We start from the raw sequence: 72,089 nt of genomic DNA, 5'->3' as shown, positions 1-72,089 counted from the left end.
ATGGCCAATGGATTTGCAATTGAAAGAAGCGTCAAGTTTTCAAAATTGGCTATGCGGTAAACACTCTCCGTCCTTCATTGCCGTTGTCGTCCGGTTCGTGTTCTGCCATGTTCGATGAATGCTTGGATTCTGATTAGGAGTTACGACGATATTAGGGCTTTTTTCTCTCTCTTTTTTTTTTTAACTAATAAAAGCTAAATATGAATATTTGATGTTAAATATAAAAGGAAAATAAAATAAATAAAATAAAATAGAATTCTTTAAATTACTTAAACACGATTTAATATGTCTAATGAATCCTAACCGTCCATTATTAACGCTTTTTATACATTCACATAAAAAGTGATTGAAAATGGGAAAATACTGATAGTGGCTTTTGGAAATGAAGATTGGAGTTGGTATGGCCAATTGATTTGCAACTGAAAGAAGCGTCAAAGTTTTCAATTTGTTACTCGGTCCGTTAAGCATAAAAAGCACTAATAATGGACGATTAGAATTCATTGGATATAATAAATTATGGTTAAGTAATTTAAAGATAATTATAATCGATCAGTTTTATTTTATTTTATTTATCTTTTATATTTAACATCAAATATTCATATTAAGCTTTTATTAGTTAAATAGAGAAAAGAAGCCCTATCATAATCCAAGAATTCGTCGAACATTGCAGATAACGAACCGGACGACAACGACGATGAAGGACAGAGAGTGTTTGAAAGAGTGTATATTTGTTGTTAAATACACTTTTGTAGTCATTTCTTAAAGGAGTCGTTGTTTCCTCAATTTACTTTAATTTTAATAAATTAAAAAAAATTACGATAAACTACGATATTACGATAATTTGTTTTACAAAAAAAAAATTGAATTGTCTTGAAAGGGTATTTTGTCCGTTTTTGGGTCAAAATTAGTCAATCTTTAGAGATTTTGAAAGTAAGAAGTCCATTATTGATATTTCCTAAGTTAAGAGGTCTACATTGTGAAATTTATCCTTCAAAATGCATCAAAACTTGATTGTTTAAGAGCAAATGGAAATCCTAGATTGAAGGAGTTGTGTTGTGGAGTGTAGTTAAAAGCTCAATATCTTGGTTTCGAGTTGTGGGCGAGCAGACTTTTGGAGCTAAAACTTAAGAGGTGCTACCAAGTTTATGCACATATCAGGAAATTCATTTTATTTTAACAATACTGTTAAGGTATATTTGGAACTTGAAAAATATGAAAGAAAGTGAAATCTGAAGGAACTTGAAAAATATGAGAGAAAGTGAAAATTTGAAGGAAAATGAAAATCGTATGGAGAATGCATGGAAAAACAAAATTCTTTGGTATGTTTGAAAGTGGTGAAAATCAAATTTCTCTCTTATGTTCCTCTATTCAAACAAAGTTCTCTCACAGTTTTCGGACTACGAACAGACCCTTAAATACACAATGCAAACCCACAAGAAGTACCAAATTTTCAAAGCCTCTCTCTATCGGCTTCTTCGCCAGCCGTGGTTCCTTGCCTCTTGCGTCATCTCTGTCTCGTCTCTTCTCCTTTGTGAAAATCGTAATCCCCTTCTATCTATTTTAGACTTATCTAGATTTTAGCTTTTTGGTTAATTTTTCTTTTATATTCATGAATTAGAATTAGTTATGGTTTGTTCCATTGTTCAAATTAGTTTCTCCCATCGAGTTCTTCCCTTCTTGTTTAGATGTGGTTCTTGTTTGGTTTCGATTTGAATCTCATTCACATTTTTGGAGTACTTTTAGTTTTTTTTTTTTTTTACATGGTTTCCGTGTTTTGACTTTGATTTGTTATGTCCTTTGATGTTTGTGAGTTTTTGTTTGTTTTTTCCATTTTCGTACTTTTTTTTTTCATTTACAAATTCATTTTCTACCGTTTGAGAGAGAGAGAGAGAGAGAGAGAGAGAGAGAGTAATTGCATCTAATTAACAATAATTACCAGCTACAAAAATGGACATAAATCGTGTAATTAATTAACAAATAACAGAATTAATTTGAATAAAAATAACCACATAGATTCATTAAGGGTATATCAGGTGTAAATAATGATTTAAGTGCCGACTCATTAACGTGACTATTTGCTACTTCCTAAATGTTTGCTATATTGAAAATCTAAGATTTGATGCGGTCTAACTGATTATATAATAATAATAAAAATATCTTATTATGACCAAGGAATACAATACCGATATCGGTATCCCCCGAAGTTCTGATTTTACTGATATATCGACTACCGACAAATATATCGATGAATATCAAATAACAAATTTAATACCGACTAACGATAGTACCGATGATATATCGACTACCGATCAATACACCGGCAAAAATCTTATAAAAAAATAATTTTAAATATATCGGCAAAAATCTTACATATATATATATATATATATATATATATATATCTTCAAATAAAAAATACAAAATATTTTTTATTTATTTATTATTATGATGAAATATTTTTAAGATGTTACCTAATCAAGACAACAAATAAACTCAAAATACATATATACTACATCTCATAAAATAATATTCAAATAGTATCAATTTTTAATATAAACTCAAATATTATTGATTATTATTGACATATAATGAATTAATGATATAATTTATAATATATTTTTAAAAATTATTAAAAAATTAAATTATGATAATTATATTTATATATACATGTATATAGGAATATATATATATATATATATATATATATATATATATATATTCACAAGCTTGATTTTTTTCTTTTAAATATAAAAATTAAAATTATGATAATCATATATATATATATATATATATATATATATATATATATAGATATATTCAAAAGCTTGATTTTTTATTTTACATATAAATAGGTATTTATGTACATATATATATATATATATATATATATTTATGTATTATAAATATAAATAAAAAATATTGGTAATACTAAGTAAAATCAATAAGTAAAAGATATAAAGAATAAAGAATAATAAATAATAAATAAATAAATAATAAATTGTTTATTTTTTATTAAAAAAAATTCAAATTCGGTCGATAATAAATAAATAAATTCAAATTGTTTATTAACTACTAAAAAATATCAATATTTTTTTTTGATATATCATCGATATTTTAACGATATTTATAAAACGATAACGATTATAGCTGATATTTTACCGAGAATTTTCAAAAAATGATATAGCTATATATCGGCAATATTTTGAACCTTATTTGTGACTAACCAAATGATTGCCTCTATTAAAATTATAGCTCAATTATTCAAATATTAAAAAAAATAACTCAACTCATGCTTATGTCTCCATAATGTGAGCATGCATCTTGTTTTTGTTTGGCTATTTTCTTAATTCATTTAGTTCCGCTAGAATTTAATAGTAAAAATTTAAAGAATTTGGTAACTAAATAGGCCATTACAAACGACATGTTTGGGATATAGCCAACGCTTGCATATTTTTCAAAAAATAGCCAAACAGCATAGGTGACATAACTTTATGATCTTAATTGTTTGAATTCGCCACTTTCTCTCTCTTTTGGTTTTGAATTCGTGACTTCCTCTCTCCTTTTTTTTCAAACATTTTTTTTCATCAAAACTTCAAAAATTCATATCTATCTCATATGAACTCGAAAATTGAGTGATTCCAAATCCTACGGATTCGTGGCGCCGAGATCTTAAAAAATAGACCCATTTCATTGGATGAAAAGTAATTTTTAACACCATAGATATAGAAAAATCCCGTTACTGCTTTAGATATGGAAATAACTGAAAATTTTCGGAAATAATCTGGAAATAAATGGAAATTTATTGAATATTTATGGAAAATTCATTACAAACACACGTAAACATTATGTATTAAACATGATTTTTCATCAAACACAATGGATCTATTTTTGAAGATCTCGATGCCACGAATCCGTAGGATTTGGAATCAATGAATTTCGAGTTCATATGAGATATATATGGTTTTTTAAAATTTTGATGAAAAAAAATGTTTGAAAAAGTAAGAGAGAGGAAGTCACGAATTCAAACAATTAAGGTCATAAAAATAATTTTTATTAATTATCACTTATACACATACTGTTTGGCTATTTTTTTGAAAAAATGCAAACGTTGGCTATATCCCAAACATGAATATTTTTGTTGTTTATCAAACTACAGTGCCCAAATTTAAATATCCTAACTAATTCTCCCTTTAAAATGCCCCCATTTCTCTCTCACAACTCGACTCATACAAAAAAAAGCTGTTATTCCAGTGAAGTTTTCTCATATATTTAACTGCATTTTGACATAATACTTGAAGTTTTGTGAGAATTCATTGCTTAGCAAATCATGGTTAAGTATATTTTATATTCTTTTTAATTCTTTAATTATATTTAATTAGATGGCCTATAACCCTAATGCCTCAAATAAATCTATTTTCCTCTTGTAATCAATGCAAGAGTCCTCAACCTTCTTCAACTAACACAATATACTATCGATATCAAATGTGGGTATGATAATTGGTTTCACACATTTCTTAAAATTTCGGTTCAATTTAATATAATGTCGATCTTATTATACGGTCAAGTATCATGACAATATTGTTACTATCTTACAGAATGGCCACAGATTTTGAGAGGAAATAAAAAAACTGGGTTTATGAGGTTAATGATATGATCTTTGTAGGAAATATGATATATATACATAATTTTCCTTTTTTTTACAATAATAAAATTAAGAAAATCAATTCCAGGTATTTTATACATATTTTATCAAAGGTCCCTAAAGAAATTGGCGAGCCATGCATGAAATTGAAGCCAACCCTTAGTACGAGACAGATTAATTTGATCATGTATCTGGAATTTCTATTTTATTAAAGTGAATCGGAAAATAGAAACTAATTCATAGCACTAGACATTTTTGGAGTTGAGCAAGAATGAAAAAGCAACGTTCTTTTTGGCCGGCCGGCTAAAGAATAGGAACGAATTGGAGACAGAGAGAATATAATGCGGTGGAAAATAAATAATTAAATATCATTCCAAAAACATGCCATCGACAGAAGAACGTTAGCTGAATCAGCAGATGGATGCGAATCCAAACGATTCACCTGAAAAAGAAAAAAGCTTTTATGTGATTGCGCTTTTCTTCTATTATATGATAATCTATTTATATTTTAGGGCCCAATCGTGCGATTACATACTATCCACGATATTCCACAGCGCATGTGCCAATAAGTATGTGTGCCTATTTAAAATGCACAAACGATGATCAGAAAAGACACAGATCAAAAGATTATTTATTATTTATTTGTTTTGGAGGATGATATTGATTTGCTGTTCTTTTATTGTCTTGCCCATGTTCTTCTTTTTTTTTTTTCTTTTTTTTTTATATATATATATATATATATATATATATATATATATAAGAAAAAGATCCCATTACCGGCAAGCGTGGCAATTAAAAATCGAAGAATGACTAGGCTAAGCCCGTATCATTTCGAAGTTATATTTGGATCTGGTCAAATAATTATAAATGTCAAAGAATTAGTAGACCAATATTATACTATAAACAAATATTTCCCGGTCAAACACCTCCATATGGTATCATTAATTTTCCTTATATATATTCTGATACCCTCTACACCATTTGAGATACTTTCTTATAACCCCTTCTCTCAAATATAATTTAATCTCTCTCTCTCTCTCTCTCTCTCTATTTTTGCATGGCTAACTTAAAAACCATGACACGTTCAATATTATTGCTTCTAATAATTTCGCATGGCTTGTCGAAAATGAGCGAGGCGCGGCTGCTCCTCGAGAGCAGGGACGTGGCTGTGGACCCCACACAGAAGATCCGAGTAGACAATAAGAGCCAACGGCTTCTTCGGGAGTTAGGTTTCGATGCATCAACGCTCGAGCATTATCAAAGATCATCAGAGGCTGTTCTTGGGCCCGATCGACGTGCTCCCGGTGGCCCAGATCCTCAGCATCACTTCTCAGTCCAGCCATGACGTACGTATGGGACACTATATTTTGAGTATTATGTATATCCATATATGTGTGTATGTATGTATGTATGTAAGTGCAATATGCATGTATAAGCTATATATACTTGTTCGTACGCACATATTTTTGTAACAATGACATATATACTTGAGATAAATAAATATATTATGGCTTATGAGGATTGTAATGTTTGTGGATAGTACTCTGTGAAAGGATTTATTTTCAAAAGATAATTTTACGGGTGTTAATTTGAGTATAAAGCCAAAGGAAATAATAATTATAAACTTTTTTCTTTCATAATAAATTATTCACTTTAGTATAACATAATTTTTTTAGTATTATTCTTTATATACAATCGCAGATAGATTTCAGTAAAAAACAATACAAGGATTTTTTATTATAAAATATTCATGAGGTGTTCACCCACGGAAATTTCGTTAAATCATAATTTTATGATCACTAAAAATTCTACAACATAGTTTTTAAAAAAAAAAAATTACAACATATTTTTTTTGTAGCTATAGAGTCAGTAATTTATTGAATTCAAAATAGTCAAGGTTTGAGTAAAATTAGAATAACAGAAAAACAAATCCGAATTTATCCTTGACGATTGGGATATAGTGTTTTTTTTTTTTTTTTTTTTTTCATAATGTGTATAAGTTCTGGTATAAATCGATCAAAGTTCATTTAAAGACCTCCGTTAAATTTTTTTTTAAATTCAATAAAAGTCTAACTGTTCTTTGCGTACAAAACAGAACCCTAGCCTTGTCATCGTTTTCATTGTTTTCGCGCCTTACTTCATATTCGGACGCTGATGCATTCTTCAACAACGGTGATGTATCATTGCTTAGATACGTTTTCTCTTTATCATCTTCTTGTAATTTTTAGCAACAACATGGTACACCGATCAATAATATCATCTACATTTTTTTTTTTTTTGCTATTGTCATGAATTAATTATTAGCCATGGTAAACTAGTGATATACCATACATAAGAAGTAGGCCGTTTGTCCAAATAATGTCTGTAGTACACTAACTATAAGCTTTCAATATCCTGTATAAATAATCCCCAAATTACCCATATAGAACAAACTTAGATATTGATTTTTTATTTTCCAACTGATAAAAAAATTACCCACAATTTATAGCACCCGAAAATAACCTCATTATAGCATCAAATATAATAAGAAAAAAAAATCATTCTCTCTTTCTCTCTATAGTTGACTGTTAGGATTCGATCCTCAAATCCGACCTAAAATCAGGAAACGAATAATACGCAAAGAACAAATAACACACAAATTTATAGCAGTTCACTTTCCATGCGAAAATTATATCCACTTTGCCACTCCAAATTCTCATTAAATCCAATTTCAGAAAAAAAAAAAAAAAAAAAAAGATGTTTACAACTCATTTGGGCTCTACCAAAATAATCGACACACAAAGTATTTATAAAATAAATGCTAAGACTAACAAACAGGCCTAGAATTTCCAAAATACCTTCAACTAATAATCGTCGAAAAATCTTCAACTCAGCGTCTCGATCCACACACCAACATTGACATGATGAACATAATAACGAGCAGTCGAGCACAATTGCGTACAAACAAAGAACTACATAACGATTCAAAGCATTAAATTTTGAGCAAGGAGATGTCAATATGAAATTTTCGACTTTTACATGACATTGATGGGATGGACAGTGGACACAATTCCTAAATGAAAATAACAACCTATATATTGAGAAATTTAAATTTCGATTTCATATTAAGGTTTCAATTTGAAAATGACACCGTGAATATAAAATGGATTTGATGATGACACGGCGTTGAACACAATTGTGGACAGAATAACAAACAATTATAAGACTCAAACCGCTAAATTTAAAATTAAAGAAAGGTTAAAAAACGAAGAAGAAAGGATACGGAAATGAAAAAACTAAAGAAAAGCTTGAGATTATTTTTAAAAACACAATTAACAAAAGTAAAGAAAAAAAAAAAGTTAAGCAAGAGTAATAGTGAAAAAAATGTTATTTAGTATTAGAAAAAACCATGACTTTTTATTAAAAAAAAAAGGTAAATATTATAGCTATATATAATTCAAGAGGAGGAAAAAAAACATTTATAATCATTTTCCCATGGAATATCAAGATACCATTTTCTCTTATGTCCTATATAACGTTCAACTTAAGGTTATATAGAAGTGTGCATGTATTGAGTTATTGATACCATTTTCTCTTATGTCCTATATGAACTCGGATCCTCTGTCGTTTTTTAATCCTCTGTTTTTTTTTTTGTGTCTCTCCAATCAAAATAATTTAAGGTCTACATTAACTTTTTATATCAAGATTTTATGAACTGTCAAAGAATCTCATTATAATCATTCCATATTTATATTAAATAATTTAAAACAAGCTGCTCAATGAGAAATGATTTTGTTTTATATATAAAAAAATCATCATAAAAACTATTGTCCAAATTTCCATTATGTAGAAAGAACCCATGGAATCTTCCGCCGTTCAAATTTGTACGATGATATTTAAGTACTGTCCTACAAGATTAGAAAATAATGTGAGAGTGAAAACATTAATACGGGAAACTTTTGCATAGTAGGTTCTCAATCTCAAGGAAGCGATTGTTCAAAGTTATCTTGTACGAAGGCTATCGTGAAATATCACAATGTGTACGTAATTCAAACAATTTATTCACAAAAACTGCGGCGTAGATTAGTTGTGTTACACAAAAGTAAAAATAATCTAATATTTCTATGTACGTCTTCTTGTATAGATTTACTTGAGCTCAACAATAAATTATAGCACGCAATTTATTATCTAGATTATGATGAGAACACCATAATAACGAAGAAGATGTCAAAGGAGGAACAACGAAGAATGGACAACCATTTTTTCACTATCATACAAAATGGCAATTCCATGATGATTCTTTTAGAATAAACGTCCGTCATGAAGAATCGTCCCTTGCATGGCAGAAGGAAAGTAGTACTGCAAACCCACTATTCCGCACTATGATACAACGTCGTGTTCGTGTACTCTATTATTTATTTGAATGATCATTGTGAATATCTCAAGTTAAGGGGCATTATAACGCTTTATCCAAATACAACTTAATTAAGTTATTAATAAGTTAATAAATATTGGATAAATAACCGAACCTAGCAAAAGTTTCTTATCACATGCAATATTACACTTCGATGAGTTCACTATAAAATAATAAAACAGGAAATCTTGCCCTTCTTATAAATAATTTGCTACCAGGACTATGCAGGTATATATCTAACTATATATTCAATTATGATTTTGGGGTAATTTTTTTTTTTTTACTTAATTATATAGATTTTTATGTTGCTTTTGTTGTAGACATATATAAACCAAACTTGTGAAATTTAACTTTTCAAATACTTCAATGTAGCAACTTGATAGGGTTTTTTTTTTTTTTTTTTTTTTTTTTTTGTAGTGAGTTGGCAGATGAGTATTTATGAGATTATAAGTGTGTAAAAAACAAGATAGACATATACTTTATATCGTATTAAAATAATGCGTGCAAATTATTATTAAAATACTTTAAAACACTACAACCGTCACTAGTTAGGTAATGAATTTAAATATTGATGATATAATTTTAAGGATAAACCATTCTGTTTATTTATTGTCGAGATACGAACTGCAGTTTATTTATTTATTTATTTTTGTATATTATAACTTATTAGTGAAACAATAAGATTATAGTGAGCTTGTTTTGTTGTTGTTGTTTTTTTTTTTTTAATATAATTAGAGGATATACACTACGTTCGAAGATATCAGAATATGAAGAGGGACCACGTCAAACATGAAGAGAGAAGATGTAATTTATACGATGTTAAATAAGTGGCGACTAAATATTTAGTGAGTGCAGTTTACTTTTTTCATCATACAGTATGAAATATCCTTAAAATAGGGCTAAAAATAGTATAGAAGTTGTAAATACAAAACAAGCTTCACCCTAGAACGCTTCAAGCCTAATTGTATAACGCTTAATTAAAGCGTACTTATCTTGATCTATATTATGTGCACTACACTTAGAGTACTGTGGAGGCTGAGGCAATATGGGCGTGGGACGGGGAGGATGGGGGTCGGGATATAATTCAGTACATCTAAATTATATGACCCTTCATTTTTTAGTTAATTAAAAAATAACAAAGTTATTGTTGAGGTTTGGAACCTAAATGATCGGTCACAATTGAAAACTTACGATGATGATGCGTAATCGATCTAAGGTCGTAGCGTACAGAGCTACCTGAACGAAAATTATATTGTACGAGTTGAGAGTATTTTGAGAGTTTCATACTTATATGTTACTCCTACATTTTTATATTTCTTTTATAAATACTATTATGCGTCAATATTTTTTGTAGAGCGCGAGTGAGAATTGTAAACACTTTCAATTTGGTTACTAGTAAAATCTGTAGCGACAAAAATAGATGTAATTCTTGAATCGAGAATGGACTATTATAAATCGTGATTTTGTTTTTCGTATTTTAATTACTTTATGATAAGATTGGATTTAGGGCTCAAATCTTCACGATTACCACCCTTCATTTTTTTTACCAAGAGAATAATATATATCAGAGAAATCGACAATCAAACTGATATTTTTTTTTTTCCTTCTAAAATTCATGTCTGTATTTCTATCCAGAATTGGAATTTCTATAACGTTATGCCTTCGAAATTGATAAGAATTAAAACATGACAAATTATTCTCTTGTATAATACTTGGCAAATAAGACATTACTCTTGCCGGCAATTTGTTCCCTTTTTAAGTAAATATAAATTGATATCAGTGCCGTTTTTAATTAATGGCTCCACATGAGATTCTTAGCAAAAGCAACGGTAGCACTATACATATTAATTGGATATTGGAATGAAATTAGTTAATAGCCGAATTCCTCCATTAATCACAATATTCGATTCACTCTCTAAAATGAATCTATAGAAATAATATATTGCTTTTAGAGGATCTGCTTAAATGATAGTCATACATATCATTGATAGTATTTTATGCTTACTCTGGAAAGGCATTCTTGTCATCATTCGTAGCATTTTAATTGAATGATGATTCCAATTGCGCAAATTATGGATTTATTTATTGTAAAAAATTTGCCTAACTTTGGATATGAAGTTAATGCAGGCCAAAGGGCAAAGGCTTAATAAAAGACAAACTAAAAGTTAGTTGACGCCGGCACTTCCACCATCACCCAACTACTGTTACTGTCTCTAAACTAATTAATAGAATGCAAAAATTAATTTGACCAATATCTAAATCCAATGATGAGGCTCCATAAAGAAATAAAAGCGGCTTTTCTTTTTTTGATTACAGAAAGAAGACTAGAAAGTGACTTATAGTGGCTACTCTAATGCATTACTTTATAGTCTCAACGCTATATACCAAACCTAAACCGTGAATTTACTTTTTTTTTTTTTAATATATATGACAAGAATTTGTTACATTATACGAATATATATATATATATATATATATATATATATATATATATATATATATTGAAATTTTATTTATTCGGAGACAATATATAGCATACAATGTACAGTCAATATATGCGACAAACTGTTCCGATGCAATAAATGAATAAATATAAAGCACTGCATAAAAATAAATGACACAAAGAATAATAACTCAATCCAGTGCAACATCATCTATTCTGGGGGACAATGTGTCTAGTTGAAAGATATTCATTATATGAAAAGTAGTCAATAGTACAACAATGGAATTATATGAACAATTCCCACACTTTAAGGCCATTTTTTTCTATTTCTACCCGAATCCCCTTGATTTTGCGATCCCCACACTTTCACTCTCAAACACTCTCCCATGTTTGGTAATCTTTAATGTCAACGCTCGTGAATAATCAATAACGGAAATCACAAAACCCAAACAACTATCTAACACTCAATAGATCCGAAATAGTGTCTAGAAAATCACACCATACACATCACAAAATTAATTTCTCAATCCGCCGATCGTGCACGTCTAAGAACCCTAAAAGTGTGAATGAATGTGTCTATACTACTAAGGGCAGAACCTCTTTCTTTTATAATAGTCAACACCTCTGGAAGTCAAATTAGGGTTTCTTTACCCATTCACGCGAAGAAAATATATGAAGAAAGTCTTCCGCGAATTATACTGGTGAAACAAGAAACTTGCCAAAAATACAGCTCTACGCACAACGATTAAGATATCACGACATATCCTGAAGCATGTTGCAAGACATCATGCCAAGCAAACTTGCACTAAAAAAATAAACCAACAACACATATATAACTTTTTTATGGTCTACTTTGCAATAACAAATGTGAAAATATCATAAGGTTCTATCACAAAATCAATTCGCAATGAGAAAAATAACACATAATCTTTATAAAAATTGTTAATTCTCATTTTGTTTTTAATGTGGATCATTAACATGTCTCGCCAAAATAGTGGCTCTTTGCGTTTTCTCATTTTGAGTCTAATTCCAACGATTGTACCGAATACTAGTTTGGGCTTTATAGACTCTGATACCATGTAAAAGTATCATGTGATTCTATTTCAAAACCAATTAGCAATAAGAAGAGTAACCTATGAACTTTACAAACCTTATTAGATACAAATAACAATTGGGAAAGAAAATTTGTAACATGGATTCTCTTTGCAAAGCTATCATATTGTTTTTGTTAATTTTCTAGTGGTTTCAATGTAGGTATAGTGATCTAGTGTTGGAATCACAAAACTATGATCACTATAAAGATGATAAACAAAAATGAATCGAAGAGATGAAGAAAATCCCTAAATTACATTGGGAATGAGTTTAGCTAAATACATATACACGAGGAGAAGTGTAATGAACTCTAATTAACTTCTAGTAAAAAAAAAAAACCAAAAAAGCTGACACCAAATGAAATGATAACAAGCCAAGAAACGTAAATTAAACAACAAAGAATTACAAACAATATATCTATCCTCTAACATACTTTATGTGGATAGAGAATCCGCATTGAATTGTAATTGTGCTTTGAGAACTCAAGATAGGCTTCGTGAGAACGTATATAGTTTGATCATGGAGGGGATGTGACTTATGTCAATAAGTGATTCTGAATGACTCTCGAACAAAATAGAGATCAATCTCTAAATGTTTCATCGTGGCGTGTAAATCAGGGTTGGAAGCAATTTAAATTGTACGCAAATTATCAGATTGCGACGAGATCTTACAAAAGTGTTATTTTTTCACTACAGTTGTCAAATTCGTCGTGAAAAATCAAGTTTACACGACAGAGTCTATTTCTATTGTGGAAAGTCGGAGTTTGGGGTTTTCCACGACGGTTAAAAATGTGTGTCGTGTAATCGACTATTTGCAGTGTAAATTGAATTGATTGACAATAATCTTAGATTTGTGGTTTCGAATGGTTGATTTAAGAACAATGTCATAAAGTGTAGTTGGTGTGAGGTGTTTTTGAGATTGTTAAATGTTACAAGAACAAGGCCCATCAAAGAACCAAGGACCATCTATATGAGGCCAAATTTTTAGAGGAGGTTCAAACTCTCTCCAAGAGCTCAAGATTTCAACAAATTTATATGTGCGGCGCTCTTGTCTATTTTTTGGTGTTTTGAGTTCCGATGTGTTTTATGTGAGTCCTTAATCATGTTTTTCATCTTTGTTTTCCTGTTTTGAATTCACTCACCGATAATTTTACAATAATGTTTGTTTACCGTATGCATGCTAAAACTTCTTCGTTAGTATTGTTTTCACCCTTAAGTTTTTTATTTTTGTTATAGTCAACAAATTTTGCATACTCCATCCTTGATTTTTAATTGATTATTTAACTCTAATTTATTTTCAAATTTCAGACATTAAAAGTGCATTTAAAATTATGGTCCAAAATCCAATAAAAATTTAAGGGCCACCGATTTAATAATGTATAGCTTGTGGTGTTTTGCATAGCCTAATTGATAATTCAACACCAATTATGAATTGAGGTTGTGGGTCCAATCTTCAATATATATATACTAGTTTCAACAACGCGCGAGTCAACAAAATTATTATTGTTTTTAAACAAAAAGTGGAAAATAAAAATAAGAAAAATAGAGTAAGTTGAAGACTTTTAATTGTATTAGATTAAATTTAGCAAAAATGTGTCAATGATTTTTAAAAAAGTAACAAAAGGTAGAAAAAAACTCATTTATGATTCAAAGTTTTTCAAAATATTGCATGTTTTCCTATCTGTCAGATTTTTTAGAATTATTATGGACATAGAAAATTTAGGTAAATAAAAGTTGAAGTTAAATTTTGATAAAAGAAATTAAAAAAAAGATATAGAGAAATAGAAAGTAAGAAAAGTTTCTTATATTTATATTAATAATATATATTGTTATGTTAAATTGCAAAAGTGTATTATATGTCAAACAATAACATATAAAATCTACGTGTAATATTAATACCACATAGTATATTCAAGAATCTATATATATATATATATATATATATATATATATATATATATAATAACATATACTCAAAATAATGTATGTTATTGATTTACTATTATGTAGTATTAGTAATTATGATTATAATATACATAAAAAAAATTATACAAAATATATTGATGAGAGAGGGAGGAAAAAAAATAATATACATAAAAAAAATTATACAAAATATATTGATGAGAGAGGGAAAAAAAAAATTAAAGGCCGAAAAAAAAAAATTTAAGTCCGCCACGTGTCACCGTCCGGCGACGCCACGTGACGGCCTCAGGATGAAAGTGGAAGATGATGTGTTCTTTATTATCTATAACATATATATATATATATATATATATATATATATATTTAATATCGAAAACAGTATAATCACGAAAGTAGACATCAATACAAATCTATATGCGAGATAGTGGAAATCCTTTATACATGCGAAACCCAACTACTTACTTGGTGGGTATACTTTGGCAATTACCCATGATCTTCTTGACAGCAGTCACATATCGAGATTCGAGACCCCATTCTTTTATAAGCAAATTAAACTACATTTGGCTCGTGTATTTTAATACCCCTAGCTATGTACATTCCAAATGCTCTTTAAATAGTCGGTTAGAATAAAGAGTACGAATACGTGCATATATGCTTTAATGTTTACTGAGAATTGGCGTCTGAAAGCGTAAATATTATCCTTTCGAATCCTTAATGGGTCAGCATCGTATATTCACTCACACTTTTTTTTTTAGATATGGGCGTTGTAGTGTGTATATTCGCCTATATATATATATATATATATATATATATATATATATATATATATATATATATATATATATATATGCGACCGACGGCGCAAATTGATGAAAATTAATATGCTTAAATTAAACCTTAAGAAGCCATACAGGTTTTATATATTTAATGGCGTTGCTACACGTAAGGCCCTAACGTGTCTGATAAGGTTTTCTCTAATACACACACACACACACACACACACACACGACGTTCGAGTCAAGTCTTACCGCTTACGACAAATTTGATTAAACAAATAAAATGTCCAAAATAATATACTAGGTATTAGGTTTCTATATGAAAATGTTAAAAATTAAATAAAATAGGAATCGTCTTGGACAACATAATACATTTCAAAAACCAAAACTCATCTTATCATTTATTTGGTGTGAGATGCGCCATGTCGTAGTGATTTTAGTTTGCAATAGTGTTTTTAGTCCAAATGATCATAATTCTGCACATAGATATTTGCACATTCATTCTCAACCACCACCACACATTTACTCTTCTTCCTAATATATTGGTGTTTTTAACACATTTTTAGGAGAGAAAATAACATATATATATTTTAAGTTTTAGTGAAATGTCGAGTTTAATCTTTAATTTTCAAAACTTTCAAATTTGTAACCTATGTTGAATTAAAATGATAAAATTTTACCCTGAAATAGATAACAGTATCACGAATCTTTCTTTTATTAATGTTAATACTGATATAAGACACCGAACCAAACCCCAAATCATTACTTAACTCCCAAATTTTAAATTTTGAAATAAAAATAACCCTAAATCAAAATAAACTGATAAAATTTATATCTCTCAATAAACGATTTCCTTTCGTGTTCGAATTGCAACTCTGAGTTTTGGATTTCACGCTCGAAGTAGTGATTTTGATGATTATTGACTGTCGAGTTTTATCCCTTTCCAATATTTGTGTTCTCTTCAATTAATAGATTGTCATTTGTTATTCGTTTTAAAATAAATTACATATAGAGCGCCAATATATAAAGGGTAAAATTGGGTTTACATATAAATATTATAGTCAAAATCAATGAAAAATTAATAAAAGAAAGATTAGGTTATAACTTACCATTTTAATTAAATGAAAAGTACAAACTCTCGCAATTTTTTAATACTAAAGATTAAACTCGATATTTCACTGAAACACAGAGTGAAAACGATTTTAACAAATGAGTAATCGATCTTACATCTCTCGCGACGAGAAATCAAGAATTTTCTCTAAGTTTTCAGTTTTGATAAGTGAATTTCATTCAAATATTTTTCACAAATCAACCGATCTATAAAAAATAAATACACCTTAGTTTCCATTTTTTCTAACAAATTTTGCAACAGCTAATTATATTATTAGTTAGGAGAACATATATTTTACTGTAATATTATAGAAGAAAAATACCACTTGCATGCGTAAGCTAGAATTGTTTTATATAATAAACATAGTTCAAATTATATTAAATGAGATGAAAGCGGTTATTTTCTATACAAGCTACACCTCTTTCGAAGGTTGTTATACTTATATGCATCTAGTAGTGTCTTGTCTTGCTTGTTTTTCGTATTTTTACGAAACCGTGCAAATTACATGATGTTCTGAAACAAGACGTTCTTTATTTCTATCTCATATACAAACAAACATATGTCTCGTACTCTCATTATCGTCTAGGACTCGTTGAGATAATACGTGTTTCGATACGATTGGGATTTCTAACTGGTACTGATCATTTTATAGATAAGTTCATAACCACTCTGACTCAGCATGCATATATAGCGTTATGATCTCAAAAGATAGCTGGTTTGGAATAGTCATTGTCAAGCCATAATACACGCACACACACACACACACACACAGTACTGTAGCTGAACGTGCTATGGACGTGGAAGCAGCTTTACTTGTAGGTGATTGACTAGGTATCGGTGATTTATATATTCATCGTACTAAAGTATGCAATAAAAAATTGATATTGATAATTTAAAATAATGTATATTTGGATAAAAGTTTAAAACAAAACTATACCTACTGTGTTTAGCCTAATCAGTGCTGGAGTTATTGTTTACTATAAAAGGTGAGCGTTGAGTTATTGTTGCTAATTAAAATTATATATATATATACATTACGTACACACACATATATATACACACATATTGCAAGTGATTCTTACATATTTTGAGAAAGTTTTTTCATTTTTTTTGGCAGCTTTTTTATTTTTATTTATTACTATTTATAATTATGCTTCGTTAATTTTGAATGGTGGCCTTTAGTAGAATCTTGAGAGTATTTATTTTATTGTTTTCGAAATTTGGGGATAATTCATAGTGATTTCAGTTTTGAGCGTGGTCGTTGAACTTTAGAGTAAAATGAGATTTCAGAGTTAATTTTGAGGTCTTTAGAGAGTTTTGATTGACTTAAAGTGATAGTAAATATTGACAAAAAAAACACATGTACAACTAATTTAGTAAAAAAAATGTAAGAAGAGCAAATGTAGCAGAAATATATAGTTCAGGGTTAATTTGATGATTCTTATGAGAAGTAAATTGAATCAAAGTATGCATGGTTAAAATAGATATAATTATATTTATTCTTCTAATTACCAATTTTATTAGCGTTATTTTAGGTATCATGACGTCACTATCATGTTTGACAAAGACAAGGTCCAATTAAAAATGATAATTTTACCCATGAATCCATTTACCCGCAAGACCTTACCCGTCATGGTTAGGATCTTATCTTAAGAAATGGGTAATGATTAGCGTAAAAATACTACTCATTAAAAATTACATAGATATGAGTAGAGTATGTTTAATTATTACTATATTTATGAATTTTAAGGAAATTTTAGTGACGTATTTATCCAATATTTTTTTTGTAATAGTTTTAATATTAAATGAGTAAAAGAATACTCATTCGTTAATCTGTATATTTTAGGGTTTTACTTTTATCCAAATTTAAAGTCGTTAAAAATAAATGGATATAAATAAAATATAATTTTAAAAAAAAATCACGAGTAAAATCTGGTGTTGCAGGATCCTACTTGGCCAAACTCTACTTAGTTTCACCCCTATCTTAGACCCAATAGCTCTTTTCTCCTTTTAATTAAAAATAGTACTGCACTCTTATGGGTTCTCAAGGTTGACTATAGTACAACAACGAATAAAACTATTAATAAGATGGTTCGGATATTCTAATATAACTATAAGCACTTTGTTTTAATAGTCAATTCCAATAAAGTACGCTTCAATTTGTCAAATCAACTAGTGCCTCAAAATCATTGATTAGCATAATTAAATTGCAACTTTTTATTCCTTGTGGCATTTAAAATGTGGTCAGATTCTTTTTATTTTTATTTTTTATAACATGTTTCAATTGACATATCTAGCTTTTTTGTAAGATAATATTAGTTCTGTATAACCGTACCTTATCTGTGGATATTATACAACAATGCTGATATAGCGGAAATTTGGGATAATACACAAATTACGGCTATAAATTTACGCACGAATATAAATTGAAGTAGTTAATCCACAAAGAATATATAAAAAAAAAAAGTAAATTTGAAATGTATCTCTTTGAGCTATTAATCATATATTGAATTACAGAGATAACTAAAAATCATATTTATAAGAGTATCCTAGTATCTAATCTTTTTTTTAAAGTATTATAAAAATATATATAAAGCTATCAGTATGTAACATGTAGCAACTATATATGCTATTTAATGGCTATGAATATTAGCATATACACCTATGAACCAGTTCAAATTTGTTTCAAATCACTGCCTATTTTTAATATAATTATATGTAAATAATAGCATTATTACTTATTAGGAGAGAAACATAAATAAGTGACATAAAAACTTATCAATCTACGATTCTAAAAGTACTTCATATGTATATAGTAGCTAATACGTAATTTCGAATACATATATAATATATATATATATATATATATAATACAATATAAGTAATACCTATTAAATAGCATAAATATATACATATATATATATATATGTGGGTGTATATATATATATATCACTACTAAAAATATATAGCAAATATATGTACCAACTAAAGATAAATAAATATCTACTATAAATACAAAATATTTGGGATATAAATTTTCATCTAATCTCCATCAATCTCCCTCCCCAGGTTTGAAAGAATGCACTCTCAAATAATTTGATTTGATGCATCTTCAAGGGATGTCCATGGAGGATAATCTTCGTTACGAACTACGCATAACAAACTCAACCTCGAATGAAAGAAGAATACCTCAACAAAGTCACTGCGTACTTCATCGACTTGATTGACCATTGGAACAAGAGCTACGTGATCGGCAGCCCTCTGCTTTGTCGCCTTCATCAATTATTCGATCACTCATTATTATGACTTTAGTATTTTTTTTTTCCGTTTATGTACCAGGTTCATTATATATTTTTTTCGTTATCATCGATTTCGAACACATATGTCATGAAATTTCACATTGATGGAGCTGGCGACAGGTGGCATGATTCACGAGTTTCTTCAACTCTTATATCAACTGATGTAGCGGTCGCTTGTGATTAATGTACAAAGTAGGACAATCGATTCGCACGTGAATACTAGTCAATAATTCTTTTAAAATATATTAATTTGATAGATTACAAAAACTAGATTCGTAGTATCTTGAACTCGTGCACAGAATATCAAAAAACAAATAAAAGAGAATATATGTATATATATATATTATTTTAGATTATTGTCAACTGCAAATTAAGTAACCCAACGCTCTAATTTTGTTGAGGAATTTTATCGCCATATGTCATTGTTATAGAAAAAAAATCTTATACTAGAAATATGAAGCGATATACTCGTGTCAGTGGTTCACTTCTTTTTTTATTTGTTTTTTTTATTTTTATTTTTTATTTTTTATCTGATGGTTCACTTCATTCTTGAAGTGGCCTTCTTCCGTTAAAAATATAGTGAAATTCTCTATTGGCGGAATATGATCCCACACTCAAGAGTACATTTTTATATCGGATTATGCATAATATAAATTATTCATTGTATCCTATAAATTCCGAACTCCTCTCACGAAAAGGTAAAGTATAATTTTTTTTTTTTTTGAGAAATTGCCTTAACTATTATCATTTGATTAATTTTTTTCAATTTTTCACCAAAAGCTTAATTTGGCCAAAAATACTACTAAATCACTTATACAAATAAAATTTTGAGAAATTACATAAACTATTATGATTTGATAAGATTTTTCAAATTTCCCACCAAAAGTTTAATTTTGCCAAAAATACTACTAAACTACTTGTACAAATACAATTTTACCCTCTACAATTAATGTCGATTGTTGACATCTATGTCAACAATCGACATCTATTGTTCACATCTATGTCAACAAACGGAGAACAAAAAACTCACAGATGTTAACAATAGATGTCAATTGTTGACATCATGTTGAGGGTGAAATTGTATTTGTACAAGTGATTTACTAGTATTTTTGACCAAATTAAGCTTTTGGTGGAAAGTTAGAAAAAACTTATCAAATGGTAGTAATTGAGACAATTTCTCTAAAATTTTACCTCTAACAATAGATGTCGATTATTGACATCTATGCCAATAAACAGAGAATCTAAAACTCATAGATGTCAACAACAGATGTCAATTGTTAACATCATGTTGAGGATAAAATTGTATTTGTACAAATGATTTACTAGTATTTTTACCAAATTACTTTTTTTTTGTGGAAAATTGAAAAAAACTTATCAAATAGTGGTAGCAATTTAGGCAATTTTTTAGTATTAGTTTAATAATTTTTTTAAGCGATAACAGTATACATGTACGGGCACGGCCAATCATAATAAATTACTGTGTGGATTCGGCGAGAGATAGAAGCTACTAAGATCTGGTCCACTTCAATCTTCTTCACAAGATAACATATTATAAACTAAATATAATTAGGATCCAATTACCTAAAGAGCTAAATTAAAACGTTTGCACAAGAATTCATCACAAACTCTCGTTGTTGTTCGTATGTAAAAAACGTTTGCACGAAAAATCATCACCAACTCATAAATTTATATAAAATCTTATTAACATCAAAATTAATCTTATTAAATAATTTTGATTGACAATAATTTTGATTTTTCCACTCAAAGGTTCAATTAGCATATTTAAAAAAGGATTATTCAAAAGGATCAGATCCATTAGATACATATATACTCACATACATAAACTAAGAAAACAGTCAGTGCTTGCATCACTACATGTGCGTGCAACGGTGCACAAGTCCCCACCAATAGACTTCATTCCTCTCCCCAGAATCGGGTCAACATGTCTTTGTTACAAACGATCGACATAAAATAATAAATATATATACAGTAACGGAGCCAGTATAAGCCCAGTAGGGGCTTAAACCCCCTCAAATTTTTTTTTGCACTTTTTGCCCATTTTTAAAAAAAATTACATTTTTTTCCCTTGAAAATTTATACTTTTGGCCCAATTTTTATAAATTTTTTACAATCAAGCCCCCCCTGAATTTTTTTTTTCAAATTAGCCCCCTGATGGGCTTTTCTGGCTCCGTCACTGTATATACATATATACATATATATACATATATATACATATATATACATATATACATATATATACATATATACATATATACATATATATATATATATACATATATATATATTTATATTAATGATCGACATGAATTGAACTTGTTATTTTAATAAAAACTTGAACCTGTCACGCGTCCCTTGACCATACTGAAGAGTCTCTCTATGAAGATATGAAATTTGTTGATTTGGACGACAACTAGAAAACATGCCAGCATATAGATAGTCAACAAATCACTATATCAGGAAAGGAATATTCATACATATAATATATGTACACACATATACGTCCCTTTTAATTAGAATCTCTTTCCACGACACTAAAAGTACCCTATATGCAGCTATGCTCGTAGATATATTAAACAAAAAAAAAAAATCAAAGAGTTTGAACATTTGTGTCATGTTTATCTTGTATATAAGTCTGCAATCTTGATACTACCAATATTTACCGAAACTTGCTTAGTTTTCTCGTACAAAGCCAATTTCAGTTTCATATAGTCAAAGTTTTTTCTCTTGCTAAGGAAGAAAATGGCAATTAGTGCAAACCCTAGAGGGGATTATTATAAAATTGCAAATAGATTGGTTTTGTTCTGGATCGTGTCCTCAATGCTCTTCACGAGCTTAGAGGGACGTAATATTCCTCTTCAGCACCATGATCATCATCTACTTCACGTAACACGACAGAGCATAGGGGACAACCAAGTTAAGCTGTTGCAAAGACTTGGTTTCAATGATTTGGCTAAAATAGTGGATTTTTCACCGAGAAGATCTCTTGCTTTCGCTGAAAGAGTCGCCCCCGGTGGGCCCGATCCACAGCACCATTAGTAGGCAATGACACACAATCGATGATCGACCACCTTTTTTTGTTTGTTTTTTTGTTTTTGTTTTTGTTTTTATATTTTTTTCTTTATTTTTTTAAATGTCGTAAGCGAGTACGTACTCTGGAGTTACGAACTTAAGTGACATGAACTTGTTCAGTTGATTTCTGTTAAATGTGTGACCAGACTGTTGTATGTGGAAGAATCGAGTTGTGATCAATCATCCAGTTACGTAACATAGAGCTGTGATTAATGTTAAACTGCTGCTTTAAGTTTGTTAGGTTGAATATGAAATGTGAAAAAAGAAATGCAAAAAAGTCCCAAACAATGAATATCTCACGTACTTATAGCTATGTCTTGCACATGTACACGTAGATGCTGCACGTACGGGTGGATGAAAGTATATATATATATATATATGCGAGCCGCCTTAGTCAATTTCCTTTATATGCTTACTTATAAATTTCCCAGTTTGATAAGTACTAACGACAAATTCGAAACAATATCTTTAAGTATTATGGAGGAGCATCATTATTACTTATTATAGTAAGTTTTGATGTTAAAATAAAAAGATAGGGCTGCTGGGCTGCTTCAGAAAGTATAGCCACCAGATACGAGTAAATTTATTATTTTCGAAGTTTCTTTTCTTTGAAGTTCGTTGTCTATATGACCATTATACTATCTGTTTTTGTTTCTTTCCCAATAATATTATACTTAACAGTAATTCACTTATAAGGGGAGTCAGTTCTCAATGTTTTGCAAACCCATATATATGCACTTGATAGACGATTAAGAGGTATTTCTCTGTAGTTTAAATATTCTTAATGTTATTTTTAATATTAAAACTATCAGTAGATCTTTATGATATATTTATGTCATGAAGCAATCCAAATCGTCTAGGTGTACAGTACACGCGTGGCCACCACAGACAAATATTTATGTGTCAATCTTATTAAAACGAAACAAAAGATACTCAATATCTAATGGTTCATTTAACCTTTGATCAGGACTTCGGATTAACTCGATCAAATCCTAACACTAACAAGTGGACCAGAAGTGGATATAGCATTTTGAAGATATATATATATATATAACATAGAAAAAACGAAACTGGATCATGATATTTATTTATGACCAACACTAACACTAAAGGTTAAAGCATCATATGTAATATCATAATGTTGGATAAATGACAATATAGCTTATATACATAATACCTAATTTTTCGATTTGATATATTAAAATACTACTTTTTTTAACAGAAAAAATAACGAAGGTCACATTTTAGGACCCCCCGTAAGCATAAATTCCGTTAAATAGCACGTGAATGCTAAATTTAAAATAACGAGTATATAAGTGTATAAACCAAAATATATTAGATATTTATGCCGCAATTACTCTCGCTATAATAATAATCATTATATATGTGATTATTTTAAAAAAAAATTGGCCAGATAAGCCTTTAAAACAGTGGCAATTGTGTTTTAGCCAACGTTTGGTTAATTTTTTGTAAATGGCCATTGCGCCTACGTGGCAGGAAATTAACTGCTTTTTTGTTACTGAATTGCCCTTATTAATTGCGCATTCATTTTTAAATTGAGGCAGTTTTAATTTGAAATTTGAAATGTACCGAAATGGTTTTTATTTTCGGAATAAACTTTTTTTGGAAAGCAGTTATTGCATTTTAGTTATGTTGGACGTGTGTTTTGGTCTGTGTATATCGGCATTAATGGTAATGATTCCCTGAAATTCTGGACGTGTAAATGGAAATTTTCACGTTAATTGATTTGTCAGCTTATTTACAATACAAATAACCTGTAAATAAATTTTATATTTATTGTCCATTAACACACCGGTGAAAATGAAAATTAAAAAAATTAAAAATGAAAATGAAAATATTCTTCACCGCACCACACCGGTGAGGTGAGTGACAGTTTGTTTGGAGTCCAAAAATGGCGGCCGCGACGGCTTCCTTGTCCTGCCACCGCCTCGCGCCGCCGATCCCGATCCTCAACCCGCAGCGAATCCTCAAAACACTCTCTTCTTCTCCTCCTATGATCACTCGCCGGAATCTCCGTCGCCACGTCCGCGTTTCCGTCGCCGAGAACGAGCAGAAACCCTCGGCCGTGGAGTGCGTCGGGACTGGCACCGACGTCGAGTGCTCGATCTCGTCTCCGCCGCCGGAAATGGAGGATCGGCCGCGGAGGAGCGGCGGATTCGGATTCTCGGCGGAGGAGGCGTGGGTGTGGGCGGTGGTGAGTGCGTCGTTCAACATATGCCACATGGACACCTTAATTTTTTGTTGAACTTTGACCCGCCACAGCGCCTCTTGCTTTCAGGGATTCCTTGCTCTCGGGCTTCAGAAAACCTCGGCCGGTCTCGGCAGTGTAAGTAATGCTCTGAAGATTTTGGTATCTTCTCTATTAATTACAGAGCGTCATAATAACTGAGGTAGTTATTAGCCTAAATATTGAATTAATTAATATATTTTGTAGGCTTTTTGGGCGGGATCGGTTTATATATGATAGGTGCGTTAATCACGCGTAAACTCCTATCTCCCGAGCTTAAATCCAACGAGTTCTCAAGGAATTTGATTATCTCTAGAGTGTTTTTGATGGATTTTCAGGTCTATATGGGTTTTACTAGTGTTTGGGGTCTCAACATGGAAAAATATGTTAATCGGAGTCAAAACGGAGCAAAAACGAAGAAAAGAAGTGTCAAAAACATTTTTTGACAACTCCGCGCGCCGCGAGGTCCATTTCGCGCGCCGCGCGGAGTGGGAAGTCTGAAGCCAAAACCACAGAGTCTTCCGCGCGAACCGCGCGGAAGCGAAATGAAGGACCGCGCGGCGCGCAGGGTGAAGCGCGCGGCGCGCGGTCATTCTGACAGGCCTCGTTCATTTCGATTTTTGTAGCGAATCTCAGCCATTGGATGAGATTGGAAGGCTTAGATTGCTCCGAAAACAAGTCCACTAAACCCTAAAAAGACCAATACTTTAAGAAGAGGAGGGAGCAAGGGTTTTAGGGTGTGCTATGAAGAACAACTTTTCATTTCTCTTAGTTTTTATTAGTTTTTCCAGAAAATTTCCAGCAGTTGTTCAAACTTTGTAGCTCAAATTTGAAGACAAGGAATTAAGTTGCTGAGTTCTACCATTGCTACGACTTTAAAATAGTGTTCTATCCTCTAATCCCTATCTCTTACTTTTTTTATTCAAGTATGATGTCTTTTGTTTCATTGTTCTTGTGTTCATCTTTATGTATGTTCATTGTCATAGTCATCATTATGAACTAATTGCATGTAGGGCTATGGTGTAGTGGGTTCATTATGATGTAGGATTCAAGATAATAGAATTGTTAGGTTGTTGTTTTTCTCATCACTTTTTGCTTAATCCACAACTATGCTTAATGCTTGTATGAATGTCATGAACTCATGCTTGTTTTATGTTCAACTCTAATGCTTGAGAAAGATTAGGTTGTTGTGTTTTTGTGTGGGTTACTAGAATTCATTCCTAGGCTAGATATAGCTAGGTTGTTCTAGACTCGTGATAATATTCTTGTTCTTTAATGCTAGCCGTGCTTGTTAGGAGTTGAGATCGAGAGATGATATTCCGGTATCGGTTTAGGTTGTTAGATGCTTGAGAGAGATCTATGAATTCGATTAAAGTGAGTATGAGTAGTGAAAAATGTGAATTTCAATAGCTTATTTCTTTTCTTAATTTTGCGAATCCAAGTTGTTTTGTGAACCCATGAACCATAGTCCTTCCCTTTATCCAATAGAAATTTTGTGCATCAAGTTATTTAATTTTGTGACGTGTTAGTTAAATTTTGTGACAACAATCTTATCAAATATATTTAGTTCTATATTAGCTTGTGAATCTTGAATCTTCAATTTAGCTAGTCCTCGTGGGTTCGACTCGTTCTTACGATTTATTACTATTGCGACCACGTGCACTTGCGTGTGCGAGAAAATTCGCAACAAGTTTTTGGCGCCGTTGCCGGGGATTAGTTCTAAATTGCAATTCGACTCATAAGCTTCTATTTGAACTTTCTTTTATTTTTGTTTTCTCATCTATTTTCGTGTTTCCTTGTGAAGGTGTATGCAAAAAGACGGTGAATCCAGCCTCCTACCGATCGATCCCAAAATCGAAAAGACGTGCAAGCGAAACCGGAAGGCAAAACAACAAAGGATCGAGGGAGCCACAATGGCCGAGGAGCGACCTCTTCTCGACTACGTCCTACCTACCACAAATGGGTATCGTCCGGCCATTGTTAGTCCAGCCATTGAGAACCGGGGCTTCGAAATCAAAACCGGGATGCTCAACATGATTCAACAAAACCAATTCGCTGGAGGCCCTACCGAAGACCCGAACGAGCACCTCGCCAACTTCAACGAGCTATGCGGCACATTCCACATCCAGAACATAAGCGTTGATGCAATCCGACTCCGCTTGTTCTCATTCTCCCTTCGCGATCGAGCGAAGATTTGGCTGCAATCCTTGCCCGCCGGCTCCATCACCACTTGGGAAGAACTTTGTGCCAAATTCCTTGCAAAGTTCTTCCCGTTCGAGAAGACAGCCCGGTTGAAGAATGCGATCCACAGTTTCGGGCAATGGGAGGGGGAGTCTTTGCATGAGGCATGGGCGCGCTTTAAAGAAATGCTGAGGAAATGCCCTCACCATGGGATAGCCTTGCCGGATCTACTACAAACATTCTACTATGGTCTCATCACCTCGACAAAGACCTTAGTTAACACCGCCGCGGGAGGCACGGTGCTAACTAAGACGCCTTCGGAATTCCATGACTTGCTTGAAGAATTGGCTCGTTCCAACGAGCAATGCCCGGTAGAAAGAAGACTCATGAAGCCCGGTCCCGCGACCGCACACGCTACCACATCCGGAGACAAATCGGAAGAGTTGAAAGAAGTGCTAGCACAAATGGCGGAGCTTAACAAACAGCTCAAAGAGATGAAAGTGGCAGCCAAGGTCACACAAGCCGCACCGGAGCCATGTTTTTGGTGTAATGGGGCTCATTTCACCGACGATTGCCCTCAAGCCAATGACGTACATGCCGAGCAAGCCAACTACGTTAACAACTACAATAACCGGGGCCAATATCACAACACCAACAACAACTACAACAATGGAGGTCGAAACAACAATTACAACAATCAAGGATGGAGAGGATCTCAACAACAACAACAAGGGTTCGGGGACAATCAACCTTCACCGGCGTACCACAACCAAAATCAAGGGCAGCCACAACAACAACGGGGGTTCCAACCTCAACAACAACCAATTCAGCCCATGCCCAAGATCGAGCCAAATGACATGTTCCTAGCATTCATGAATAGGACAACGGCAATCATGCAAAATCAAGAAACCGCGCTCCAAAATCAAATGGCGTTGATCCGGAATATCGAAACACAAGTGGGTCAAATTGCTCAAGCTCAAAGCAATAGACCACAAGGGAACCTTCCAAGCAACACCAACGTCAACCCGAAGGACCAATGCAACGCAATCACTCTTCGCAGCGGGTTAGTGGTTGAGAGTTCAAACAAGGGGAAAGAAAAAGAAGGAGACGGTGCATCATCATCAACGCCACCACAGCCCATGCCTACCTCCTCGACTCCCTTGCACGCCCCCGTGCCATTTCCTCAACGGCTCAAGAACAACAAGCTCGACGAGCAATTCGGGCGGTTTGTTGAGATGCTCAAACAACTCCGAGTCAACATTCCGTTCGCCGACGCCATCGTACAAATGCCGAGCTATGCGAAGTTCATGAAAGACATCCTTTCCAATAGGCGCCGGATCGACGATTGTAGCACAATCACACTCTCCGAGGAGTGCAGTGCTATAATCCAAAGGAAGCTTCCACCAAAAATGAAAGATCCGGGAAGTTTCACCGTACCATGCGCCATAGGGGACCTCTACTTCGAGAAGGCGTTGTGTGACTTGGGAGCTAGCATCAACCTCATGCCATTCTCCATCTTTCAAAAGCTTGGTATCGGAGAAGTGAAATCCACGCGAGTGACGCTCCAAATGGCGGACCGATCCATCAAATACCCAAGAGGCATCATCGAAGACATCCTTGTCAAGGTGGATAAGTTCATCTTCCCCGCCGATTTCGTGGTGCTAGACATGGAGGAAGACACAAATATCCCTATCATATTGGGAAGGCCATTCCTAGCTACCGGAGGAGCCTTGATCGATGTCCAAAAAGGCGAACTCAAGTTAAGGGTGCAAGATGAGGAAGTCGTCTTCAACGTCTTCAAAACCATGAAATACCCGAAAGAGAGCGACGATATATTCCGGGTCGATTTTTGTGAGGCGGTCATTGACGACTATTCTTGCCGCTCGGATGAGCCCCTTGAGGTATGTCTTCTTAACTCGTGTGATTCCGCTAACGAAATTGTTACTTGTGCAGCCTTAGAATACGCGAATTACATGGATGGGTTCGAGCCCAATAGAAGGAAGTATTTCGAGGAGCTAGGAGAAAGCCCGAAGCCACGCAAACCATCCATCGAGGAGCCTCCGGAGATCGAGCTCAAGGAGCTGCCTTCTCATCTCCGTTACGCCTTCCTTGGAGCTGAGAAGACTCTCCCGGTCATCATATCCGACCACCTCACCGGCGAACAAGAAGACAAGTTGTTGCGAGTGTTGCGATCCCATATGCCGGCAATTGGATGGACTCTTTCCGACATCAAGGGAATTAGTCCATCTTTTTGCACGCATCGCATCCTCATGGAAGACAACGCCCGTCCCTCCATCGAACATCAACGAAGGCTCAATCCGGCAATGAAGGAGGTGGTGCGCAAAGAGATATTGAAGTGGCTCGACGCCGGAGTAATCTACCCAATCTCTGACAGCTCGTGGGTTAGCCCGGTCCAATGCGTCCCAAAGAAAGGAGGAATGACGGTGATTCGAAACGACAACAACGAACTTATCCCGACTCGCACCGTCACCGGCTTCCGAATTTGCATGGACTACCGAAAGCTCAACACCGCCACCCGAAAAGATCACTTTCCGTTGCCCTTCATCGACCAAATGCTTGACCGCCTTGCCGGCCACGAATATTATTGCTTCCTCGACGGCTACTCCGGATACAATCAAATCGCCATCGCCCCCGAAGATCACGAGAAAACAACATTCACGTGTCCGTATGGCACATTTGCCTTCCGGCGAATGCCCTTCGGCCTATGCAACGCACCGGCTACATTCCAAAGATGCATGATGGCCATCTTCTCCGACATAGTCGAGCGCACTATAGAGGTATTCATGGATGACTTCTCTGTTTTCGGTGCTACTTACGACGTTTGCCTTGAGAATTTGTCCAAGGTGTTAGATCGATGCGTAGAAGCCAACCTCGTGCTCAATTGGGAGAAATGCCATTTCATGGTGAAAGAAGGGATTGTTCTAGGCCATCGGGTCTCCGCACAAGGGCTGGAAGTAGACCGAGCAAAGATTGCCACGATCGAGAAACTACCTCCACCAATCTCGGTCAAAGGTGTGCGGAGCTTCTTGGGGCATGCGGGTTTCTACCGGAGGTTCATCAAAGACTTCTCGAAAATCACAAAACCTCTTTGTGGTCTCCTTGAGAAGGATGCAAAGTTCATCTTCACCAACGAGTGCATGGAGGCATTCGTCACACTCAAGAACAAGTTGAGCACCGCCCCGGTGATAGTGGCACCCGATTGGAGCGAGCCGTTCGAGATGATGACCGATGCGAGCGATTTTGCCGTAGGAGCAGTTCTTGGGCAGCGAAGACGAAGAGCCTTCCACGCAATCTACTACGCAAGCCGAACCCTCAACGATGCCCAAATCAACTACACCACAACCGAGAAGGAGCTCCTTGCGGTGGTCTTTGCCTTTGACAAATTCCGACCTTATGTCATTGGCAATAAGACCATCGTCTACACCGATCATGCGGCGATCTGACACTTGATGGCGAAGAAAGATGCAAAGCCGCGGCTCATTCGATGGATCCTCCTCCTCCAAGAATTCGACGTGGAGATCAAAGACAAGAAAGGGACGGAGAATCTCGTAGCCGACCACCTCTCACGCCTAGAAGACCTCACCCACATCCATGACCAAAAGGTGCCTATCGACGACAATTTCCGAGACGAAAAATTGCTAGCCGTGGAGAAGGTGGCAACACCATGGTACGCTGACATCATCAACTTCTTGGTGAGCAACAAGATGCCTCCGGACTACAACCACCACCAGAAGAAGAAATTCCTCTCCGACGTTCGACGATACTATTGGGAAGAGCCGATCCTCTACCGGCAGTGCGCGGATTCAATAGTCCGCCGATGCGTGCCCGACGACGAGATGCTCTCCATCCTCAAACATTGTCATTCCCTAGAGTGTGGAGGACATTTCGGGCACAATCGTACAGCGGCTAAGGTGCTTCAAAGCGGCTTCTTTTGGCCGAACCTCTTCCGAGATTGCCGTAATTTCGTCATGTCGTGCGACCGATGCCAACGGACGGGGAACATCTCGAACCGGAACGAGATGCCATTGAAGAACATAATGGAGATAGAGCCGTTCGATGTTTGGGGGATAGACTTCATGGGACCGTTCCCACCCTCCTATGGAAACAAGTACATCCTACTCGCGGTCGACTACGTGTCCAAATGGGTGGAAGCAAAGGCTACTCCAACGAGCGATGGGAAAGAAGTGCTCCGCTTCCTCAAGCACAACATATTCATACGCCATGGCACACCGCGAGCAATCATAAGCGACGGAGGCTCCCACTTTTGCAATCGACAATTCGCTGCGCTCCTTGCAAAATATAGTGTCACTCACCGGAAGGCATTGGCGTATCACCCTCAATCCAACGGTCAAGCCGAAGTCTCTAACCGCGAGATAAAGAAGATCTTAGAGAAGACGGTGGGAAGCTCGCGCAAGGACTGGGCTCACAAGCTCGACGATGCTCTATGGGCGTACCGAACATCCTTCAAAACTCCAATCGGTATGTCCCCTTACAAACTAGTTTATGGCAAGGCGTGTCATCTTCCGGTGGAGCTCGAGCATAGAGCATTGTGGGCGATGAAGCTTCTCAACTTTGACCACGAGGCAGCCGGGAAACAAAGACTCCTTGAACTCAACGAACTCGACGAGTTCCGACACGACGCATTCGAGAACGCGAGAATCTACAAGGAGAAGACGAAGGCATGGCACGACAAACATATTGTGTCAAAAGAGATCAACCCGGGACAACAAGTCCTCTTATACAACTCCCGGTTGAGACTCTTTCCCGGAAAGCTCAAGTCAAGGTGGTCCGGACCATTCACGATCACAAAAACATTCACATCCGGCATGTACGAGCTTAAGAGTGCAAGTGGCGAGAAATTTATGGTGAATGGGCAGCGAGTGAAGCCGTACTATGGCGGCGTATTTGACAACGAGAGAATGGTGGCGTACCTCGACATTATCGCATAAAAAAATTGGTACCCCATCAAGCTATTGACGTTAACTAAAGCGCTTCGCGGGAGGCAACCCGTGTCTTCTTTCATTGCATCAAATTTGAAGTCATTTTGTTAAGAGTTTTTTATTTATTTATTTATTTTATTTTATTTCTTTGTTTGTTCTAAAAAAAAAAAAGCGTTTTCTCCAGAGTGTTACGCGTGGCCCGCGCGCTCAAAATTTTTTGGACCGCGCGGCGCGTGGCCCATTTCGCGCGCCGCGAGGTCCAAAAATTTTAAAGCGTCAAAGTCCAGAGTCTAACGCGCGAACCGCGAGATACCAATTTTTTGGACCGCGCGGCGCGCGAATCCGAGAAAACTGTTTTAAAAGAAAAAAAAAACGTGAAAATTCATTTCCCTCTCATTTCTTCTCCGAAAATTTTCTAACCCTAACTCATTTTCTCTCAAAATCTCAAAAAAATTTTCGAAATCAAACACATTTTTAGAGTTCTAATCACTTGTGCATCACATCCTAATCAACATTGTGGTGATTTTCTCCTTGAGTTCATTCTCATTCCTCAATTCATCTCCAAGATTTACAAGGTAACATCTCTAAATTGGTTTATTTTCGAAACTTCATGGTATATGGACGGTATGAGGGTGTTTGTGATGTTTATTTGGTTGTGGAAACTCCATTTGGGTGTTCATAATTTGAGTATTTTGATGAAATTGGCATGCACACTAAGTGTTCGACGAAATACCCGAGTGAAAATACTTGCACGAACATAGACATTTGAGATGTGAATTGTGAAATTTGTGTTTGAGAGGGGTAAATAAGTTCTGGATATAAGCATTAGACCCGACAACGTTCACTTATTACATGCTTCTTTGTGTAGATGCACCGAGCGTCATCGTCACGTGCCCAACCCAAGAGAGCCCGTCGAACAGGAGTCGCATTGCCTCGGCCATCGACATTGCTCGAGGGAGCGGGAGACGTGTGGGACGTCATCTCCAAAAAGGGGTTAATTCCCGAGCGCACCCTAGAGCCCACCCGACAATGCGGAGACATGGTGGCTCAAATCGAGGCTCTTGGGTGGGGAAAATTGTGCAACATCACCACCCCGGCATCACCGAAGCTTGTACGGGAATTCTACTCCAATCTCTCGGTGACGGAAGGCAATGTAGTTCGGGTCCGGAACGTAAGCGTCAACATCTCGCCGGCCGCTCTCAACGCATATCTCGGCATCCCGGAACCCGAGAATGACGACTACTTCAACCTCACGATCCAACCGCAATGGGAAGAGTGGATTCGTTTGCTTGCCTACCCCGGTGCCACGTACAAGATGAAGACCGTGCACGGCCAACTAGTCCCAAGCTTCCTCCCGATCTCGAGTGTCAACCGCTTTGCCAAGGCGTGGCAATACTTCATTTGTGCCTCAATTCTCCCAAACTTGCGGCCACACCAACTCGATCATCAACGACTAGCTCTATTGGCGTGCATCGTTGCGGGAAAAGGGATCAACATCGGGAGGCTCCTACGAGAAAGGTTCTTGTTCTGCGCGAGACATGACACCGATGTCACGCTTGGCCATGGCGGGCTAATCACGAAACTCTTCCTCGACGCCAGACTCAAACTTCCAAATTCCGAGCGACGTGCACAGCTTGGAGCCCCGATCAATGAGGAGAAGATTATGAAGCTGCCGCAATGGAAGCATGGGCAAGCACACCCACGCGGCTGGGGATTCATCGACGTCCCGGAACGCTATCAAGTGGGCCCCAACGCCTCCATCTTTGACGAGCCCGACGTTGACCAGCCACCGCCACCGAGCCGAGCCGAAGGACCACCGGAGGGGAACCAAGAGCTAATGGCCATGATGAACAACTTTGCGCAACAATTGGGCCGCATCGACGACAATGTGCTCACCCTCGGTAACCGGACTAACGTGCTTGGGAGCTTCCTCAACGATTTCGGGGAACGCGCACGGGAGCGGGACGAATTTCATCAGAGTGTCTACAACCAATGGACATCTCATCAACACCAACATTACGCCCCCCCTCCCGGTGCAAGTACCGGTGTCTATCCCGATGTCCCCGTCTACCCGGCCTACCAACAACCCCTCATGGAGCCATATCCTTTCTATCATCGATGGGAGCCAAGCCAATACGTTCCTCCCGAAGCCGACTATGACAACGATGACGAGGGCGAGGGCGAGGACGACGAGGAGGATGACGAGAACGAGTAGGGGAGTTCGACCACCCCCGCGAGGTATGTACTTTTCTCCCATTCTATTTACATTGAGGGCAATGTGTGTTCTAAGTTTGGGGGGGGGGGGGAAAGTTTTTCTTGCCTTGCGGGATGTGTTTGTACATAGATCGGATAGTTAATTTCATTTTCTTGTGTAATTTCTAGTAGAATTTATGCTCATTTGCCAATGATCCACTTGTGATAGCCAATGATATTAAAATCTTCAATCATAGATAGTGAAAATAGACCCATGTGCTACCTTGTGTGAAAGAAGTTTAGTGAGCTAGGTTGTTGCCAAAACTAGACCTAGAATTTTGTATGTCTCGAAGCTTAGGAAACCTTGAGGAGTAGTCTAGCCGAATGTTTGAAAGAGAACACCGAACGCACTAGAACCTTCTCCGATCTCTAATCGAAGCGAAATTAGGTGCACATCGATCTAGCGAGGATGATTTAGGCATTAGGTATAGCCCGTCAAGCCAAAAAGCCAACCCATGTTTGTTTATCCTTTAGAACCCACTCACAAAAGGCCAAACACTATCCATTCTCGATACTTAGTTAGAAAAAGCCGAGCCGATGATTTGAAAATCCCACAAAGAACCCCATTGACTTTAGCGACTTTTGAGTGACATGAGTGAATTCTTTCTATTTTATGACTTGCTCTCCGACTAGTCTCTATGTGTTTTATAGTCCGTTAGACACCACGCCGGTCGTTAGTATTTTTAATTCTATTGTTATATAAAAAATAAAAATAAAAAAGGAAAAGGAAAAAGAAAAATATATCTGAAAAAAAAAACAAAAAAAAAACAAAAACAAAAAAACAAAAAACAAAAAAGAAGAGAAAAATGTGTTATGTTGGCGTGGTGTTCTATGTCTTTAGAGACTTGTCGTGTGTTTTTGTTGAGTCGAAGTTTGGGGGGAAAAACAAGGGAAATAAAAACACTAAACGTGGGGATGGGTGAGTGAGTGAACTTCATGAGAGGGTTGTATGTTTGGGTGAGATTTGAGTCGCTAAAGTTGATGTTCAAGCCACTAAAATTTCCTTTCCGTACCTTTGACCTTACCTTGAACGTTACAAGCCTTTAAGACCTAATTGACGAGCTAGAAATGAGGTGTGCACATTAGTAGAGAGAAGAGAGAAGAGGAGGCATATGGTTGTGTCAAATTGAAACTAATTCCTATTCATTTTTGATTTTGTGTTCTCTTGATGACGGTTGGAAAGACTACGAGGCTAGGATTCCGAAAGTTCACGAGATGGTAAGCATTGTAAAATAGGTCTAAGGTGACATGAGCTTACAAGATTGCTTTCACATTTGGTAGTCCGTTTAAAAACTTGAAAAGGTGGGTTTTCATGTCTGTTGCAATCTGAGTTGAGGCATTGACAAGTGTTTGAGGCAATTTTTGAGCATTAGAATTCTATTCACATAGTTTAGTGTGTGTTTCATTTTCTTTTGTTACTTGAGGACAAGTCACAGTTTAAGTTTGGGGGGATTTGATAGGTGCGTTAATCACGCGTAAACTCCTATCTCCCGAGCTTAAATCCAACGAGTTCTCAAGGAATTTGATTATCTCTAGAGTGTTTTTGATGGATTTTCAGGTCTATATGGGTTTTACTAGTGTTTGGGGTCTCAACATGGAAAAATATGCTAATCGGAGTCAAAACGGAGCAAAAACGAAGAAAAGAAGTGTCAAAAACATTTTTTGACAACTCCGCGCGCCGCGAGGTCCATTTCGCGCGCCGCGCGGAGTGGGAAGTCTGAAGCCAAAACCACAGAGTCTTCCGCGCGAACCGCGCGGAAGCGAAATGAAGGACCGCGCGGCGCGCAGGGTGAAGCGCGCGGCGCGCGGTCATTCTGACAGGCCTCGTTCATTTCGATTTTTGTAGCGAATCTCAGCCATTGGATGAGATTGGAAGGCTTAGATTGCTCCGAAAACAAGTCCACTAAACCCTAAAAAGACCAATACTTTAAGAAGAGGAGGGAGCAAGGGTTTTAGGGTGTGCTATGAAGAACAACTTTTCATTTCTCTTAGTTTTTATTAGTTTTTCCAGAAAATTTCCAGCAGTTGTTCAAGCTTTGTAGCTCAAATTTGAAGACAAGGAATTAAGTTGCTGAGTTCTACCATTGCTACGACTTTAAAATAGTGTTCTATCCTCTAATTCATATCTCTTACTTTTTTTATTCAAGTATGATGTCTTTTGTTTCACTGTTCTTGTGTTCATCTTTATGTATGTTCATTGTCATAGTCATCATTATGAACTAATTGCATGTAGGGCTATGGTGTAGTGGGTTCATTATGATGTAGGATTCAAGATAATAGAATTGTAAGGTTGTTGTTTTTCTCATCACTTTTTGCTTAATCCACAACTATGCTTAATGCTTGTATGAATGTCATGAACTCATGCTTGTTTTATGTTCAACTCTAATGCTTGAGAAAGATTAGGTTGTTGTGTTTTTGTGTGGGTTACTAGAATTCATTCCTAGGCTAGATATAGCTAGGTTGTTCTAGACTCGTGATAATATTCTTGTTCTTTAATTCTAGCCGTGCTTGTTAGGAGTTGAGATCGAGAGATGATGTTCCGGTATCGGTTTAGGTTGTTAGATGCTTGAGAGAGATCTATGAATTCGATTAAAGTGAGTATGAGTAGTGAAAAGTGTGAATTTCAATAGCTTATTTCTTTTCTTAATTTTGCGAATCCAAGTTGTTTTGTGAACCCATGAACCATAGTCATTCCCTTTATCCAATAGAAATTTTGTGCATCAAGTTATTTAATTTTGTGACGTGTTAGTTAAATTTTGTGACAACAATCTTATCAAATATATTTAGTTCTATATTAGCTTGTGAATCTTGAATCTTCATTTTAGCTAGTCCTCGTGGGTTCGACTCGTTCTTACGATTTATTACTATTGCGACCACGTGCACTTGCGTGTGCGAGAAAATTCGCAACAAGTTTTTGGCGCCGTTGCCGGGGATTAGTTCTAAATTGCAATTCGACTCATAAGCTTCTATTTGAACTTTCTTTTATTTTTGTTTTCTCATCTATTTTCGTGTTTCCTTGTGAAGGTGTATGCGAAAAGACGGTGAATCCAGCCTCCTACCGATCGATCCCGAAATCGAAAAGACGTGCAAGCGAAACGGGAAGGCAAAACAACAAAGGATCGAGGGAGCCACAATGGCCGAGGAGCGACCTCTTCTCGACTACATCCTACCTACCACAAATGGGTATCGTCCGGCCATTGTTAGTCCAGCCATTGAGAACCGGGGCTTCGAAATCAAAACCGGGATGATCAACATGATTCAACAAAACCAATTCGTTGGAGGCCCTACCGAAGACCCGAACGAGCACCTCGCCAACTTCAACGAGCTATGCGGCACATTCCACATCCAGAACATAAGCGTTGATGCAATCCGACTCCGCTTGTTCTCATTCTCCCTTCGCGATCGAGCGAAGATTTGGCTGCAATCCTTGCCCGCCGGCTCCATCACCACTTGGGAAGAACTTTGTGCCAAATTCCTTGCAAAGTTCTTCCCGTTCGAGAAGACAGCCCGGTTGAAGAATGCGATCCACAGTTTCGGGCAATGGGAGGGGGAGTCTTTGCATGAGGCATGGGCGCGCTTTAAAGAAATGCTGAGGAAATGCCCTCACCATGGGATAGCCTTGCCGGATCTACTACAAACATTCTACTATGGTCTCCTCACCTCGACAAAGACCTTAGTTAACACCGCCGCGGGAGGCACGGTGCTAACTAAGACGCCTTCGGAATTCCATGACTTGCTTGAAGAATTGGCTCGTTCCAACGAGCAATGCCCGGTAGAAAGAAGACTCATGAAGCCCGGTCCCGCGACCGCACACGCTACCACATCCGGAGACAAATCGGAAGAGTTGAAAGAAGTGCTAGCACAAATGGCGGAGCTTAACAAACAGCTCAAAGAGATGAAAGTGGCAGCCAAGGTCACACAAGCCGCACCGGAGCCATGTTTTTGGTGTAATGGGGCTCATTTCACCGACGATTGCCCTCAAGCCAATGACGTACATGCCGAGCAAGCCAACTACGTTAACAACTACAATAACCGGGGCCAATATCACAACGCCAACAACAACTACAACAATGGAGGTCGAAACAACAATTACAACAATCAAGGATGGAGAGGATCTCAACAACAACAACAAGGGTTCGGGGACAATCAACCTTCACCGGCGTACCACAACCAAAATCAAGGGCAGCCACAACAACAACGGGGGTTCCAACCTCAACAACAACCAATTCAGCCCATGCCCAAGATCGAGCCAAATGACATGTTCCTAGCATTCATGAATAGGACAACGGCAATCATGCAAAATCAAGAAACCGCGCTCCAAAATCAAGAAACCGGCAATCATGTATTATTTAAGTATATCAAATACAAAATAGTAGATATTTATGCTATTATTAACCCTTAGCTCAGTTTGAGTCTTGTAAAATCATTTTCAGTATCATTGTAAAATCGAAGCAATCAATTTTGAACGTGAACTTAGAACCAGTGAATTTTCTTATTATATTGTTGGAACCTTAAATAATTCATCATTCTGTCAATTTATTTACACCAATTAAAATTAAACTTCTAATTCGATTTTAGGCATCAAATAACCTTCCTTAAATATGCAGTTTTGAAGAAAACGTATAATTTAATCAATGATTTTTTGTACGAAATATTCAATTCAAACTAAGTATTTAACAAAATATTAAGATTTCATAAGTAAGTGCATTCTAACCACTTATACTGTAAAAATACTATTATACCCTTAGTGTAAAAATACTAATATACTCTTAATGTAAAAACCCTAAAATCGAAAACGAAAGAAGAAGACAGTGATGGCGGTGGTGATGACGATCGACAACGATATTGGCCTCAGAGATCGACGAAGATGGATATGGAAATCGAAGATGATAGTGACGAAAATTGACGGCGATGGCGTGAAAATTAGATTGCGTGGATCTGAGCTCTCGGATCATGATGGAGATCCGATCGGAATCCGGTGAGCTGTTCTGAGGCAAGAACGTGGTCAATCACATCGCTGGCGAGATTGGGAGGATACCATTGATCGTGACTTTCCGCAAGAACGTGGATGATTCGGATCTGTTGCGGTGGCAAAGGAGACGATCTAGGTCACATTAACACTGTGCCGCCTCAAAATTGTAACCCATCGGATTAGGTCTTGTTACTTAAAACTGTAAAACTCAAAAATTGGATATACATGCTTTTATTTGAGTTTTACATAGCTTGTAACCTTTCTATCAAGTTATAAAAGTGAATTTGGAGTTAATGGCTTGAGTTTGCAAAAGAATTCCTTGAACGTCAAGAAATTACATGTTTGTCTTCATGATAGAAATAGCTTAGTAAAGGGACAGAAAAATTAAGAAAATTGTTTTTATCAAAGCTTAGCATTAATACGAGGTGGATTGGAAATTTTGATATTATTCCGAGAAGGTTCAGACTACTTTATGAGAAAATATTTTTTTTCCAAACACAAGGTTCGAAAAATTCCGAAATATTAGCAAACAAGCTTGAAAAATTATGACAATTTGTAGAACGTTATATTATATATGAAGGTAGCTAGAAATGTTATAAAATTATTTTAAATAATTTTATAACACAATTTACAAGGAGAATGGGCAAAAATGTTACTTTTTCAATAAAAAAGTGTAAAGTGTAATTGTTGGAGGGGTATTTATGCAAATTTCGTGAGTCATCAGAAGTGAATGTTGAGTTGTCTTCCGGAGATTTTTGGTTGATGTGTTGTCAATAGGAAAACGGGGCACAAAAAGAATTTGAGGATCAAAGCAATTGTTAGAGGGGTATTTATGCAAATTTCGTGAGTCATCAGAAGTGAATGTTGAGTTGTCTTCCGGAGATTTTTGGTTGATGTGTTGTCAATAGGAAAATGGGGTACAAAAAGAATTTGAGGACCAAATTGAAAACCCCCAAAAATATACTCAAAACCATTTTATCTTCTCCACTTCTCTCATTTTAATTCTGGAGAGACAATTGAGAGAGAGAGAGAGAGAGAGAGAGAGAGAGAGAGAGAGAGAGAGAGAGAAGAAGAAGAAGAAGAAGAAGAAGAAGAAGAAGAAGAAGAAGAAATCAAGAGGTGAGAAGATTTCGGCCAAGATAACATCATCTAAAGATAACATCAGAACTAAAACAAGCATAAACCCAAGGAAGAGATTTTGGATTTAAATGAGTTTTATGTTCAATGAATTTTCTAGCATGTTGGATTGTTAGTTTTATGTTTGAAAGATTTTTGTTAATTCTTATTTTTGAGTTGAAATGAACATTGCATGTTCATTGTTTAGATTTTTATTAAAATCTAGAAATTATTAAAGTTCAGAAAACTGTTTTCGAAGAAAATCCTCTTTGGAAATTCTCTATAAATGAATAGATTTTTTTAGTTATTTTCATAGAAGCTAGACTCCGTGATCTTTCCAGGAAGGTAAAGAACACATTGATCCGATATGAATTAAAATAGATATGATTTTTCGAAGTTCAGATTTCAAAACTGTTTTGAACATAAATTATGTCCACTTTTTTCTTACTACAGAATACTTTCGGTCTTGTTACAAAGCTCTAAACTTGGCTTTACAATATGTTAGAAAACTCTAGATGTCTTCTTTGACCACCCTTTGGAATCAACTCATTTCGAGTTTCCAATCTCAAGTTATGGTCTTTTTTGTTGTAGAACTTTTTTTTATCAAATCGGGTAACAAATAGTATGATTTAAATTTGACATTTTCATAAAGTAGTAAGAGATCGTATCGTAGATGAATTCCTAAAGAACGTATAAGTAGTTTGTTTAGTGTCTAACCTTCTTGCGGTGACCTTCAAGAAATTGGATCGATGAGTACACACTCATCAAGCATTGAGGATCAATCATCGATCATCGAGAACACTTGGCTAGATAAAATTGAGCATCATTGAAGAGTTAGAGCATACGTGTAACAAAGGACATATTTTCTTGGAAAATAACAGTAAGTGGAACATGCACTGTAACATGAAGAATCGGGCTTGGTGTGTTTATTACTTGTGCTTTAGATTAAATCGAGCTAGTAATTAAAGAATAGACTAAGCCTCTCACCTAAAGAACAAAAAAGATAATCGTGCGACGGCTCAACTAATAAAACTGTGTTTAGACTCTTTAATATGATTAGCCCAGCCTTTATATGTTAATTGTTATGTGTTTTTCCTTATGCGAGGAAGCGTCTTGAGTCTTGTGATTCGACGAGATTGAGTGTCAAACATAAAGGTACTTATACGCCGCTATTCAAAAGCGAGCATGATACTTTTCACGAGTGTCTCGGATTCAATTCTCGGACTTAGTGACACAAACAGAGAATGACTCGAGTGATCGATCCATGTATAACAAGCTTAATATATAGCCATGGTGCGGGGGCCCATGGAGGTTTGAAATGGATCGGTGTAAGAAGTATAAAAGATCGGGATTTCACCCCGATCAACTCTGCACTCTATATTAAGAAATAGAAGATCAGTTAGCCAAGAGAGAGGGCACCGATAATGAATAGCAAAGTGAAATAGGAACGAGGTCGATGGTACCGCTCGAGTTTTCCCGAACTTGTGACCCAACGGCCGATAAAGTTTTTTTAGCCAAGGGTATCCCGCAGTGGGATTGCCCACCCTCTGCCCGGTACCTTATTAAAGAAAGTAAAGTTGCGGTAACCATCAGTGGATCTCAGATGAAAAAGAAAGATAGATGCCCAAGTGGCACACGACGAGGTTACTAAGATCAAGTCATTTAATTTAATTCTAAATGTGCTTAGGGTTAATCCAGTAGGGGATAGATTAATCCTCGTTAGGTAGATGTATGTATTCTTATATTTTTTTCTTTATTATTTCTTGCATCTTATTTGTTATTTTCACGAGCATTATAACATGTTAGTTGTTCTAGCAATTGAGTTTTCAAAATCATAGGAATAAAGGCAAAGTGTAAAGACATGAAGGGTTCATCTAGTGCTGACCAAAAATAAAGATGCTTGAGAGTTTTTTAAAAAAAAAAAAAAAAAAAAACAAGTCACTGTAATTGCTAAGCATTTTGATGTAGATGTTTAAAGTATATTTTGAACACAATATAGTAATTTTTTTGTCGCAACTTATGTCACTACTACAAATATAGTTTTCTGATGCGCATGACTATCAGGTGCGACTAGTCGCACCTAAAATTCGAATCTAAATGACTTTCTGATGCGACTAGTCGCAGCGACTAGTCGCATCAGATTGTCAACCAGAAGTCCAAAAAATTTCACTAATTTTTTTTTTCTTTTGAGTATCAGAGTCGCACCTGATTGTTAAAAAAACTTTCAGGTGCGACTTTGTCGCACCTGATTGTTTAAAATTTTAAGCGGGCCAATTCTCCCCCTCATTTTTTCATTCAGTTTTAAAATGGGAAAGAATTTAAAAGAAAAGAAACTGCTCGGGAAAGAGAAAGAGAAGAAAGAAAGAAAAGAAAGAAGGGAGAAAGGGAAAGAGAGAGAGGGAGCCGAGAAAGAACGCCGGAGCAAGAGCGGCCACCGAGCAGCTCCACCGCGCGCGCGTCCTAGCCGAGCAGAGCGCCACCGCCGCGAGCTCGCCGTGGCCGCCGTGACCCATCCTCCACCGCGCGCTTCAGGCCGAGGAAAAGAGACGTCGCCGGGAGTCGCGAGGACGCCGGAGCCTCATCATCACCACTCGACCTAGCCTCTCTTCTTCTTCCTTTTTTCTTGTCGCGCGCTGTCCCGCCCGAGTCTCCATCGCCGCGCGCTCCAGCTGAGGAAGAACAACGCCGCCGCGAGCCACGGTGACGCCGGAGCAAGAGAAACCACCGGGAAAGAAGTGAGAACCCTCCAAAGAAGCTTGAATTCGTGGATTGAGGTAAGAATTCCTCTCCTTGGATTGAAATTCGAAGCTAGGGTTCTTGGTTCCATATTTGGGGGTTTTTGGTTCCGGGTTGAAATCAGTAAAATTGGTTGGTTTTGTGTGTTGATTCGGATCAATTATTGATGTTGATGATTTGAAATTGAGGATTGAACTCGGAATTTCTTGGTTGTGGTTTGAATTTGGCCGAATTTTTGAAAAAGAAAAACTGTTTGAACAGCCTTTGTAAATCGACGTGGACAGACCTGTATGACCTGAGTTCTTATTTTTGGATATTTTTCATGGATAGTAGACTGTATGAGTTTTCTAAAATGACCAAGAACACGTAAATCCATTGAGTATTGAATGAGTTATGAATTTCCAAAGTTTGTGTTTCGCAGCAGTAAAACGGGATTTCCAGAATTGTAACAGCGAATTACGGGCTGTTTTTGAGATAGCTATTCTTGTCGTATATATGCTTGTAATATCTCGTTAGAAAGCTATATGAGTCTACTTTCATTTGCCGCTAGAATCAATCGATTTCAAGTTTTGTAGCTCGAGTTATGATGGCTTAAGCGCTAGTGGGTCAGGCTGTCGGGAATCAATCGATTTTGATTTTTCTCGCCGTGCGCTCAGCACCTGCTCACTCTCCGCCGTGCGCTCGCCTCGTCCCGAGTCTCTGCAGGTTAGTTTGTGATATACTAATATGTTTAGGTTAGTGTTTAGTTTAAATTTGTTTTTGTTTTAATTAGTTTTGATATATTGTAATTTATCAATTAGGAATTGTAATTAGTTAATGAAATTAAAATTAAGATTAATAATTGTAATAATGTAATAATGTAATTAGTTAATTGATTAGTAATTGTAATAATGTGATTAGTTTAAATTTGTTTTTGTTTTAATTAGTTTTGATATATTGTAATTTATCAATTAGGAATTGTAATTAGTTAATGAAATTAAAATGAAGATTAATAATTGTAATAATGTGATTAGTTTAAATTTGTTTTTGTTTTAATTAGTTTTGATATATTGTAATTTATCAATTAGGAATTGTAATTAGTTAATGAAATTAAAATGAAGATTAATAATTGTAATAATGTAATAATGTGATTAGTTTAAATTTGTTTTTGTTTTAATTAGTTTTGATATATTGTAATTTATCAATTAGGAATTGTAATTAGTTAATGAAATTAAAATTAAGATTAGTAATTGTAATAATGTGATTAGTTTAAATTTGTTTTTGTTTTAATTAGTTTTGATATATTGTAATTTATCAATTAGGAATTGTAATTAGTTAATGAAGTTAAAATTAAGATTAATAATTGTAATAATGTAATAATGTAATTAGTAATATATAATCAGCATATTAATTTTTTTTTAAAAATATAAAGAGCATCAGGTGCGACTAGTCGCACCTGATAGTCAAGACTTTCAGGTGCGACTAGTCGCACCTGATAATATAAGACTTTCCGGTGCGACTAGTCGCACCTGATAGTCAAGAGGATTATCAGGTGCGGACTTTCGGGTGCGACTTTGTCGCATCTAAAGTCGCACCTGAAAGTACTTTCAGGTGCGACTTTTGCACTTTCAGGTGCGAAAAAAGTCGCACGTGATGCTATATTTTGTACTAGTGTGTAATGTTCAAACTTTTCTATCTCGAAGTATTAAGGTGAAACCGTCTTTAATATTTTGCAATAGATACGTAGTATTGATTTAAGTATGTATTTCCACGTTCTACAAAAGAAAATAAAAAATTAGCCCATAATCGTTTACAGATATTTCCACAAGTTAGTTTCTATATCTATTTTGAGTTTGAAAATGTACGTAAAACAAAATTTCCGCAAACTATAGTAAGAGAAGTTGACGCATGTCCCTTTAAAGAGTAAAAGAGAAGCTCCTAGGGGATGGGTGTCACAGGAATACTGCAGCGATGGAGAAGACGATCACCACCACCACAAGAATGCCATGATTGCTTCGATTACGACACCGGCGATTTCAGCAGATTCTTAACGGCGCACAACACGTCGAGATTCGGCCTCGCCGTGGTGGCGACACCAGCGACTCCGGAGGAGAGCGTTTGCGACGGCGAGTGGCCAAGCTACATGGCAAGCACGCAATCGTTCAGCAGATATCTTTGGGGTTTTTAAATTTTTTAGCTAATTTACCTCAATTTAAAAAAATTAAGCTATATTGTCAAGTTCAATCTTAAAAATAATTAGATAACCGCATCGCCCTTCAATCAAAAGGCTATAATCAATCACATTTCAGGCCAGGATCAAAGAGACATTTGATATATATGGTAATGTGATGATGGCTAAGCATGTATATAGTTCTTTTCTATACTATATGAATTCTAGAGTTTTGTAACTAACTAAGCCAATTCAAACCTAAGAATTTCATTCTGTCATACGTTTTAAATTTTTTTTATTTATAGTCATTCTGCTTATGTGGCACATTGTTTATACCATTTTTACCCTTATTAATTAGTTAATATAATTTATTTTCGAAATTAATAAAATATAATTTATTATTCAAAATCCCTAATTATTAGGATCTCAGTTATCTCTCTATCTTTCTCTCTCTATTTTTCATGTTCACTCTCTCTCTCTCTCTCTCTCTCTCTCTCTCTCTCTCGTCACATTTTTTTAGACATGGATAAATGTCAAAATCATAAAAATCGCAGTTAATAATCGTTAATAACTGTTAATAGGCTTCTGCTTTAACTAATAGTCGGTAATAACTGTTAATAGGTTTCTACCAGAAACCTATTAACAGTTATTACCGACTATTAACTGCGAGATGCTGTTTTTTTTAACCTCTGCTACGCCTAAAAATGTAACAGAGAGAGAGAGAGAGAGTATTTAGGTATGAATAAAAAAATTTCGTTTAATTTTTTTTTGGTAAAGAATTAGGGGAAAAAATAAGGGTAATTATGTCTTATTACATCAAAGATTGACTAATTACCAAATATTACTAAAACGTTGGCTATTTCACAATTCTAAGTTTTAAAAAGGCTAATAAGCTAGAGCGCCCTGAATTCTATTATCATTATTATTATTATTATTATTATTATTATTATTATTATTATTATTATTATTATTGACGGATATATAGCCAATCCGCTTCTTCTTCTGAGGGGCATCCAAAATCTAATTTTTATATTGTTGTGATTTCTCCGTTACATAATAAATATTATGTAACGGAGACCCTAAACATTAAAAAAAATACGAAATAGAAAACAAAAATAAAGTGCTCATAGTTTTTTATATTATGGTTCCGCTCCGAATCACAGCGTCCTTGATCACCGTAACGATTCCGCTCTTGATGAAGTAGCCATCGATCTCCCTCGCCGCTTCTTGCACATTGTCGGCGTTTATGATCTGCACACACGTATTAGAGTTACAGAAGCAAAAATAAATTTAATCAAAATGATAAATAAAACGATTCTTATAACATAATTACGTACCTTGACATTGTCTCCAATACGAGCATTCTTGTCGATGATCGCTTTTCTAATGTGAGAGTTCTTTCCGATTCCGATCGGCACACTGCCCTTCGCCGCCAAGAGACTCTTCTCAGCGTCAGTCTAAGCGCATAAAGGAAACTTAAATCTTAATATGTTGATCCAATAAAAATAAATAAATAAACTTTTTTTAATTTTTTTATATTTATTGCTACCTCGTAGTAATCGGCTCCCATTAACAGGGTGTCTTCGATGATGGCTCCTTCGGAGATGCAGGACCGTAGACCGACCACGGAGTGGTGAATTTTGCAGTTCTACATAGAGACGCCAAATATTATGTGCTTAGCTCCCAAAATTGAAAAAAAAAGAAAAACAATTTAAGCTGAATATTATTTACTACCTTAATCACACAACCCTCTCCGATGACACTGTCGGTGACGTCAGCGTCTAGCATCTTCGATGGAGGCAAGTACCGTGGCTGCGTGTAGATCGGAGCCGACCGGTCGTAGAAGCTGAAGAGAAGCGTAACAAAAAAAAAAAGAGATTAAAATTACAGATAATTGGAGGCCTTTTGTTATACATACATATATATATATATATATATATATATATATATATATATATATATATACGTACATATATATATATATACCTAAAGTCTGGCATTGGCTTCTTGGTTATTCCCAAGTTGGCGTTGTAGAAAGCCTCGACGGTGCCGATGTCTTCCCAGTATCCGTCATAGAGGTAAGCTTGTACCTGCAAGAGTTTATAATAATCAGAAGCTGATGATTTGGTATATAGAAAAGACATGGTACGATTGAGTGTGTATATATATAATGTTACTCACCCTCATTCCCATGGAAGTGGCGCCGGGAATGACCTCGCTTCCGAAGTCATTGGCCCCCGGAAACTTGTCTCTCAGAAGACTCAGCATTGCGTTCTTGCTCACCACGTAGATCCCCATGCTTGCAATGTACGGCATGTCCTTCGCTCGGTCAGCATCGAGCCCCAAAATAGTTGTATCCACCTACGAAACATACATAAATATCAACCGAAATAATCAAAACCCTAAAGCCAAAGTGTAGAGGGGAGGGTCGAACCTTCATGGCCTTGAGTTGCTCGCCTTTGGGCTTCTCGGCGAACTCGACGATCCTTCCATCGGTGTCGATCTTCATGAGGCCGAAAGCGGTGGCGCGCTTCTCGTCCATGGGGAGAGCGGCGACGGTGATGTCAGCACCGGCCTCTCGGTGGGCCTTGATGAACTTCTCGTAGTCCATTCGGTACAAGTGGTCCCCAGCCAAAACCAAGTATTCCATCACATCATGCTCCTCCAACAGCCACAGATACTGCCTCACCGCATCCGCCGTACCCTATCCCCAAAACAAAATTCAAGGTTTTTGTGAATTTAATAAATCTCTTTTAATTTGGCTATCTATACTAAATCTAAAACATATAGTATATAATTCTTGATTCGCCTTTAGCATGATCTCTTGGTGCAATGGTATTATTAGGATGTTACGGATTCCACGTTGAAAACAAAGATGGGAACTAATAAAAGTTTAGAGTTTATAAAGCTCGTTAAGTCCAAAACTAGTATCTGCTCCAATTGTTGATATTCGGTCTAATTATTGGCCAATTAGTTGCGAGATAAAAACTCTATAATACTTTCAAACAACATACGTTTATAGACTTAGGTGACAGCGACATTGGCGGCTAGGGTTTTTACTCGGGCGTAAAAAACTACGATAATGGTATTTGATTTTAAAAACTTGTTTAATGGAGGTCCTAAACATTAAAGCAGCACGTATGAATAGGATTATACAAGTTTTAGGATCGCTGACCTGGAACCAGTTAGGATTGTCGGGGCTCTGCTGGGCGGCGAGGACCTCGACGAAGCCGTGGGACTTGTTGCCGCCGATGTTGCCGGCGTAAGCTTGGGAGAGATGACGATTCAGAGAAGCCGAGTTGAACTGCGTGAGCACGTAAATCTTCGAGATGTTGCTGTTCAGGCAGTTGCTCACCGGAATGTCGATCAGCCTGTAATTCGCTCCGAGCGGGACCGCCGGTTTCGCTCTCTTCTTCGTCAGCGGGTACAGCCGTGTCCCGGCCCCACCACCCAGAATTATTCCCAGAACACTCTGCCAAACAGAATCCGTACCATTCAGTCAATCATGAAAGTTGTATATAAACAAAAAAAAAAAAACAAAAAAAACTAAACTTGGCTAAACATGTACGTGAATTTAAATAAAAACTCACGCGACCGGCGTCGGGGTCGAGACAGGTCTGAGAGTCGTGAGAATCGGAGATCGCCTTTGGAGTCACGATCCTTGAGGACCTATGGTTGACGGTTGGTTTTCTGGATGGAGTAGAGATCGAGGACGTGATTTTGTCGCCTGAGAGACGGGAATTTGCGAACGATAAAGTTCTTGGACTTGTTCCGCGATTCGGCCTTGAGCCGTTCGAGCTGAACAAAGAAGAAGATGGTGCTCTGAGAGCTCCTATGGAAGCCATGGACGCCATGCAGAGTTTCTTTGGTCTCTCTCTCTCTCTCTCTCTCTCTCTCTCTCTCTCTCTCTCTCTCTCTATAAAGGGTTACGGAGTGGCTTCGTTGGCTTATAAAGCTTGCTTGGTAGGGTTATGTTTGACTTTTTGTAGTCCGTTGCATATTATATTTTATTTTATTTATTTTTTCAAAAGATTTAGATATATAAATATATTACGATCATGTGTTATATGATATATTTTCGTTTAAAGGGGATGGGTGGTGAGGTTTAAAAATACGCAGTACAAAATTATTTGATAATACTTAAAATGTATTGAAAAATAGAGAAAAAACGACAATAACTCTTAGACAGCAGCCAGCGTCACCCGATAAAATCAAATACGACTCACGTTCTAGAACTCCTATTCATTATATAAAATAGACATTCGAAAGTAATTGATTAAAAAAATAATTAAAGATCTAAGCTTCTAATTATATAGTTAAACTGTTATGTTTTTTTTTAATAAATAAATAAAAAAAAATAAAAAAACTTGAACAAAAGTCAGCGCAGACGATAAAATCAAATTCGATTTACGTACCAGAGAACTCCTTATTTTGTTATGATGGATACCGCGTGCGAAGCTCAATAACCAAAATAGACATTGGAAAATTAATTAAACAAAATAGTTAAAGTTTTATTTGAATAAAAGATTAACCTTATAAGATTTTTTATAAAATAAAAACTTGAACAAAAGTCAGCACAGACGATAAAATCAAATAGGACTTGCTAGAACTCCTTATTTTGTTACATTGATACTGTGCAAAGTTCATTAAACAAAATAAAAATTCGAAATTAATCAATTAAATAAAATAATGAGGTAATTATGTCAGTAGTCCAATAACTCACTTATTGTTTAGAAAGTGCTCCAAATTTTATCTATTGAAAAAAAAAATAGTTCACCAATTTCGTAATAAATCAATTAAATAAAGAGTAAATTTACTATAATTAACTAAAGAATAAATTAAATTTAATATTTTGTTAATTAATTTACTACGGGTCTGGTGGCTATTTTTTTAATAAAATAAATTTTGACTAGAATTTTAAAAAGAGATAGAGAATTAGCTAGTTGCAACAAATTTTTGTAAAATAACTAATATTTTAATGATTTAATAAAATAGTTAAACATATTAGTTTTTCAATAAAATAAAAATCTTGAACAAATTAATGTCAGCGCAGACGATCAAGTCAAGTAGGACTTACGTACTAGAACTCCTTATTTGTTACAATGGATACCATGAGAAATTCATTAAACAAAATAGTCACTCAAAATTAATTAACTAATTAGAAAAATAATTAAAATTTTAAAGTTTTAATAAAATAGTTACACGTTTAGATTTTTTAAGTAAAATAGTCAGAATTTAAAACACTGTTAAATTTATTTTTTCATTGTCTCAACAATTCAATTGTGTATATACGATATTCAGGTGTGGAGAGATGAACGCTAAGGCTGGCAGGGGCTAAGGTTGAGGCTAGGAGGGACATATGCCAAGGGCATAATAAGTGGTTGGAAAATGGTATATTTAGTGCAGAGACATGTGGTCGGTCGGAGGATATAGAGTGAGAGAGTATAAACAAAATGACGGGAAAAACAAAAAGGTCTGTTATTTGACCTAGAATTTCGTCTCAAAAAGTCGTGGCTACGTTTCGTTACACATGACAAAGTTGTGATAAGTCGTGACTAAATATTTTTAAACGCATCTTTGTACCAAATGCCGCTTTTATATTTTTGATAATGATAAATTACATAAATGCCTCCTGAACTTTTGACTATTTAACAACGTGGTCCCTATTTTTATTTTTCTTACAGCATCGCCCTTGAACTTTGACAATCTTACAAACTTAGTCCTTCCGTCTATTTTTCTCAACAATCCATCCATTTTTTCCCATGTGATTGGCATGTGACTATTTAAACAGGGACAAAATTGTAAAATAACAAAAAAGATTGATTTTATAATGATTTAATATTATTAAAATTATTATTTATTATATAAAAAAAATGTAAAATATGAATTTTTAATAAAAATGAATTGTAAAAATGAATTATTATTTATTATTAATTTTCTATTATCGTGAAAAAAAAAAGTATAATGGAAATGTATAAAAAAAAAAAGTATTAAAAAAAGACAACAAACAAAATGAAAAATAAATTTTTTTAATTTTAATTTATTAATTTTAAATATAAAATAATTAAATAAAGGATATATATAAGTAATTTTAAATATTCAAGTTATTACCCAAGTTAAAATAGACGGAATATACTCCCAAAATTTGATGGAAGGACTAAGTTTGTAAGATTGTCAAAGTTCAAGGGCGACGCTGTAAGAAAAATAAAAGTATGGACCACGTTGTTAAATGGTCAAAAGTTCAGGGGGCATTTATGTAATTTATCCTTTTGATAATTAAAATCAAATGCGGCTAGTCGCGGCTTTATGCCGTTATGTGGCAGAAGTTTTAATTTGTTGTGGTGCTATCAATTTTTTAACAATTATTTAGCAAAATAGTCAAATCAAACCTTTAAAATTGCTAAATAGCCAAGGTTTTGTAAATACTAAATAAATAGCCAGATATCATTTAAGACACTTCTAAATTTACCAAAACGCCTAGATTTTCCCGCCCATAACACACGGTTGACTTAAAAAAAAACAATAAAGTAGGTAACGTGATTCCGAGAATCATGAGGAAGTAATAACTGCATTTAAAACCAATCATCTCCCCACCGATTTTTACTCTGCCATTAAAAAAAAATCGCTCCCAAAATTATTTTCATAAACCAGCTCCTCTCTCCGACGAACTGCAATTATTTTGGCGACTTCCGACGAACTGCAACTATTTTTCAGACCAGCTCCTCTCTCCGGCTGTAACAGGTATGCATGTGTAATTTTTTTTCGATTGGAACTCTTATTTACTAATGTTCAACCTCGATTTACATATTAAAATTTTTCAATTTTTTTTTAATCGATTTTGAAATTAGATGGTATTGAACATTCCTCTCCCTATGTGTAATGAATCCGTGGATTATTGGTCATTAATCCTAAAATTTACACAAAACCCTTTTCATCACAATGAAATTTGGGGGATCCGACTATTGTGATTTAAATACAAAATCATGTGTCATTCAGTGATTATTATGTTTATTGTAAATCTTTTTTAATGTTTAAATGTTGTTGGGACGGGTTTGATGTATAAATCTTGATGTGTTACATCTATATCTTGATACGCAGTAAAATGAAATCATGTATCAGTGTGTTAGTTTTCCCGATATACCATTGTGAATGCGTTTAGAAAATTGAGTGTTTGGATGTTAGAAGAAAAAATTGGAGTCGACATATTTTGCAGTAAATCTGAGTAAATATTGGATAGTCTAAGTTATTTGGACCTTTTCTTTATTTACACATATTTACTGCTGAGTTTATGTTAGAAGAAAATAATAGTAGTCGACATATTTTGCAGTAAATCTGAGTAAATATTGGATAGTCTAAGTTTTTTGGATCAAATATTTATTTACACATATTTACTGCTGAGTTTGGATGTTAGAAGAAAATAATAGTAGTCGGCATATTTTGCAGTAAATCTGAGTAAATATCACACAGTCTAAGTTTTTTTTACCTTTTCTTTATTTACACATATTTACATCTCAAGATGAACGGCGAACCAGTTGCAGTGAAGCTTGCCATCAATGAGAGACCAAAACGCGTTATAAAGAAACCAGCAATGCTACATTCACCATATGTAGAAGAAAGTAACAAAGCAGGTTGATGAGAATCCAAGCAGCCAGCCTAGTTTCTCACTCAACATCGACGATGTCTAAACCGTTTATCTTGCTTTTTAATTCACCATCAGGATTTCAAAATTTATTCTATTACTTAATGATGTGTATTTTGATATTTATGTTTGCTAACTCTTTTGGTACTTTGGATTCTTCGTTAATCCAAAGAAACATATATATGAGTAAACTTTGTCATTACTAAGACCTATATATTTTGATGTTATTGGTTAAACTGAAACATGACTTATGTAAATCTGGGTAGATAACCTATCGACACAAATGTAAATGAACACTCAACCAACATTATTTACATTAGTTTACTGATCCCTACAGAAATCAAGAATGCAATATAAATCTGGACGAAAAATATAAGAAATAATATATAAAATGAAACAAAAGAATTACAACTGCCACGTCCATTTAGTTCCTAAAATAAAGGGATCATTGATAGACTAAATCATGTTCACACTTATATCTGGAAATACAATTCCAAAAATTTCGGGAATAAATTTCATCCGAAAATTCAAATTAGTAATTCAAAATTCAAACGCTCATGGGCAATTTTCGGAAATAAAAAAACCTATTATTGGGCCACGTCATCGGAATGGCTATTTACTTAGTATTTACAAAACCTTGGCTATTTAGCAATTTTAAAGGTTTGAGTTGGCTATTTTGCTAAATTACCCATTTTTTAATCATTAACTAAGTGAACGAATATTTACTCATAAGTGTATAGTAAATCATTTCTTCAATATGATACCCTAGAATCCCAACACATGTTAGTATACAAGATTACAAAATCATGTAGAAGAAAAAGTGCATTATTATCAAATAAAGTGATGCATCCAACTTGTTAAGTATCATGGAGTTTCATCTCAAAATTAATTTGCAATGAATGGAGTAAGTCGTGACCTTTATAAAGAGAGCTCCATCAGTCAACATGAGACTCTCTTACACCCCCTCGCTCAATTCCCCCGCCCCTATAGCATCATCCAACTGAAGCATGAATTTTACAGGAATAGGTGCTCCGACATCGAGATTTAGGTTGGTTCTCAAAATCAATCGGTAATTAGAGGGTATATTCATGACCTTTATAAAGACTTCAAATAATACATTCTCACTCGATGTCGGATTTCTGATACAGCTTTACTTCCCCGACGCTCAATTGCCACAGCCCAATTTAACTTCGGGCTCTACTACAATGGGCTGCAAGTAACTGGGATCGACTACATAGTATCATATGCGATTCGGTGCATAATATTTATGAAAGCCTCAGACCGTCATATGGAATTTTGAATGAACGATCCAGGGGGAGCTTCACCTTCAAAGAAAGATCAAAAACAGGTCCGTGACAGACGTTTTTTGCTTTTTCCTTTTTAGACCATTTTTAATCAATTTAATATATTTCTTGCTATTCTTTTTCTATATCACAAAATGATATGTGCGACATGCATTACATATATTCTCAATTCTTCACGAAGGTGATACAGAATTACGCCGTTAATTGGATGTCGTCTATAAATGTATCTTATTACAAAGGAAATAACAAACGAAACAAACAAATAGATGAACATTCATGAACAAAAAAAACGTCATTGGCCATTGATTTACTTGTCTCAATAGTCAAACTATATAATAATAAATAAATAAAAAAACATACATAGTGAAAGTCCAAATCTATCTGAAGAGTTAACATGTTAAGTGTTGTTAAGAGGTGTAGTAACAACAGTAAAGACAATAAGCAACAAAGACAAGTAAACAAATAAAGTAAGAGACACCAAGAATGTTAACCCATTTCGGCTTCAACTGTCTACTCCGGGGGATATGAATCCCAGTGAAAAAAGTAACTTCACTACTCAATAGTATGAGTACAGAACCGGAATACACATGGATGATAACCTTCCACTATTCCTAACTCCAAACTATTCTAGATAGTCACTAATCTAGGCTCCCCCTAGACTTGAGCTCCCCTCACTTTTCACACTCACACTATCTTAGTGTGTCAATGTATATGAACCAATAGCCACCACTGTAAAAGGCTAGATTTGTTCTCGTCGGAAAAACACAAACACTAGATGACAAAAGACACACCTTTTCTTTGACCTAGGTTTCGGCGTAAATGAGAATTTGTAACCCTACACACCAGAGAAACATTCTCTTATATAAGAGACAACCAAGGATAATGTCATCTGGTCCGAAACAGAGACAGATGGTGCACATCCATTGTGGCCAGATAAAAAGTTGTCAGCGAAGCCACGTCGCATCTTGACACAGATAAATAAGAGATGTTATGTGTGGAAGTGAAGAACAACAAGAAGGACAAGAGGATTGCTTGAACCAAACTGCCAAACTCCATGTAACAACAATCTCCCCATTTGGCTTTGAGAAGACAAAACTCTTATTCTGAAAAAGTGAACAACCAAGAAGAACACATTATCACTTCAACATACACACTGCAAGATCACTCATGCCATAGTGACCGACAGAGGAACACAGAACACAAGCACAAGTCAAACACAAGATCTTCAAGCGATGTAATGTACGGTCACTCATGTCACAGTGACTAACAGAGAAAACAACAAGAACACAAGCACAAAACACATAACGGCTATAGCTAGAAAACCAAAAGCCATAAACAGTATCAGTATCAGTTTTTTAGAGATTGACTCACTTTTTTTTTTCCAAACAAAGGCAAAGAAGGAAAGAAGAAACCATATAGTAGCATAGAAAATAATACAGACCCAGGAGAAGTTTTAGGATGGAAAGAAGAAAAAAGAGAAAAAATATACTGAAACTAGAACATCATCAAGAGGAAGAGCCTGGAGCTGAGGATGACCCTGCTGAAAACATTTTGGAGAGAGCAACTTCAAGATCGTTCTTTCTCCCTGTAGACATGGCAATAACAAGCTCAAGGTGCTTGATCTCATCCAACAGGGAAAGCATAAGTAGCTTCCTTGTGTCGGCAGACATGGGAGACATACACATTGGGCGCATCAAGAGAAAATAACTTAGCATGAGGAAGACTTGACTGAGGAGGCTTCTTGATGTCAGCTACATGGTGCTTCTAAAAAAAGCTTGTAACTGAAGGAGATCTTGCCTGGGGCAGAGCTACAAGACTTCAGTTCTTCAGGAGTGAGCAGACCAGGATGCTGATGCAAAAGAATCCCAGTAATCGTGGATGGATAGGCAATGTGAAGCTTGTTGGCTTCAGATCCAGCATGCTTCAGAATTTGAGAGTGGAAGAATTTTCCAAAGTCTATAGATCCACCAGTTCCCAACATGAAGAAAAACTGAGCCAAGGCAAGAGAAACACTTGTAGAGTGTGCAGTGGGAAGCCAGTTCTTCACTCCAATCTTGTGCAGGACAAAGTATTTAGAGCTGAGAAGAGATGCTCGATAGAGACCAGACTCCGGCCAGCCCTTTTCATCCTTGCCTCCAGATAGTTCCTTGATTAACTCAATCCGAGAAGGCATCTGATCTTCTAAAGAGGGAGCTTTAAAACCCAAGTACTCGTGAATAACCTTTGGAGAGAACTCTATGCACTTGTTTCTCACAGACACCTTCTGAAAGTTTAGAGAGATGGCATCGTTAATGTGATCAAGAAGGTTCACAATAAATTCACAAACTAGCTGAGCATGATAAGAGCCCACAGAGGTCACAGAAGAGAACAATTTAGACTCCTTAAGGAGATCCACAATGTCAGTGCATGCGAGGGATTCATCTGAAAGCACATGTTCAGGAGCAATGCTTCGGAGGATGACATACTTCCACCTGCTAGTATTTTGAATGGTATGGAAAGAGATCCCAGTGATGGGAACATCAGGAACTTCTTGCTTGGAAGATTTCTTCTTCTTCTCGGGAGCTCTTTCTTCTTCAACTTCTTCTTCTTCCACCATGTTGGTGACATGGTCAGCAACATCTTCAGCTTCAGCTTCAGCTTCTCTTTCAGGGACAGAGTCTTGAGTTTTCAGGACAGACTTCTTCTTCACAGTAGTCCTAGCGTCTTGAACAGACTTTTGTTTCTTGGACTTGATGGCCTTCTTGATTCTCTTTTTCTTAGGTTTTTCATTCTTCTTGGAACCCGAAAGGGGAACCATCTCTTCAGTAGGATCAGCGGCAAGCCCGCTGCTCATCACCCTTTCAAACTCCTCTGGGGTGATCCAACTCTTGCATTCAGACCTTTTTCCATTTCTTCATAGCTATACCCACAACCTTTGAGTTCTCTGTTCATTTCAGCCAGAGTGGGGTTGTCAAAATCATCATTGGCTTTAGGCGACTAGGGGATGTCAGAGGGAGGGATGTCAAAGAAGGTGTTCCCAAAATTAGACTTCTCAGACTTCCCTAGGTTAAGCATAGCGTCTGCTGCAGAGGTGACTGTTTCTCTTTCAGGAACATCAAGGTGAGAGGAGTTACCTTTTTGCATGTCAGTATAGCCTAGCCTTGCTCTTTTGAGCGATCTTCACGATCGGGCGAAGAAATGGGATGTGGTAGAACACTCGCTTTCACCTGATGGAAAGGGGGTAAATTTTCCCGAAGATCCACAGAGGCCCCCTTTGATAAGGAACCTCCAAGCGAACTATCGACCCCGTCTGGTTTTCCTTTGATGAACCTAACGCCATGTTAGGAACATTTCCTTTGATAAGGAATCTCCAAGCGAACTATCGCCCCCGTCTAGTTTTCCTTTGATGAACCTAACGCCATGTTTGTTGACTTCCCCAATTCTTTTCTTAGGAACATTTGATTTTTTGGTCTTCTTTTCGTGGGGTGACCCATTGTCTGAAGCTTTTCCCCGTCTTGTAATCACTATTTTTTCGAGCAATGAGAGAGGAATAGCCGACCAAGAAGAACAATGAAGAGGGAAAGAAGAATTTGAAAAGTAACTGCAAGTAAAACTGAACTATAAAAAGTAATGATGGCAGTTGGAAAAATCGCGCCTCTCCTTATTAAATAAACCGTCGAACCAAGCTTACGAAATAACCAGTGAAACGCAACGTTTTAACAAAATAAGAGTAGGGAGCTTAGTAGAATAGGCCTTTTATTGACCAAGACATAAGCCCAAACACATCTTGATTAGCCCATTGATTGCTATAAGTTCGGGATACATACTTCCAAAGCAGAGCAAATTTTTTCAAACTTAACCATATCTAACATTTTTGTGAAAATGTCAGCCAATTGACCCTCTGTGTTTACATACCAGGGACATGGTTTTGTAATTCTCAAGATCCCTGATGTAGTGGTGACGAATCTCAATATGCTTAGTTTTGATGTGCTTAACAGGATTCTTAGCAATGTTGATGGCACTGGTGTTGTCACGGTAAATAGTTACGACATCCTGAGGAACATCGTACTCCTCCAAAATATACTTTAGATAAACTAGCTCTGTGCAGGCAGCTCTTACGGCTATGTACTCAAACTCGGCAGTAGATAAAGATACATAATTTTGCTTTTTACTGAACCAGGAAATCAGATTGTTCCCAAGAAAGAAGCATCATCCTGAGGTGCTTTTTCTATCATCCGAGTTACCTCCCCGATCTGCATTAGAGTACCCCATAAGACAGGAATTTGTATCATGAGAGTAGAGAATATCGTAGTCAGAGGTGCCAAGAATGTACTTGATAATTCTTTTAACGTAGCTCAAGTGAGTTGTAGTTGGATGAGCTTGATATCTGGCGCAAACACCCACTGATAAAGAGATGTCAGACCTGTTGGCTGTCAAGTAGAGTAAACTCCCAATCATGCTTCTGTACAGCTTTGTGTCAACAGGCTCAGCTTCATCTTCTTTGGAGAGTTTGACTGAGGCAGAGGCAGAGGCTCAGCTTCATTTGAGAGATCTTTAACTCTCACGTAGAACTCACTGATGGTCTCTTCCTCATACATCTTCATGTTCTCAAACTTGGTGGTGACAAGTTGTCGAGAATTTTTCACTTTGTCAGTTCCCTCGTACGTGGTTTCTAGGATGTCTTTTGCCTTCTTGGTGCTTTCACACGTGTTGATCAGCCTGAAAACATTTCTGTCAACACCATTATAGATGGCATTGAGGGATTTTGAGTTAGATAGGGAAGCTTCGTCTTCTGTGGGACTCCATTCGATTTCAGACTTCTTCACATGGGTAACACCATCAGGCAAAAGCGTCTTGGGAGCTTCCCATCCTGTGATAACAGATTTTCACGTTCTGTGATCAATGGACCTGATGAAGGCTCCCATCTTGGCCTTCCAGTAAGCATAGTTCGGTCCATCGAGAAGCGGAGCTCGAGAAATAGAGCCTCATTCCCTGAAGGTATCCATCTCAAGCACCAACAGTAAGATCAGCACAGACCTCACCCAGAAACTTAGGGTGCCCGCTCTGATACCACTTGAAAGTCCAGATGTATTTGAAGAGTTAACATGTTAAGAGGTGTAATAACAACAGTAAAGACAACAAGCAACAAAAACAAGTAAACAAATAAAGTAAGAGACACCAAGAATAGTAACCCAGTTCGGCTTCAACTGCCTATTCTGGGGGATATGAATCCCAATTAAAAGAGTAACTTCCCTAGTCAATAGTATGAGTACAGAACCGGAATACACATGGATGATAACCTTCCACTATTCCTAACTCCAAACTATTCTAGATAGTCACTAATCTAGGCTCCCCCTAGACTTGACTCCCCTCACTTTTCACACTCACACTCTCTCAGTGTGTCAATGTATATGAACCAACAGCCACCACTGTAAAAGGCTATGTTTATTATCAGTGGTGTTCTCATACAAAGTCAACAGGAATTTTGGTATGGGTACTGTCATAACGTGTGGAGATGCCAAGGTTCTCGTCAGAAAAACAAAAACACTAGATGACAAAAGACACACATTTTCTTTGACTTGGGTTTCGGCGTAAATGAGAATGTGTAACCCTACATGCCAGAGAAACATTCTCTTATGTAAGAGACAACCAAGGAGAATGTCCTCTGGTCCGAAACAGAGACATATGTCATGTCGCACATTCATTGTGATCAGATAAAAAATTGTCAACGAAGTCACGTCGCATCCTGACACAGATAAATAAGAGATGACATGTGTGAAGTGAAGAACAAGAAGACGGACAAGAAGATTGCTTGAACCAAACTGTCAACTCCATGTAACAACACATACGTAAGATATGTGCTCATGCAGATTTTGTTATTTTTTTTATGCAGAATTGCGTAAATATCAAGCAGTACGTGTACACATGGATGACGTGAGCTAGCAAACTTATTTGGTGATGCAATAACGCATAGGGAATCCAATTATCCAACACATATATTTGGGCAAATTATTGAAGATAGATATAGATATAGGTATATAGCAAACGACTGCGCTTACGCATTTCATATGACATTATTGCTTCCAAAATTTATTTACCACAAATTACTCCCACTATAATATTTATTGCGGATGACGTACCGAATATACAAAGCAACCCATATTTGTATGCGCAAATTACCTGTTCACAAAGTGGTAGTATTTTTTAATTACCTTTATTTTCTGTTGCAAACCCCACTATTTATCATCACCACCATCATCCTCTCAAAAAAGAAATTAGCTTTTACGGATATAAGGAAATTAAGTACATTAAAGTTCAGGTAATAAGTACTTTACACAAGCAAACTATCATATGAAAGTACTATAGTTAAAAACCAAAACACGTACGCACTAATTTGCAGTACAATTCACATATATTTCCCAGTTGTTTCGTTATAGAAAAACGAATACAATAACTATAACGAAGCAACGACGACTGGGAAATATATGTGAATTGCATCATTTGTACGTGTTTTGGTTTTTAACTATAGTACTTTCATATGATAGTTTGACTTGTGTAAAGTACTTATTGACCTGAACTTTAATGTACTTAATTTCTTTATATCTGTAAAAGCTAATTTCTTTTTTAAAGTTCAGGTAATAAGTTCCTTACACAAGTCAAACTATCATATGAAAGTACTATAGTTAAAAACCAAAAACACGTACAAATGATACGCACTTAATTTGCAGTACAATTCACATATATTTCCCAGTCGTCATTGCTTCGTTATAGAAAAACGAATACAGTAGCTATAGGCTATAACTAGCTCTTTAATAGCCGAACAAAAGATCAACAGAGATAATGTTAATGGTGTTTAGGATCGGGACCACCGGGGCTGCGACGGTTCGTATGATAATAGCTTTGCATTGAGTCCCCATCGCCGCCTTGTTTCCGTGCCTTCTTCATGAGCTCTCTCGATTTTCGAGTAAGCTCTCTCATTAGGGTTTTTGTTACGTAGTTGTTTTTTGCATCACCTAACTTTTCTTGCTCGTCCACTAGGGCACGAGACTCTAATGATTTTGGAAAAGAGATTATCAGGAACACAACAATAAAGCACGTAAGAAACCTCCAAATAGCCATATCTGAATAGTAATGATAATGCTATGACTTTGACTGCGGATATGATCCAGGGTATCTGTGTATGGACTAGCTGTGAATATATATAGTTGCATGCAGACATTCGCAAACATGAAGATTAATGCAAATTGCGTTATTTAAATCTTTAAAAGAAACCAATAAACCTTAAATAGTGGAGGATGATGGGATCAACGAAAAGTCAAATTATATTCTGTTAGTTTATTTGTGCTTATCGATGTATGATTAAATTCAATTTTCAGATTGGTATATCCACATGTGTATACACATAACCCATATGTGTTATCTGAGCTGTCCATACGTACTTTTCTCTGACAAGAATCTTAAAAAAACTTTTTGAACTGATTCATGAATAGTATGCTTATTCGTCCTTTGTTCAGAATTCAGATCAATGTCTCTCGTGAATTAGAAATTTGCACTCAGACATCAAAAGCGAAAACGCATATATACACATCAGCGTATAATATACTCTATTTTTAAAGATTATACGTACGACCGATCTCTCAGCCAACCCATACTGCAGTGTTCAAATATGTCGCTTCTTCAAGAGAGTTAATGACCTTTTACGGCTGACTAATAATTGGCCAAAACTATTTTCCCTTTGAGACGTTGAAAGGTCAGCGATTCTCTTGTACTTGACTCTTCTGATCATTAATAGACTTTCGAAATATATTAGACAGTGGTTATGCCTTTGCATGTACATTAGTAGGCATTAGCACTTAATTATTTTCCTGGCTTCCACTTTCAACAATGCAAATTGAGCCATGTTTTTTTTTAGTTTATTTTAATATATGCTAGAGTCCTGAGCGATATATTAAACTAGCTACGTTAATCCATTAACAAGAATACTGGACACGACATACGAGAATTTGTAATGCTACTGATGTTGAGCCAGGGTTTACTACAAATTTGATTTTAAAATATTATTATAAATTTTATTGGTAGTGTGCAAGAAAAAAATAATTATTCAGAGAGACATATATGAAAAATATCATATAATTTTCGACAAAAAATTAAAAATGACCAAATTTAAGATAAAAGATTTAGTTTTTTAGAAATTCAGAGGGACATATGTCCCTAGTCCTTGGCTTGCTCCACCGAAAAAAAGATAAGCAACACTATAAACAGCAATCATAACGATGTAAGTTGATCCGTGTTCTTCTATTGTTAACTAGCCTACGATATATGTAAGTTGTATATTTATATCATACGCAATCATAACGATGAACATTATGTGTGTGTGTGTGTGTGTGTGTGTGTGTGCAGTATATATATATAAGAAATAAGACGACAAAATTATTCAGGCGTAGATATTGATCATGCTCATGGTTTTAATATTAAAAAGCAAACTAGCTTCCGTACAGACTTTACTCAAATAATAATTCAATAATAAGCTGACTTTCAGGTCGATAATATATATAATATCACTACATTAGTACACGCGAAGAGCATAAATACGACTAACTACGAAGTGGGTACAACGTAACCGCACCAAAGTTATGCAAGCTCAAAGACGATATTTTTGTGACATTTTTATTTCATAGGAGAGGAATATAAATTAATTAATATAAAAGGATAAATAGTATATAGATGAATAAGGGGGTATGCTGCAGCTGGGATATGTTTTCGCGAAAAAAATATCATAAAATTTAGAAGAGTATATATGAATTAATAGCTCAAAGGGTTATTGTATTTATTAGTGGTATTTGGGGCACAATAGTGCTTTGATAGATAAATGTAATTTATGAACACGAAAACCATAGAATGATTGGTAGTCTGAACCGCCAATTAGTTAGAGCTTAAGTGTGTTTTATGATAGAGAATCCGGTCCATATTGTATTGTGTGTGTGTGTGTGTGTGAGAGAGAGAGAGAGAGAGAGAGAGAGAGAGAGAGAGAGAGAGAGAGAGAGAGAGAGAGAGAGAGAGAGAGAGAGAGAGAGAGAGGAATAACTCGAAAATTTAATAAAAACAACGCAAAATGAAGATTGATTTCGTCTCTTAATAGTATTTATTTTGGATTTCAATATTTGATTTAAATCGGGTCTGGTCTGATAAGAGAGGCTAGTAAACCCTATAATAATGTTATATTATTAGTTATGAACTCACAATTTCAATTTAAATGCAGCATATTTTAAGTTAGTAATAGAAGTTTAGACGAATAAGTTATTAAAGTTTAAGTAATGATATAAACCCACAAAATGAAGTGATCCTTGAAAGAGTACTTCTATTAATCCACATTGGTCACTATATTTCTTTAAGATTATTATTTGTTTCATTCTAAACTTAATTGTTAAGGGTTACAGAAATAACAATAAAAAATATCTAAGAATTTGATTTGCAAAAACTTATCAGAGTGAAAGAAAGGAAAAAGTCTAACAAAATGTTTATATACAACACAGTTATGTATTCTTATTAGGCAAAACCCTAATCTGGTGCTGAATGCTTTATCTACGTGTATTACTTAGTCTATGTGTATTAGTATAAGTGTTGAGTCAGCATACATATAAATACTCTAACTGTTGTATTGAGGACTTAAGATTCACAATACAATCCTCTTCTCATTACTACATAAAAAAAAACATTTAAAAGCGACAAAAGTCGCTTCTAAAGGTTAAAAAATCGCGCTTCTAAATTATCTTTAAAAAGCAACTTTAGAAGCGACAGTCGCTTCTAAAGGTTAGTCGCTTCTAAAACCCTTTTTAGTAGAAGATCTTCACTCCTCGTTTTCTCTGTTTCTCTCTCGAGTATCACTTAACATGGTATCAGAGCTTATGGCTCAAACCTAGGTCAAAGCTCAAGTTTCAATGGCGGCTCAGCCTCAAGTTCACGGCGAGGCGATGTTTCAAGTAGCGCCGAAGTTTGCTCTTCATCTCAATCCCCTCTGATGCATCTAGATCGGAACAATTACGTTCTTTAGCGTTCGTAAGTGCTTCCAACCATCAGAGCTCATGGATACGACTCAATTCTTGAAGGAACAACACTGATTCCGGCTCAGTTCATCAAAAAGCAACCAGATATGAATCAACCACCAATTCGATGACCTAATCCGACGTTTCACAACTGGATGAGCTATGATCAATTTCTGTTGAGCTGGTTGTTCACATCTATATCGGAGCTGGTTGTTCCAACGAACGAAGAATGTTCTTGAGCTAGGAGAGGGAACTCGTGACTTTCGAGTTTCTACAATCTGGCTCGTGCGGTCACTTGATCCGGCATTGGGTCGAACTGCCCGAAGTCTTCCACGTTGTCCGATTTTTATCGACAGCAAGTTTGAAGCTGTCAAGAGTGAAGGGGTTATTATCTCACACAGAGGAGGTACACTCTTGACTTGCTTGCCAAGAAAAATATGGCTTCTTCTAACTTCAGCCCTACACCAATGTGTCAGAACAAGAAGTTCAGTGTAGGGTTTGACAACCCACAACTGTATAGAAGCACTGTTGAAGCACTGCAGTATCTTACACTTTCTAGACCTGATATAGCTTATCCAGTAAATAAGCTAAGTTAGTTTCTAAAGGCACCTACTACAGAGCATTGGAGTGCTTGTAAAAGATTGCTCAAATATCTCAGGGGTTCACTGGACAGAGGTATTGCCTTCACACCAAAAAGAAGCCGAATAAAAGAGCTTGATATAGTGTGCTACATGGATGCAGACTGGGGTAGTTCAACGGATAATAGAAGATCCACTACTGGGTATCGTTTTTTTGTAAATCGCTTCTTGGTAAGCTGGTGTTCCCGAAAGCTATAGCAGAGGTGACTTGGTTGCAAAGTTTAATCAGTGAACTTGGGATAAAGACAGATCGAAGTGTTGTTATATGGTGTGACAATAAAAGGGCTACTTCACTAGCTTCTAATCCCGTCTTTCATATAGAACAAAACGCATTGAAATAGATGTGCATTTTATCCGCGAGAAGGTAATGATGAAGGCCCTGGGCATACCATATGTTCCCTTTGAGAGTCAGCTTACAGATGTGTTCACCAAGGCGTTTTCAAGACCGAAGTTTGAAGAATTGTATTCCAAGCTAACATCGACTGTCACCGAAAATTAGCTTGATGGGGACTATAAGGCACAGCTTTGATGTGGTGTTGAATGCTTTATCTACGTGTATTACTTATTCTATATGTATAAGTATAAGTGCAGAATCAGCATACATATAAATACATTGACTGTATTTGAGGACTTAAGATTCATAATACAATCTTCTTCTACTTCGCTCTTCGTTTTTCTCTGTTTCTCTCTCCGATATCAGTCTTAGCAATTCTAAAGTATAAGTTTGTCATTTTCAATAAATTGAGAGCAAAAACTCAACATTTTTAACAATCAAAGGTATAAATGCAATATTTCACTTAAAACTCAAGTATAATCTTCCCTTTTTGCAATTTATGTGTTTAGCATTTCATTGAATTTTTTTTACAATTTTCTTAATATTTCATTTGAATAATTATAAAATCATTTGAAATTAAGAAAAAAGTGAGACATATGTAGAGTATATAAAAAAAATTGTGGTTTCGAAGAATTACTATGTTCAAATGAGATATTTGTAAATAAATAAATAAACAGTTTAATTAGAATATTATCTATATTTTTAAATTATATACCTGCCCAATTTCAAAGATAAATATACAAAATTAGTATTGATCATCACGTGTTTACAGTAAGTGATAAATATAGGAGAAATTTGGTATAGTATCAACTTCAAAGCATGAAATTCTGTTTGGTTAGAGAGACAAGATGTCGCACACAATGTATAGACAACGTGTCCGACAACTTACTTAACACAGATAATGGATAATCAACAAGAAGTGCAATAAAGAAAAGACACACAATATGATTACCCAGTTTCGTGCAATGTCACCTACGTTTGGGGGCTCACGGCCAGTGAAAATGAATTCACTATCACGTAATCAATAGTACAAGCAAGGTCTTATATATGATTACAACATCAAATCAAAGCCCTAGAAAATATTACCACGAGTGAATACCAAGTGCAGAGACTCCCCCTGAATTTGACCCCTCTCAATTCCACTCTTCAAGCAAACACCAATGTTTGGACGACTTCAGTCTTCAACGGTCGTGAATCTTCAATCACGTAAGCACAGAACCCAAATCGCTCAAACACTCAATCTTCTCGAATAGTATTTGATGAATGACACCGCTCAAAACAATCCAACTAGTTCCCAATCCGCCAATCTTGCACGTCTAGGAACCCTAATTGTTTTGTCAAAAGCGCCAACGCTGCTAAGGGTGGAGCATTCGGCTTTTATAGCAGTCATACAACCCTGGAAGTGAATCTAGGGTTTCCTTACCCATACTCCCAAGAATATCACTCGATAAAGTCACCAGCGAGGCATTCTGGCAAAACCGAAAACTTGCCAAAATAACAGACTGCGCACAAGAGGAAGGATGTCTTAACAGAAGCTATAACATGATGACCGACATCTTTCCTCACAACTTGCGCTAAAAAATAAAGCCAACTTATGACGTAACAACAAAACACTTTTAATATCAAAACTATACAATCTATCCACATCTATTCAATACTAACGCTTTTTCAGTTTAGACAAGAACCACACTCTTCCTTTCATAAATGCCATTTTAATACCTCATGTTTGTCATCAAGAACATGGGTTCAATCCCCCGAAATAACGATTTGTATCCATTATGTGAAATTTATTCAAATTACTTTTTAATTTTTACTTAAATGTTCAATGACCAAGTATATGAATGAAAAATAGTCCAAAAAAATGCCATTAACATACACTTCAACAGTTTTTTTACGGTCAAAATTAGACACCCAAATTTAAGAAAGACTTACTCAAATAACTTGAATTTGAATATAAATTTCTCGAGAACTTGTCTCAAGAGCACTCCTCAGAGACTTAAATTTTGGCATCGCTTGGAGCCCTCTGGCGATGAAGACGATAGGAGCCTCCTCTGAGTCATTTAACAGTTTCTTTTTAAATTGTGTTGATTTTTTTTGTATAATTTTAAAGTTTTTATTATTATTTAAAGGTTCGTTTAGCTATATAGTCATTTGACTTATAGCGTTTTGTATAATAGCCAACCTTTTGTTAATTTTCTGTAAATAGTCACCTCAATTTATTTACGGCACTAAAAAAGACAAAAAAAAACCCAAAAATAGGCGGGAATATTTTTGGATATTTTTGTCTTTTTGAGTTCCGTAAATAAGTTGAGATTTCTATTTACAAAAAAAATTTATAAAAGGTTCGCTATCTAGCAATTCTTAGACATTCGGTGGTTTATTTGGCTAATTTTTTGTTATTTAAATGATATAATTACTATTTAATTAATTTTAAGAAAAAAAATATTAATTTTTCTTTAACTCTGAACTGTCAAGTTATTTTTTTCATCCAAAATAATGGTCTTGGTAGTTACAATCAACTTAAATGAAATATCGGATACTTTTACTGCTGAAAAAAAAAATGGGTCTATTAGGTAAATAGTCAATTTAAACATTTGGCATTACTAAATAACCAACGTTTGGTGAATTTTAGGTAAATAGCCATTTTATGTATTTACAGATGTAAATCTTAGATAAATAGCCACCTTCATATATTAGGCCACGTCATTATTTACGGTTATTTACCCAAGATTTACCTAACGTTGGCTATTTAGCAATGTCAAACTTTTAAGTTGGTTATTTTCCTAATTTTTTGAAGAAAAAAAATAGGTCTATATAATTTTGAAATTGGATAAAAATTAGATATGTATATTATTTCCTCTATTGAAATAACTAAAATAAACATCAATTTTTTTTAGAAAAACCGCTTAAAATGTGTAAATTGTAAAATAGTTAACGTTTTTAAATAAATAACCAATTTAATGACTTTACAATTAATTCAAAAACTGCATTTCAATTATATCTTTTTATTTATTTATAATCATATAAAAATAAAGAATCGGGATAAAACATCTCTCTATAAATTATTTCTCCAAGGCAACTACTGATATTAACCAATATAATACATATTAATTGTTGATATATATTCATAGTCGTCAAGATATTTTATTTCGCTACATTTCTCCTATGTTCGCAAATATATATATAAATATATATATATATATATATATATATATTATTTTTATTAATAGATATTAGAATAAATGACAATGTTATCCCTGTACTATGGTCAATGTTTCAATTCAATCCCTGAACTCACAAATCCGTGTTATTAATATTTGAACTCTAATTTTTGTACGTTTTGGCCCTTCCGTCTAAATTTTGTCAAAGCCGTCAGTTAAATGGGCACGTTTTTTTAAGTGATCTCCACATAAAGGGCTTTTACGTAAACTCCACAATGATCTATCAAAATTAATTGTTAAATAAAGAAAAACAATAATTATCGGATTAAATTAACGGAAAATAATTTAAACAATTAAAAAAATAATAATAGAAGTTGAATCGTCGATTGAATAAAAAGCAAGAGAGAAACCCAAAATCCCTAAATCCACATTTGATTGGGAAACTTCTGAAGAAAAAAACGGAACCGAAACGAAACCCTAAAACTCGATAGCCAAAAGGGAAAATCCCCGGCGAAGAAGAAGTCGGCGAACTCCAGGACTCCGGCGAAGTCGAAATCATCATCGACACCACGCTTGAAAAATATACCGGCGTCAAAACCGCGTTGGAAAAAGAAATTGCTCAAAAAGGGAGGTCTTCAAAGATACCTGATGCATCAAACGATACCCCTTTAGGAAAAGTGTTTATGGTACGTAAATATATACATTTCGTTTTGAGTTCAGCAATTTTGTCAAGTTGTTGTTGTTGATTTGGTGACCATTTATTAAAGTACGGATTTAACTTTTTTGTGTGAGTTGTGTTTTGTTTGGGGACCTCTGGTTTCTTTCTCGTTTGTTTTCTCATTTGGGTTTCGTGTAGTTCGCTGTTGTCGGTTATTCTTAGACTGTGGGGGACTACTGATTTATTGTTTATCCTTGTTGGTAGGAATGAACTAAGCTTATTCATTCAATAATGAATATTATATAAGATATTTTTGGGTTTTCCATTTGCAGATGATTTGCTGAACAAGCTCACCATTAATGCTTACCATGGGGGTCAGTTACAGTTTCATGAACAAGAATATTTCTATGTGGGTGGGAATGTTGCATATATGGTCAACGTTGACTTAGACAAGCTATCTATTGTCGTGTTAGATAGAATCTTAATATATGACCTAGGTTACGTGAGTGGTGTATCTTATGATGTGAATGGAGCTCGTGTATAATGACGCCAGTTTGTTGGAAGTGATTCGCGAAGTGCTAACAACAACATGGGTGGTGAACTTGTATTGTGATCACCTAGTAGACCAACCTCTTCTTGCTAATAATCAAGACATGCATATACACCATGAAGATGCATCTCAAGAGGAAATTGAAGTAGATGACCAAGGGGTATAGACTGAATATGATATACAGTTTGAAGCACAACACGTTGATCAAGATAACGTTGACCAAGCGCAGCAGGTTGAAGATGAGCAACAAGCTAAGGGGACATTGAACAAGACTAACAGGTTAAAGATGATCAACAAGGTGAGCACGAGGGCATTCTCCAAGACCAATAAGTTGAAGTTGAGACACGAGTTCATGACGAGCAACAACGTGAGAGGGACTTCGATGCACAGTTTCAGGAGGTTTGGGCGGATGCATTGCAGCATGATGAAGAAGAGCAACAACACCAAGAAGACAAGGAGCAACAACAACAAGAAGACGAAGAGCAAGAACAAGTGCCGATCCAACAAGAATTTGGGTTTGAGCGTAGTGACAATGAAGACCCAATTGATAGTGAAAGTGTTGATATTGGCTTCGCAGGATTAAAGAGAAAGGGTAAGATGGTGGTTAGTGAGGAGTAGAACTCAGACGATAATGGTGACTACGACATCGATGCTGACAAAGAGCGTGATTACTCAACAAGTGAAATAAAGCTGAGGCTCCTTCCGCGTCTACATTTCCGAAGGTCTTTAGGGATTACAAAAAATGTACAAAAGAAATTCCCTAGGTTTCAAGCTTTCAGAGAAGACACTAACCTACATAATCCAACTTTGAAGTTGGGATTAGTTTTCCCAAGCTCAGATGTTTTCAAGACTGCTACAAGGGAGTATGCAATCCATGCCGGTAAGGATATTCAGTTCAAAAAGAACGACTCAAACCGTGTTCGAGCTGAGAAGACCATGCATGCACGTAGATTTGTTATGCCTCACCCACGAGGGGACACAGGTTTGTTCACCATTAAGACATTCAGAGGCGAGCATTCATGTCCTAAGGTTAACAAGAATATATTTACCATGTCAAAATGGTTGGCAAAGAGCTACATGCAACAATTCAAAGATAGTGATTCGTGGTCAGCAGCTGATTTTATGAACAAGGTTCAGAAGGACTCCGTACTTGAGTGCAATCGAGTCAAAGCTTACCGGGCGAAAAAGATTGCAACTCAGACTATTGAAGGGTCTTTCAAAGAACAGTATAGTGCTCTATAGGATTATGCAGTTGAGATCAGAAGATCTAATGTCGGTTCAACTATCCAAATTGAATCTGAGCTAGACTCAGAAGGGAATCCAGTATTCAAGAAGATTTACATCTTCTTCAAGGGCTGCAAAGACGACTTTGTTCACTGTAGGCCAGTAATTGGCTTAGATGGGTGTCATGTGAAAGGTCATCATACCGGCCAGTTTTTAATGTCAATCGGCATCGACGCAAACAACTCCATGTTCCCTATTGCGTATGTAGTCGTGGAATCAGAAGGTAAGTCATCATGGTCTTGATTCTTGCAGTTCCTGAAAGACGATGTGAACATCAATAATGGTCATCACTGGACATTTATCTCCGACAAGCAAAAAGGCCTTTCTGAAGCATTGAATGGCCTTTGGGAGGAAGAATCTGTTCAAGCTGAACACCGGCATTGTGTGCGTCACTTGCAGAGCAACTTTACAAAGGTAATGAATTAATTTATTAATATCCATTTTATTGATACGAGTATAACCAATTTAAATATGATTATGTCTTCAAAGGCCAGTACTTGAAAGGGAAGATGATGGTAGCAGCTATGGCGCACTCGGAACCAAGGTATGAAGCTGAAATGCAATTAATCAAGAATGAAGATCCCGAGGCATACGAGTGGCTGGTTGCTTAAGGCCCTCAACACTGATCACGCTGTCATTTTCGGACCTCTCCTAAATGCGAGATTTTACTGAACAACCTCTGCGAGAGTTTCAATGGGACACGAGCAATACTCATGGCTAGACAAAAATTAATTTTTTCTATGCTAGAGTGCATCATAATGTACTTATTACAACGTTTCACAACGCAAAGAATGGCAACTGAGAAATGGAAAGTTGAATTAGGGCCAAATTCTTGAAAGAAAAAAAAAACAAGATACTTGGTGCGGAAAACATGGCGAAATGGGCTGGTGGTGGAAACTTCCAGATGTCGAACATGTATGGCTCTATGTATGCAGCTGATCTTGTCTAGAGAAATTTTTCGTGCAAGAGGTGGGATCTTTCAGGTATATATTCGATGACTTAGACATGTTTAAGTAAAGTATTAGAATTTATGGTGTGTAATTAAAGTGTATGTACATTAACTGAATGACGGAGATAGCGTGTGGTCATGTGATTAGCTATATCTAGAAAAAGTT

At 35.6% G+C, this 72,089-nt stretch overlaps 2 protein-coding genes and 1 pseudogene across 2 annotated transcripts; 2 read left to right on the top strand and 1 right to left on the bottom strand.

Annotated features, from left to right (window-relative positions):
- The first annotated feature begins 22,257 nt into the window (after window positions 1–22,257).
- On the top strand, window positions 22,258–22,988 carry LOC149406942 (uncharacterized). Its single transcript, XM_089628842.1, has one exon. It carries the CDS (start codon window positions 22,439–22,441, stop codon window positions 22,733–22,735), a length of 297 nt encoding a protein of 98 aa, XP_089484968.1. The 5' UTR covers window positions 22,258–22,438; the 3' UTR covers window positions 22,736–22,988.
- Window positions 22,989–26,824: 3,836 nt separating this feature from the next.
- LOC149406941 (uncharacterized) lies at window positions 26,825–32,167 on the top strand (annotated as a pseudogene).
- A 14,351-nt stretch (window positions 32,168–46,518) lies between these two features.
- LOC149406940 (glucose-1-phosphate adenylyltransferase small subunit, chloroplastic-like) lies at window positions 46,519–49,238 on the bottom strand. Its single transcript, XM_089625703.1, has 9 exons — window positions 48,975–49,238; window positions 48,560–48,856; window positions 47,819–48,088; window positions 47,566–47,745; window positions 47,371–47,474; window positions 47,119–47,230; window positions 46,934–47,032; window positions 46,722–46,841; window positions 46,519–46,635 (listed from the first exon to the last, which is right to left on the bottom strand). Exons 1-9 carry the CDS (start codon window positions 49,236–49,238, stop codon window positions 46,519–46,521), a joined length of 1,563 nt encoding a protein of 520 aa, XP_089481829.1.
- Between the last annotated feature and the right edge of the window lie 22,851 nt (window positions 49,239–72,089).

The sequence above is a fragment of the Urtica dioica genome, chromosome 1 (genome assembly GCF_054948205.1).
Source record: "Urtica dioica subsp. dioica isolate 48M chromosome 1, U.dioica_male_clone48M_v1_H2, whole genome shotgun sequence".
Lineage (NCBI taxonomy): Eukaryota > Viridiplantae > Streptophyta > Magnoliopsida > Rosales > Urticaceae > Urtica > Urtica dioica.
This window is presented reverse-complemented; position numbering and strand designations above follow the sequence as displayed.

What these genes read in the sequence shown, in the direction of transcription:
- LOC149406942 (XM_089628842.1), top strand. Translation starts at nt 22,439, where the DNA reads ATGGCAATTAGTGCAAACCCTAGAGGGGATTATTATAAAATTGCAAAT.
- LOC149406940 (XM_089625703.1), bottom strand. Translation starts at nt 49,238, where the DNA reads ATGGCGTCCATGGCTTCCATAGGAGCTCTCAGAGCACCATCTTCTTCT. An exon ending in AGCAACTCAAGGCCATGAAG is followed by an intron (nt 47,746 to 47,818) that starts GTTCGACCCTCC and finishes TATGTTTCGTAG; the next exon opens with GTGGATACAACTATTTTGGG. An exon ending in TGGGAGCCGATTACTACGAG is followed by an intron (nt 46,842 to 46,933) that starts GTAGCAATAAAT and finishes TTATGCGCTTAG; the next exon opens with ACTGACGCTGAGAAGAGTCT.